This window comes from Neltuma alba, unplaced genomic scaffold, assembly GCF_004799145.2.
Source record: "Neltuma alba isolate B1F8T4 unplaced genomic scaffold, ASM479914v2 tig00013341_pilon, whole genome shotgun sequence".
Taxonomy (NCBI): Eukaryota; Viridiplantae; Streptophyta; class Magnoliopsida; order Fabales; family Fabaceae; genus Neltuma; species Neltuma alba.
This window is the reverse complement of record NW_021637611.1, coordinates 134,770-204,428: the sequence shown is the minus strand read 5'-3', so window position 1 is coordinate 204,428 and position 69,659 is coordinate 134,770. Positions and strand designations below refer to the sequence as shown.

The window sequence follows — 69,659 nt, the reverse complement described above, 5'->3', positions numbered from 1 at the left end:
TTCTTGTTCCCATTAAGGAAGCTCTTGAGCTCCACCCGAGGGGTCGGGTTCTCTTCCGGGTCCGATATGCGCCAGATTCGGAGAAAATCGCTAGAAGTGGCGAGGAGGTCCGGCCTCTGGCACTCCTTATCAGGAATGAAGATGGCCTTGGTGGGAGGGTATGGGTGCTCGAAGGAGAGGCTAGGGTCGGATCGAATCTCGCCGCTAGAGTCGTCAAGCTGAACAATTTCAACCCTGTTTGGGTACTGCTCCAACAAGCTGGCTATGGCCAAGCGGTACTTCTTGTCGCGACGGACGCTCCAGTTCATGGCGTAAATGTGCCATGGTGCTTCGTAGGTGTAGATCTCCGACCGCTTCTGCTGCTCGTCCAGTCCGTCTTGGGTCGGGTCATTACTGGCCCCCATGTATGTGCGATAGTTCAAGCTCACTTTCTTCCACACGAGGAAATTGGGAAGTTGGGGTTCAGCTTCTCTTCGATGCTATTATCCTCCGCCGCGCCTCCGATGTGGATAAACGGCAATCGTTTGGAGGCTCTTGTGAAACGCAGAGGAAGCGATGTGTCGGGCTCTAAAATGGAAGTCCGAAAACAAAAGGAGGCCAATCCCACGTCTTTGAAGTGGTGATTGGTGACAGGCTCTAGCGAATATCATCACAGAAATTGTATTTTCACCTCTGAAAAAAGGTCATTTATAAATAAATAACTGTTTTACATAATAAAATTCTATGTTAAAAAAAGCCACATAAACTAAGTAACGAATATGAAATTACTAGATTTATTTCAATAAATCATAGTCTCTCCTATATTATCCACCTAACATATCAATCCCAACTTCCCATTGTTCCGCCTTCATCTATCTGTCCCTTCGCGTGAGGCCAATCCTTTTCGCAGCACGGTTCCATTTGGAAATGGGCTCTGGGGAGAAACAGGAGACAGATGGATTTCAAGCAACTAAAGACATATAATTCTTCTAAACCAGATAAAGTTTAAATGCTACATTGCCGCCGCCATTTAGATATCATATGGCAGCAGAAGCACTTGTTGTCTGTAATTTGGGCCACGACTCGACAGTTCTTTTTTCCTTGAGGAATCAACCGACATCACGATTTAGTTGCCATATTACATTGACTGACAAACCCAAGAAAAAGAAAAAACGAAAATCAAAACAAACGTTTGAAGCAGAGGATATCCAAAATGACTTGCACATTTTTAGGGATGAAACGCAAAATAACTACATCTTAGCCATACAATCCAAGCGATGGAAGGTAATGTTCCGCCATAAGAGCAACGACGCCCCGTCCAATTATCCATAACCAAGTGAAGGAAGGCTCTACGAGGGAGACGCTTAATCAGAATCCTCATACACTTCTCCGTCATCAGAGAACTCATCAAATGATCTGAGATCAAGCTGGTAGCGAAGGATACCTCCGATGCCACCAAACCCTCTGCAAAACTGTGATCCTTCTTGAGATTTATTGGTCACAAACTCCAGCGAGCAACCATATCGCCTGTACTCATTGGCAAACCACTCCAGCAAAGGCATCTTGTCCTGCGTCTCCAACTCCGCAGAGGTGGCTGAATCCCGGAAATTGGTTTCATCAGCCTCTTGATCCTTGTTTAAGTGCTTTACGACAGTCTCACCAGTATTAGTATTTTTCAGCACATACCTATTGATATCCAAACTTTCCCATACTATAAGCGTCTCAATGGCACCCATCTCCAGAGCCTTCAATGTGTCATCAACCCCAAAGACATATTTACCAGTATCCTGGCTGATCTCTTCAAAGTATTTCCCTATCAACTTTTTTTCTTGTATGAACTTCACATTTGACAAAATCTCGGCAGATAACTCAATAGCTTGATTAAAACCATTTTCCCCACCATATGAAACATCAACCACATTCAATATTTTTGCCGCTAGACGAGGGTCAAACATATCTGACTGGCTCAGCTCAGTCTTGAAGTCAGCAGAACCTGCAAGTATAAGTCCAGCAACATTAGGCTGACTAGTGGCAGGATTAATGAAAAACTGTGTGGCAAGTTCTGCAGTCTTTCTAACATAGTTGTGTCGTTTTTCCATTCGAAGACGAGCAAAACGCAAGGCAGACTGTCCTCCTCTACCATGTTTCTTTGGTAGGTCAACGGTAAATTTATGAAGCACCTCACGAGTATTTCCACTTAATGTCCCAAAAAGGGTACCATTTCCATCCATTACAATGAAACCAAATTTGTCATCAGATTCTAAAAGCTCATTTAAAGCTTCAGTGTGAAACTTGTTATCACAAAGGTAAAGGGACGCATTAATAGGCCTGAAAGGTTCAAAATCGATGGTCACCTTTTTTTCTTTGCCATCTTCAGTGACAACAGTTCCAGTATAAAGAACCAATCCATTTGGAGGAACCTTGTTATATAACTTCAACCTCTGTTGCGCTGAAGTAATGGCTCCCAATACTGACTGTCGATTCACCCTGCTTTTGATGTTTGAAGCAGTTCCAAATTCATCTCCCAACATCTTGGTGACTCTGGATATTTGATCACGAGGAGGCATTATTAAAGAAATCATGCTGGTGCCATTACCTCTTGCAGCTTCCAATGCTTTAATCAATTTCTTGATCTTCCATATCTCAATGTTCTTGTCTGATTCATTACTGTCAGCCATTGTAGGTAAAATGGAAGACTAACCTACAACCATTACCACAAGAAAGCATGTCAGCAACTTTAGGAAACATGAATCAATAAACATGTAAAAGCCAGTCAAAATCACAAATATTTTAATTCATTCACTCATCAGATAACACCGTTACAGTAAAGAAGGACCATTATGTACATCTGTTTCTGCTACAAACGCATAGCATGCAATGAAGGAAGGGAAAATCAAATACTAGTAAATTGGTTGCTTAAAATGATGAATGAAAGACCTGATACAGATCTTTTAATGATGATAGACTCGACGGAAAGCCAGGATTTGAAAGCTTGCGTAAACAAATTATTCTTCTCTTTCACTTTTTACATATATTTTATATATGAAGTTAATGGGGATATTTTAAACCTTGGTGATTTGGTTCAATAGTTGAGGAATATCAGCCGTACCAGCGGGTTATGAGTGAGCATAATTTGGTACGGTACTGGAAAGAATAAAATGTCAAATCTATGACAAGAAATTTTATTCATGTATCAACGTGGGAATTTCAAGGCTGAGTTTTTCTAAACTAAATCAGGATGCACGCATAGAAAATTCATAAGTGGACCTTTTAATTGAATATTTCAATGCAGACGTAAAAATCAATTACAGCAAATCCAGTAGCAAAGAACGAAATTTGAAAAGTGTCCAAGTTGCATTTTGTGTAACCCTTTCCAGCCTCATTTAACCTTTCTCTGTGTGAGTTAGCAATAATTGTAAATTTTTTGCAGCAAAACCTGGCCTCCACTTTTTAGTCATTAAAAGTTGTCCAGGGCCTTACATCAGTTCAGGTAAGACAGGATTAATCCAACCAGAAATCTTAGATACATATTCTCGGGAACTATAAACGGTGCTCAAACAAATCAAGAAAAGAAAATGAAACAGAATGACCAGAACCAGTTTCCAATGGGTCAAAATTAAGATATTGAAAGAAATCTACCAGAAAGGAATAAACTAGTAAATCAATTAGTCTTAGTTCCACATAGATCAGTACATCGAGTGAAAATCGATGTCCACGAATGTAGCAATCGAACAATTGAATATATCGTCATCCAGCGTTACAAGCCCGAAAAATTTGATCCAGATTGTAAAGAAATTTACCTGTTGGGTGATGATGATTAGGGGTAGGAGACTTTCGGCCCCTGATTTCTTCCCGCCTAGGGTTTCCGCTTGAGCTTACCCAAGCTGCGCTGCAAGATTTTCCCCTCTTGTCTTTGTTCAAGAACTTCCGGCCCCACCAACGTGCTCCTCAGATTTTTCCTTCTTGCACCGCAGAAAATTCCTTGTTTTTTTAATTATATAAAAAGGAAAATCTAAAGATCATCAACGTTCATTAGTCCTTACCATCGCAGGCCAAACTTGTTTCGATTCTTCTTTTAAATAAAACAGAAAAACAAGTAGAGTCAATGGGGTCAAATTTTAGGTTCCATTTGTCTGATCACCACAAAGATATTTTTCTTTAAAATCTATTTCACATGATACTTTCATTTGTCGATAATCTTAAATATAAAAACTATTTAATTAATTTAAGTAGATTAAAAAATTAAGTAAAATTATTTTTTTTATAACAAATATGAATTGATCTTCTCAAAGTATCCTTTTTAATAATTATTATCCTTAGATAATAAAATAAAAAAATTTTAATACATGTAATCAATAAAGATATTTTAAAAAGATTATTATTTTAGAAAGAAACTTTCAGTAAACAGACAAGAATAATAGAAACTTAGAAAGTGTACCAGCACGAGTTCAATTTCGAATCAGCTCAAGTTTCCAAACTCTGCAAATCAAATAACTGATATTTACATAGAGTTCAGATTACTATAGGTTAAATGAGGGTGGCACAGCAACTAGAGGGGGAAGCCAGAAAATAGCAAGAATAAAGAACAGGTGGGGGAGGTATATTCTATTTATAAGGTTAAGGTGACCACTGTATAAGAAAGTATTATCTGTTTCATTTATTATGAAATGATGATTCTTTGCTTGGCCCTCCATTAACAATAAGAAAATTAATAGGGATTAATTTCTTATTTAATTGGCTTTCTTGTTCTCCAATCCTTCCAGGGGAATTAATGCTGATTTATTCTCATACTTGACTGTTTTTTTTTTTATTTACCCAATGAAAAAGGCTACCCATAAGGCATCCTCAGTCCAGCAGAGATAAATTTAGAACGCTGTTCATTTTTAGATCATTTTCAGTGATTTAATTTTTTTTAATACAGGTGAGGCAACTAGAAATGTTTTATATTTAGCACTGGATGGAGCATTTATTTTTTTAATCGTATAAATTATGCTGCTTATGGTAAATGTGAACGGTTTGTGTGTGCATGTGTTGAAATTTCATGTGAATATATCTTGTTTGCCAAGCTACCCATAAAATATAAGAAAAATTAGTAAAAATCCCTATTTGAAATTTTAATTAGTCAGAAAAACTTGATTTTCACGATCATATTTGTACTTGCACAATTTCAGGATCTTTTTAGTTAATTAAAATTTTAAATAAGGATTTTTTACCTTTTTTTTAAATATAAATAACTAGAATACCGTCATTACTTTTTTTTTTTTTTTTTTGGGTTACAAAATACTTGTTGTCGCTTTGACAAAAGAAAAGAAAAGAACAGCTCGTTGTGGCCGTGCATTCCGCATGAAGGGCCGGAGGGGCCGACGCACTGGGAATCAATTATTGAGATTCTGGATTTCTGGTTACTTTTTAAAAAAATTATAATCAAAAACTTTAAAATTTCAAAAGTATTTTTAATTTTTTCCAAGAAAATTGTTTTTGATTAGAGAATCATAAAAAAAATGTATTGATCGGTTGTTATAGTTTTACTTGATTTTTAGTTAATTTTTTTGTAATTTTTTATTAGATCCTGGCTGTTTTGTTAATTACAAGTATTAATTGGCTGTTCATTTTTTTTAGCCAAGATTAATTAGTTGTCCATAATCTATTAATTATGACTGACGAATATGGTGATTAAACAACATGAACATTATCACAGAACATTAAAAAAATTTAAATAAAAAGATGGAATGAAATCTATTTATTATCAAAATAATAAAAAATTATTAAACTTATAACATTCTCGTGATATCTATATTTAATTTGTAATCTAATTGATTTTAATTTTATCTAGGCGGAACTACTAATTTAAACATATGTTGAATGAGTGTTACCTGTTACGTTATTTACTATTAACGCTGTAATTTTTCCTGAAAAAAAAAAGAAACACCCACTAGGAAAAATAAATCTAACAAATACCCAATAAAGAGTAATTTTTTTAATCAAATATATAGTTTATTTTAAGTAACTTTATATTATACGTGATAAATATGCAAGAAAAACTTTCTAAAACTTAAAAAAATTAATTGGTTGCACCATTTGCCAAGCAGGCAAGATTCGAAGCTAAAAATCAGTTTAAAGATTTGTTATGATTTTTTAAATATGGACCAAGGCGCAGCAAACATTCTTGGGGAAAAATCTTCCTTTTTTCAAGGTATTGTCTGCTACGAGGAAAATAAAAAAAATAATAAGATTTATTTAAAAAATTAGAAAAATAGAATTTTAAAATTTTAATAAAGAGAATAAATAATATAAAAAATAATAAAATTAATTAAAAGCTTTTAATATCATTTTTTTAATTTTTTTTAAAAGGATCCGTTGGAAGGGAGAAAAGAAAAGGGGAAAAAAAAAAAGGCGCGGCTGTAATCTCAGGGCGTCTCCTTTGGTAAATTGCCTGCTGGCTTTTTAAACTTTAATAAGCCAGCCATCGGCAGAGAACATAGTACTAGAAAACAAGAGAACAGACTTTAAAAAAATCCAAAAAGAAAGAAATTATTCGTAATTACTATTAACTAAAACAAAATCCCATATTTTTCCGGATTTTCTCCCTCTGGAGCAGATAGGAAGATTCAAGGCGAGAAACAATCGCCAGGAGCTCGTTGGCGATTCAGTCAATTATTTTCTGTCACTGCTGATTTTCCGGCGTCTCGGTCATGGACGAGCTGGGTTCTTCCTCTGCACTGCCCCCTAGTATTACCATCGATGGCGCCGACCAAGATTCGGTCTTGGCCAATTCGCAGTATCTCACGCGCGAGGAAGTACTCCGGCGCCGACTCCGCCGAATCAAGCAACTAGCCCGCTGCTACAGAGCCCACTACTGGTCGCTTATGGAGGAGCTCAAGGTTAAGTACAAAGACTACTATTGGACTTACGGCATGAGCCCTTTTGTGGAGGATCACAAAAACAATCAGGCCAGGCACACTGAAGGCGTCATGCCGTCTGGGGAGAATGTAAGCTGCAGCAATGGCAATGAAAAGGCAATCATTGGTTCCAATGGTGGGGTTGGTCAAGATGTCGCACGTTGCGCTTTTAGCGGCTGCAAGTCGAGGCCCATGGCGTTAACTAGGTATTGTCACAACCATATACTGTCGGATTCGAAGCAGAAACTCTATCGGGGATGCAACGCCGTGGCCAAGAAGTAAGCCCCTCTTCCCCTAATCGTTCTTTCCTTCTTCATTTCTTTTTATTAATAATATTCCACAATGGTAGTTGAACATGCTTGATTGCTCAGAGAAACCAATAGGATTTTATTTGGGTTGTTGGGATGTAGTGATTTGGTTCATTGCATCTTTTATCAAATATTAACTGGCTACCCAAATAAGGAAATTTGTTATTTCTTTCAAACTCTACTATATGCTATGGTCTTTTGTTCCCATTATCATGCCTTTCTAAAATTAGATGTGGGGTTGTGGAAAATATGAGGTAAGGCCGTGGAGGATATATGTCTAACGGCTTTTGTTCTTGAGGATGGCCTTGTGCTTGCTTGGAGAGACTTAAGAGAAATCATCACGATGAGGTTTAGAATTAGAAGCATAGATAGGTTGGGATGAATGATTTTCATGAGGATTTAGTGTTCTGAGCAACAATTTCGCTTTATGAGGCGTTCAACTGTGGAACTGCCTTGTGATTTCTAGGGTGGTTGTTGCTTTGAAAATTTTTACAACTATCAATTTTGCCGTATAAGGATCATAGGAATTGGATTTTCGTGCTTTTAGTTTGCCGTTTGGCAGTCGGGACTCAGTTTCCTGGTCTTAATATTTCCTAATTTCTACGTTGGAAGCATGTTTGGTTATTTTTTTAATTAAAATTTTTAGTTTCATTTCTTATGTGGAGAACCAGCATCACCTTTGTGCTGTTGTCATGCTTTTTCCCTCATTTCTCTAGAAAGTGTTGCTCGTACCAATAATAAGCACACTATCAAGCTCGCAATATATTAAGAAAACTTGGTGTCTGTGAAACTTTTTTTTTTTTTGGCTCACTGCATGGCCCCAATTCTTTCTTCTCAAACCAAATCAAGATAAACTCGAACAGCAGTGGTGGATCCAATTGTTTGTAAAGTAAGCCTTTTGTGTAAAATGAAGTCAAGTAGTTTGTCTTGGAGTTGCATACAGAGGCTTGGCTGAATCCTCCTATCAGCATGCCTGAGCTTTAAAGTAGTTTTTGCATCAAAATCCTTATCATAATTTCATCTTCTCAGGCATTAAATCTTTTGGCAATTCTTTTCATTTAGGAATAAACGGTCAAGTTAATTAAGTAAAAAACAACCACATTTCTTGCTATGATGCATAAGTTTAACTCTACTTTCTGGATAATGTCCAAGTGCTGCCCTTTAAGGGTCGTGATTTTTCTAAGATTGGTATGTTAGCCCTTCAGTAGATGTCACCAGAAAACCAACGTATCTGCACATTTCAGTTTCAGGGCTAATTGTGGTCCATGGAAGTGAGCATGTAAATATCATTTGCTTGATCATTCTAATGTGAAATGCTGCCTCTTCTAGAGTTCTAGTTTAACGTTATTTGGGAGCCCATTTCAAATAGAGGTTAAGAATTTGAGACTATCTTGTTCAATATGGTGGCTGTACTGAAATTTGTGCCCAGGATGAGGCTCCCAATATGCATACTTGATTTCCTAATTTGTGATAAATACCATTTCTAGAGCAGAGAACATTGCTGATAAGGATTTTTTTCTTTGCAGTTTGCCAACTGGACCTTCTATATGTAATAAGCCTGTACTGAGATCCACAGTTCCTCCTGCATGCCCCAGTCATTACCAATTAGGTGAAAGGTGTTTGATTCGTGCAGTAAGAAGGGCAGGTTATGCTATCCCAACTCATCGTAAGCCTAGTCCAAAATTGCATGCAGTAATTGCTGAATTTGTCCACCAAATTCAAGAAAAGAGAAAAGCTGCATTGAAGGTGACTGTACCTAAAGCCGAGACTGAATAAGACACACGATTAAGGTGCGGATTCTTCAATAGACTATTAGCTTTATTAATACTCTGCACAGTGTATAGAGGGGGCATATTCCGTCAAGTGAGAAATAGGATCTTTATTTTGGTGGTGAAACATGAGATGTCAATAAGAAACAATACATTTCCTTTAGAAGCCTGTATATTGTCAGTTCATTAGGAACTTGAGTTCATTTTGTCTCATGCGGTATTATATTGAACTTCCTTGTCATCTTATGAGAAGCATCACAATATATTCAATTGTCAGCTTTTTTCTTGCAGTAAGAATTCGCACCCTACTCTAAATTTTTGTTTTTATTGTTAAGATATCTTTTCTGGCTTTTTGATGACTTTGATGAAGAATACTTCTTCTGAGACATCCAAGACATTTGCTCGTGACAATGCAAAATAATAGGAATATGAAAACACTTGGAAAAAAAAATCTCATGGTGTTTAATTAACCGCATGGTCACATGTTATGTAAAAGGAATGGTTATGACGGCGCCATCATTTCAATCTTGTATTGTAATGAGGCTCAACAGGATGTACTACAAGAGGCTACTAATTCCTTGGGTAGCTCTCTATGGTTCTCTTTTCTACGTAATCAACCAATGGCTATTGTTTGTAACTATAGTCACCAAGCATGTGCTCAGATATTGTCAGACTGTTCGTTGGTGGCTTTTTGTTTTGATTTGTTCCGTTCATTCTTTGACTAATTGATAAATGCCGCTGTATGAGGCAGTTTATCTATTTTGATTTCCGTTGTGGTTACTTTCACCAAGTTCACTTTTTAAATAGAAACACGGACTGTTGAACTGATGAAAGGTTTTGATTTTCGATAATGATGTTTAGTAATCGGTAAATTCTCTAAGGTTGGATTTATATGCATGCATTTAGTTAATGTGCTCGTTTATTACTCTCTGACGTAGTGTGGTTGAATGAAACTTGAAAATAGTAGGTTTGCTTAATTTTTTAATATGCTGATGCGGCATCAGTGATGCCTTCTTAAGTTCAGATTTGAATTTAACTCCCCATGGCATTTTTGAACTTAGGTCGATTATTGACCAGTGGCTTTATGTTATTTAAGTAAAACGGGTTTTCTGCCAATGATTTGTACTAATTTTACTCTTTAGGTACATTGATACTTAAAGAGAAGCCTAGTTCTTAATAAATCCATGATCATTGAATGAAAAGAATAAACAGTGTAATTTACTTGCAAATTACAAATTTGAACACCTTATATTCAATGGATTTATCCAAGACAACACCCAACTGATAACTATGAAATAAATATGGTGATGGTTGAGTTTAAAATGATGTTCGTGTCTGAACCAAAAGGGTCTTAAAAGTGATTTTGCAAAAAGCAGTTATGACGTTAACTGAAATATTTTAGAGGCGGATGCATTGAAGTTTCTTTTAGTTTTTCATAAGGACTTGTGGAGCTATGGTTATAGCCATAGAGGCATAGGGTTTCAAGAATTCTATCATTTAGTTAAAATTTATCACTGTGCTGCAGTTTATATGATAATGAGTTGAATTTGATAGTATGCTGCGACAATTTTTCTCTAAATAAGTTCGATGTAATTGGAAGACCTCCATCATTCTATATTTGATTGGTGCTGGAAGCAATAAAATCGATCTTCCTTCCACTCTCGTCATTTGCAAAGATCCTTAACATCATGAACGAGGCGACTCCTTCTGTTGATCTGTATGTTGGACAGGTGTAGGCATCTGGTTTAAGTTTGATTAGAGTGATGACATTTTTGCTGGTCAAGTGTCTTAATAATCACGTTACTCCTGTATGAAGTCCACTTAACATTTTACATCGAAATTGGACCAACCATCCCACATAAATATTTGGTTTAGGTGCATGAAAGAAATACTTTCGTACAGATCTGATTGCACTGGGATTGCCTGAAGTCGTCTTTTGTAGTATAACCAGACTGTTTCCTATGAAGATGTTAGAAATATCACCTGGCCACCTCTCACCTCTGTATCCTCGGAAGGAAACTTGCATATGAACTCCAATTTTTCGTTTTTGCAGAAACATCAGTTTGATGTTGGCTTCACCGTAACAGCATGATATCTGAATTCAGCATGATTCAAAACCTTCTTCCATCAGATGGTGGAAGACAATGAACTGTACCTCCCGGGAGTTGTGCATTATCACAAGTCCGATCTGTTTCCACAGGTGATTGAGGTTGTGCTATCGACTTAATTGCAGTGGTTGGCACAGAGCTAGCTAATCCAATAAAACCACTCCTGGCACAGATATACTCTATTCTATTAACTAGAAATCCGGTTCAGTGATAAGTTCGGAGCTTACCCAGCATGCAAAAGCACTAATTGCACATTATTAAGTTCTTACTGTCTGCACTTTACTTAGTATACTGAGTATTGATCCAAATATTGGTTTCTGTGACGTGATGATTCATCTGACATTCTGACACTTTGTTCTTGTTGGAGTCGAACATTTATACAGCTGGTTTGTGGGGTGGCGTTGCCAGTGGATGTAATCTCCTAGTTCACATCATAGTACATTGATTATATGACAGGTTAAATTCCGTGCTTGGCTCTCATCCCATGTCCTATTAGAGTCTGTACATAATCTGAAATAGTGGTATTGAACTTGCAATAGTCGGCCTCTGGTGGAGGACAGAGTTAGACCAGCTATACGCAGCCACGGATAGCTGAGCATAAACGACATACGGTATATACAAGGTTGCCATTTCCATACTGAGCAGACATAGTTATCCAGGGCATCAACTTGTTGAAGTTTCCAAGCTTGATTTCTGATTCGGGCTGTCTTTTATTTTTTGGTTTTTTTGGCATTTTCATCCTTTAAACAATGCTAAGTAGATGGAAAAATTTATGCTGGAAGGGCCACTTTCCATTCAGAGCCAAACCTGACTTGAATTTGGTTTCTGATATTAAAGAGGCGATTTGATGGGCAAGCAGCTGACATTAAAGCTTGAAAATCTGGTTCGATTCACATTTTACCCAGAGGGCAATGCAATCTTGAAAGCCTAATGTGGGCTTATAGCTCATGACCAGGTTTCAACTGGTAAGTTTCTTTCACACGTTAACAAACCTGCACCCAGCTAGCTTCGTCAAAATCATTAATGAAGCATTGTGAATGTGGGTCCACCATAAAAGGGGTAATATGCTGCCAAATTCAAGCTCAGCAGAGACAAGATCATTAATGAAGCATTGTGAATGTGGGTCCACTTTAAAAATGGTAATATGCTGCCAAATTCAAGCTCAGCGGAGACATGACGTGACGGTCACCCCATAAATATATAGCCCCACGACAACTTCCCTTTCATGCCAGCTAATTAATGGCAGCGCCTTCTTTCTGTTTACTAAGAGATACGTGTGCTTGTAACTTTGTATGAAAATACTTTGGTGCCATTTTGCACATAGAGCGTAATGGGAAAAAGGTCTCAAATGTTAAAGTGATGATTAAGAACTAACTTAAAGTTACTTCTTTACCAGTATTTAAAAAAAAAAAATGTCACGCATCAAGATGTCTTCATGTGAGATTTCAGGGCTTAATTTAAAGTCGCCATATATTATTTCTAACCGAGTTAGAGCATTTTGATCTGTCATATTTGTTTTTTCAGAATTCAAGGTCGTTACCCTCCTTGGAGGTGTCATCTTCTCACAGAGATATATATATATATATATATATATATATATGGATCCTGGGCCCGTTGCAGCTGTATCATAATAAATTCCAATAAGAATTAAGAGCTTTTTTTCTTTTTTTGGCCAACAAGAATATTAGTTAGAGTTGAAAAATATAGATACGTACAAGGTCTGTCTTCATGACCCATTAAGCCTACCTGTTTAAATGGCACGGCAAGCGGGCGGCTAACTAAACCAGCAGCCTCATGAAAAGGTGGTGGACACACTTCTGTCAATTATGGACTTCTGTTGAATAATAAGAAGACTTAAAGCTATGGACTGAAACTTCTGTGAAAATCTACAGTGAAACTTCTTATTGTGATTAACATTCCAGTCTTCTCAAATTCATATAATTAAACAGATCTTCTTCAAATTAGAGTAATAATATTATTTTCATTCCTAAACGCAATATATTCTTGCCTTGTTCAAAATCCTATGATTTAATTTCCAATGCTTCTGACTTATGAGATTATCACATCATTATCACACGGATCATGACCTACAGAGTACATTAACTTGAGAAATAATTTTCAGGTACTCAACCTAGAAATCTACAAAAACATCTTAAAATACCTGCTACAGTAAATAAATTAGTTTAGATGCATTGTGGCCACAAAATTAAAATCAAACATAATCACTTATAATTAATCACCTTATCCATAACCCCCAGCTACCCCCGGGGTTTGAATTTCGTGGCGCATTGTTAACCATTCACTGATCTAACAAATGAAGCTTATAAAACTATAAATAGTAAGGTCACACCCACTTTTCTGTCTCAAAGGTCAAGGCCAAATAATCTAGCTCTAAAGTCTAGGCATTGTTTAGTCATTTTCCAATTCAAAGAAGGAAAAATCATGGGGTCGCTTCATCATCAGCACGAAGCTCAGCCTCGGCTTCAAGATCTGAACGTGAAAATCCAGCAGAGGTCGATGGTTTTTCCATCAAAGCCAACCCAGAAAAGATCCTTGTTCTTATCAAACATAGACAGAGTCTTAAACTTCGACGTAGAAACAGTTCACTTCTTTGCGTGTCGAAAGGATTTTCCGGCGGACGTTGTGGCGGACAGGTTGAAGAAGGCACTAGCCGATGCTACGGTGGCTTATGATTTCTTTGCAGGAAGATTGAAGATAAACAGTGAGGCAGGTAGGTTGGAGATAGAGTGCAATGGCGCAGGAGTTGGGTTCGTGGAGGCTTCTTGTGACTACGAATTGGACGACATGGGAGACTTGACGTATCCTAATCCAGCTTTTGCACAGTTGGTTCACCAGAACAAGGATTACCTCAAACCAGGCGACCACCCTCTATGCGTTGTCCAGGTTCCTACAGCATATGAAATATTATTGAACGCCCTGCTTTTTCAAATGGTTAATTAGCGTTGCGGTTTTAAGTGCAGGTGACATTCTTCAAGTGTGGCGGCTTTGCGATGGGCTTCTCCACCAGCCACACCACCTTCGACGGCCTGAGCTTCAAGACCTTCCTGGACAACCTCGCCGCCCTGGCCGCTAACAAGCCCTTGTCTGTCACTCCCTGCCACGACAGGCACCTCCTAGCCGCTCGATCCCCTCCACGAGTCACCTTCTCCCACCCCGAACTGCTCAAGCTCGGCACCAGCCTCCCCGACACCGACCCTCACACGGGCGTCTTCCATGCCTCCTCCGAGGATCTCGACTTCAAGATCTTCCGGCTCACCTCCGACGACATCTCCTCCCTCAAGGACAAGGCCAAATCCGCCGAGGGCAGCCCGCCCACCGCTCGCATCAGCGGCTTCAACGTCATCACCGCCCATGTGTGGAGGTGCAAGGCCTTATCTGCAGGCGACGACCCTAACCGGTCGTCGACCATACTCTACGCGGTGGACATACGGGGGAGGGTGAACCCTCCGCTGCCAAAATCATACGCGGGGAACGCGGTGCTGTCAGCGTATGCGACGGCGAGGGTGAGAGAGCTGGAAGAATGGCCGTTGGGGAAGTTGGCAGATATGGTGAGGGAGGGAGCGATGAGGATGACGGACGAGTATGCGAGATCGGCGATTGACTGGGGAGAGATGTACAGTGGGTTTCCGAACGGGGAAGTGCTGGTGTCATCGTGGTGGAAATTAGGTTTTGCAGAAGTGGAGTACCCATGGGGAAAGCCCAAGTATAGTTGTCCAGTGGTAAACCACAGGAAGGATATCATACTCTTGTTTCCTCCCATTGAAGGAGAAGGTCACGGCGTGAATGTGCTGGTGGCTTTACCGCCTAAGGAAATGGACAAGTTCCACGGCCTCTTCTACAAGTTGATGGTTTCTGAAGACTGATTTTACGGGGAGGGCTCTAGGGTTTACTTAGCTCCTATGTGTGTACGTATGTATGTATACATGCTTGGTTAATAGTGATAAATTACATATTGGCGTATTTACTTAAATTGATGCAATCAATTTATTTCTAATACTGCCTCCCGTCCTTGATATGAAGCCTTATTTAATTTTTATTTCGATCCTAAATATACAAATCACAATCTATTTTATCTTTTATATTTATGGTTTTTTTTCAAGATAGTCTTTCTAATAATAGTAATTCTGACTTATGCACTTGATTATGAAAGATATTTTAGGAAAGACAATATTTATTTATTACAAATAACTAACTTTATTTTTTAATCTTCTCACATTAGTCAATTAGCTCTTATATTTATGATAGAAAGTAATACTATTTGGCGATTGAAAATTGTCAGATCGACTACGGAATAATGATTCATGTTCCGTTTGACAAATTAAAGCAGCTTTTAATTCCATTGAACATAATCGGCGCCGTTTAGTTAGTTGAACGTAGCGATCTGCAAAATGCAGTAGCTTCTGCCGCACGCCTCAGAGCGCCTTAGGAAACGCAACGGCAACGTACGAGGAAGCGGAGCCGCAGTAGTAGTGACCAATTAACTATTATGATTCATAAAATAAAGGAGCATCGTATATCCTAATTATATTAATTACCTTCAGCTTTTAATATAACATCATCTTAATTCATTTTAATTTGTCTTCTAAATTGATGATCCTTTCTTTCTGTGAGTTACATATATTAAGAATGTTTTATTTAAAAGTAATCATGATTAAAAAAATCAACTTATATTTATTACAAATAACTAATTTAACTAATTTTTTAAATCTATCTCAAATTAGCTAAGTAGCTGCTATATTGAAGATCCAATGTACACACCTCTTTATTTGGTGATGGATGTGTTAAAACGAACATAACTAGGCCACGGCTCTATTTGGATCAGAATTTAAAATTATTTATAAATATATGTGTAAAAAAAACCCATTTATAAATTATTCTAAATGGACTCCCAAACATGGCTGTGAGGCCAATGCATCTGAGGAGAGGCCACAGCACAATTGATTCTCGACCGCTGGGTCACTTTCAAATTTTTTAATCTCAGCCCATGAAGGCATCGCCCATCGAACGTAACACAGCAACAAGCATACAAATATATTTTAAAGATATTCTTCTTTCACATCGTCACCATCTCCGTCTACATTCATCTCCGTCTCTTTTTTTTTCAAGTACATTCATCTCCGTCTACATCATACTGTATCTTTCAGTTTTTAATATAAAAACTACTCTTCTGATTCTAAATATAATATCTATTTTATAGTTTACACTATAAAATAGACCTTATATTGAGGATTGGAAAAAGTAGTTAATTACTATAAATAGATTAAAAAAGTTGTTAAGTTAGTTATTCGTAATAAATCAGTGTCATCTTCCCTATGATACTTTTGTTAATTATGTGTATTAGTTAAAATCACTATTTAATGAAATCTTTAGTATATGTAATTACTGCAAAAACTATTTAAAGAATAAATAAATACGATGAATAAAGTGAATTAGAATATCTTGTATTTATAATTAAATTAAAAATTAAATTAATTTTTATGCTGAGAACTGGTGACAGTATCATGTTCCGATCCGAATATATTCAAAGGCAATCCCAGAATGCGGTTCTTAGAAATTAAAGGCATCCCTCATGAACAAGTGCAACCACGCGCTTTACGCATGACCTGTCTTCCCATGTTGCCTTCATCATTGTTGACTCGTACTCCTCTCCCACTGACATTCTGCAATTATATTCCCATTTCACCCACGCCTCGCCACGTTTCCGCCAGCCCTTTTCATTCATAACACGTCAAAATAGATTAGATAGATCATTTACCTCCTCAAATTACTTCATCAATGTAAAGTTTCCTGCTTAATTAGGAGCCAACATAGATATCCATTATATCACCTCTTGTCCTAAATATAAAACTTAATTTATAGTTAATTTATACTTTAAATTAGATTCTGTATTTAAGATCAGAGTTCATGCAAATTTCCTAAATCTTTTGGCCACGTCTTATTTGATTCTCTCATTACTCACGGGAAGTACCTTTACAAATTAATTAAAAACACCCGCCACATTTACATCATGTCACAATAATAAGAGCGTTTGTTGATTTCTTTACTTTATGGATATCTAGATAACTATAACTACAACCTACATACTTTACTTGATCAATTACTTAAATATTCACGTACGCCCATTTATATAACTGATTTAATTGCATATAACCTATATACATGTGGCATCTTCACAGCTGCATACAAAGTCTGAACACCTTTTTTTTTTTGGGGGGGGGGGCGGAATATTTAAACATATGCCAATAGAAAGGGCTGAAAAATATGTTAGAGGTCATTCGAATTTGAAAATTAGCTATGGAAAAATGAGAAATATTCAAGTCCCACGTTAGACAGGAATAAAGTTTCTACAAACTTTACAAATTCTGAACCCACATCACATGTTTTCACTTTTCAGAGAAAAAGTCTGTGGGGATTTCAAATATTGAAGAAATTATATTTTCTGCGGCGCATGCACGATCACTAGCTACTTGGAGCAGGTCCAGCGGCTAATATTTAAACCGGGTCTGAATATTCAGATTAACCATGATTGAATTCATAAGACTCGGAGATACGTAGATCTTACTTTGAAATTCGTGCTATGTAGACGCAGGCAAATTAAATGGCATCTTTAAGAACCGTAATTAACACACGAATCTGGACCTTTTGCCATAAAAATATCTCATTAATTCCCTCTCAGCCCAGTGTGAACTACTGAGTATAAATAAGGGGGTGGCCACGCAAACAAGTTGAGCATTTGTGTGAGGATTTGGGTGGTCGAAGTTTGCGTATAGAAACAGAATGCCTAGAGGCGGAACTGGAGCTGGAGGCGGCGGAGGAGGTGGGGACCCTCTTGTTCTTGGACGAATCATAGGGGATGTGTTAGATCCCTTCGACAATTCGGTTCCTCTGAGAGTGTCGTACGCTAATCGAGATATCTACAATGGCTGTGATCTCAGACCCTCCCATGTTGTCGCCCAGCCACGAGTCACTATTGGTGGACACGACCTCAGAAACTTCTACACCCTAGTAAGTCTATCTATATATCATCTATATATCTCCCAACATCTCATCAACGAACTTATAACTGGTAGTATAATTATATGTATTGTCGTGTGTGTGTGTCTCTCTCTCTCTCTCCCTCTCTCTGTGCGTATACTCTGGTTGATTATCCTGGACGCTACCTAATTGCAGGTCATGATAGACGTTGATGCCCCCAGCCCAAGTGACCCAAATTTGAGGGAATATCTTCATTGGTGAGTATCTGATCTGTTGATCTTCTTTATTCTTCTTCTGTTCAAGCATGCCCTCCTTATATGTAAAATATAGCTTTATGATCAGATTTAGATCAAGGGTTTCTCCCCAAGTTTTGGTATCCGATAGATGGATATCTTCATTGGTGATTATCTGATCTGTTGATCTTCTTTATTCTTCTTCGGTTCAAACATATGCCCTCCTTATACGTATAATATAGCTTTATGATCAGATTTAGATCAAGGGTTTCTCCCAAGTTTTGGTATCCGATAGATGGATATCTTCACTGGTGAGTATCTGATCTGTTGATCTTCTTTATTCTTTTTCGGTTCAAACATATGCCCTCCTTATACGTATAATATAGCTTTATGATCAGATTTAGATCAAGGGTTTCTCCCAAGTTTTGGTATCCGATAGATGGATATCTTCACTGGTGATTATCTGATCTGTTGATCTTCTTTATTCTTCTTCGGTTCAAACATGCCCTCCTTATATGTATAATATAGCTTTATGATCAGATTTAGGTCAAGGGTTTCTCCCAACTTTTGGTATCCGGTAGATAGATGACTGATATATATACATACATACATACATATATATATGCGTGTGTTTGGTTTATAAGTATAGCTAACGAAAGTATCCCTCTCTGGAAATGGACTTCAGGTTAGTGACTGATATTCCGGCAACTACTGGCACCAGTTTCGGTACGTAACTAATTCTACACTCTTCATCTTTAATTACTTACTGATTCGCCTTCTTTAATGATGATGATGATGATGATAGAAATGAATGGTTATGTAGGTCAAGAGGTGATACCGTACGAAAGTCCGCGACCAGTGATGGGGATTCACAGGATTGTGTTTGTGTTATATCAGCAGCTGGGGAGGGAGACGGTGTATGCTCCGGCATGGCGCCTGAACTTCAATAACAGACAATTTTCTCAACTTTACAATCTCGGCTCTCCCGTTGCAGCCCTCTATTTCAACTGTCAGAGGGAGACTGGCACTGGTGGACGAAGACTGACTTAAATTTTACAATTATTCCTCCTTTAATCTCCTTTTCTCTTATGCTACTATATATGTAGTAAGGTGGAGGCCGCTTCATCGGCAGCTTTCAATAGATATATTTATATATATAACGCATATTAGATATCTGATATCTGACTTAGTATATATGTGGTCAGCTTAAGCTGACAGAAATGTCATTTGCCATTGCGTGCATTTCTAAGAGTTTCAAAAAATAATTAAATACTCTTCAAGTAGTAAGTTTGATGCTGCTTTGTGTGTGTGTGTGTGTTAAAATGCTTAAGATATGGGGTTGGTGTGTGTGTGTGTGTGTGAATGAAATGGTCGTCGCTCTATCTAGTCAAGCTGATTGAAGATATGGTGTGATGAGTTGAGCCAATTTCTCATCCAAACATCAGATCCATTCCAGAGGGTTTAATGACTCGAAATTAAAAGACGGAGGTTTCTGGATGCAACTGCATATAATTCGCCGAGATTAATGTAGCATGATGTACTTTTTGATCTGGTTAACAACTTCAACCATTCTTCCGTATAATAGCTCTTCTGTCATTCCTCCAAGAATGATCGTTTGCGTGGATACCCTTCAAAATCATTTTTTAATGTCGAAACTATATATATATATATATATATATATATATGGTTTCCTAGAAATTCAATCAAAAACACTTACATTTTGATCAAATCAAATATGATACCCTAAACAACGTTTCTCATAAGTAGTTTTCATATGCTTTAACTTGAATGCGTTTGGATTAGCGCAGAATAAGATGGAGTTGATAAATTATTGATTTATAAACATGATTTTGAGCATATTGATTTAATTAAAACACGGTGTTTGGATAAATTATCAAGAAAGTATGATTTAAAAGAAACATTAGCTTATGAGATAACTATGCCTGTGGGTTAATTTGTTATAGTGGTTTTGACATCTATAGATGTGTTTGATAGCTTATGAGATAATCATGATTTTGGGTTCATAATTGATTCTGGCATTATATAAGGGTGTTGGGATATTTTTCTAAAAAAACCAACATTATAAATTAATTTTATAAATCAGTTACAACCAAACTCAATTTTCCAATCCAAATAATCCAAATACATCCCATACAAATTCTTCATTTCCCCAACATTAATTTTTTTAAAAAAAAAATTTATGTCATGAATATCATGATGATATATCCAATATCATATTCGGTATGTGTGTGTTGAGATTTGAATTTTTTTTTTTTGATAAATACTTTCTGTGAACGGTGTAATTATCATATGTGCAAAACGGTTGGAGCAGACTATATTTTCCAAGAGGGACAATACTTGCTAGACCGCAATCTCAAACAACTCCACATATATATAGGTCTTCTTTATAAAAAATATCGTTAATATAAAAAAGAAAAAATTACTTTCAATTCAATAGCGTACGTCCCGTCATCGAGTCGCCACCAATTTTCAAAACTTAGGCATAACAAACAATAATGGTATTCTTTTGGGGAAAGAAAAAGAACAACTTATTATTTTCATATTGCATAGTTATATTATTTTTTTAAAAGAAAAAATAGCTCTTTGCACACAAAAAAAAGCAGAAAGAAAAAGTAGCCGATGTTTAATTGATATACATGTAATTAATATATAGCGTGTGTATTAATAATTGTTCCCATTCTTAGCTTGTTACTGTAACGTAGCATACATGCTTATTTTCAAAGTAAGACAAAATTACAAATTCAAAAACTGGAATAAATCTGTACAGATCCTTAATTACTTGTGTTATGATGAATTGAAGTTACGGCTGCAATGAACAGATAAGAGGGAGTCACATCTTAACAATACACAGAAGAAAATAGATAGATCAGAAGAAAAGCTGTTTTAAAAAATGAGCAGAAAAGTTAAAATGAAGAGAACTTTTGAAGAGAACAAAATAGATATGGTACGGATTGATCGAGCGATTGATAGATTGTGGAGCAAGTCACAGCTGCGATATTCTGTTCCCATTCTCTGTAACTCATGCCTAACAGCAAAACAATCAATTAAGATGGAATCATCTCCTATTGGCCAGAAACCAGAAAAAAGATGAAAGAATCTTCTCCTTTGGGCCGAAAGAAAAATGAGAAAAGATGGGATCCTCTCCGTACTGGTTCTGCAGATATATACCCACATATATGTTCTAAGGTCTTGGTGCACATCTCAATCATCGAACCATCTTCTCTGTTCTAGAATTCAACATAATGATGCATACGTCCCCCTTTTTGTAATTCTTATGAAGAGCCGCGTACATATGCGTATATGAGGAAGCCCAGTGTTTCTGGCCGGTCTTAATCCAGTGTAAAGCAAAAGCCACAATGTTGCGCATTTTAACAATATGATTCTCAACCATGTCGCTGTCCATCTCTTAATCGCACGCCACAATTTCAGATTCCTCGTTTCTTTACGTACATTGCTATTGGAGGAATCAACTAGCAGATAGACTAACTGAGGATGCTATTCAAAGATGATTTCTCAATAGGGATTCTGCAATTTCTGTGTCGGCCTCCCAATGTCTTCCGCGGATGCATGCAACTTGGTCCCAACGAGTCCTTTTCATTCGTAATATATAATATGTATTATGCATGCAACCAATTAAAAAAAGGGCACACTGGAATTTGAATGACACGCCCACTATACATGTTACAAATAACAAGTTGGTCTATCCGGCCGACAAACAACAAGTTGATTCAGCAGAGAAGTGAGAAAGTAAGGGGGGGAAAAAAATCAGTGGTCCAATTTTTCAACATCCTTTCATCTTCTGGCGCATTACTTAGGCATATGTCAAAATGATCATAAGTTAACCGACTCCATTATTAGTTTATACTGCATTTAAAAATAATAATAAATTTGAGAATGAAACCTCAGAGAGCCCATCTATCGTCGTCTCGAATATCGTCCCTTTCAAGCTTTTTCTTATGCTGTACGCTGCATATAATTAAATGAGGGAGTGTATCGATCATAAACGACAATACTGGAGATGAATCTCAAGTTTGTAGCAAGCTATTTTTGTGCCCACTGTAGTGCGTCTTATCTTATCCTAAAAAGTTGGCATCTGCATGTCCTTTTCCTTCTCTTTTCTCTCTCCCTCTTTGTCTTGTTTTTTATATGGTATGATTTTAACAATCCTTCAAGCTGGATATGGTTTAAAGGTTATGATAGAATCAATTCATCTGTTTTTTTTTTTATAGTTCATGAAATCCGATCATCTAAAAAGGTTGATGGCCTGAACTTTTACATCTTCTCCTCCTAGCAATAAAACATGCATAGAAGTTATTTCTGGGTTTCGGAAATGGCTGATCGATTGATTATAACTTAATTCGAACTCATCGACGACATCATGTGTGTGTGTGTGCGCGCGCATTCCATCATTTCGATTCTACGTTCAATTATTTTTGTGCGAGTATTACCCTCTCTCTCTCTCTCTCTCTCTATATATATATATATATATATGTATGTATGTATGTATTGGTTTCGAATTCAGTTACTTTCTAATAAAATTTCACTTTTTGTGATGAGCATAATGAGTTGATTATTTTTATGACGACACAAATTAAACAACTATTGACGTGGAGATGTGTGCTTGATGTCAGCAGATATTAATTATCTCAGGAAATAATAATATAATTCAAGAGATAGATTGTATAATTAGTACTGATAGCTTCAATGTTCTTACTTTCAATGCTAGTTTATGGTACATGCATGTGAGAGGAAGACGAGTTCAAACTTGAAAGATCACTGGTTGATTACCTCTACCGTTTGACCACCAGTACGTACGTAGGATAATCCGATAACTCTTAACGGACCAACATAAAAGTTTTGGTGAGTTATCTCCCAAAGGCACGCAAAGATGACATCTCTATCTTCAAATTAAAAATTGACTTCCAGTTGATTTTCTCTTCAAAGGGAATTTAGTTCATGCAAGGGACAGGATTCGTAAATTTTGAACAAAGCCCTTTATGATGACCCCATACCTGAAATAAGTGATGCTGTTTGATTCATTTCTCCGCTGAAGCACTTTTATGGCATAGTTTTTCTTGTTGGAGCCTTTAACTCCGATCAGAAGGTGATTAGTATATATTGCTGACGTACGAAGATTCGATATATTAGAAAAAGGATAGGTTTTCTTCCTAGATTTTCTCGCATAATCAAACTAGTTAAAATGTGTGGAAAGTAAAACAGGAATTAACAACTTAATGATTTTCTGAGCCTGGTCATATTGTATCCTCAGCTTGGATTAATCCAGATTCAAGTTAGCGGGAAAAGCATAGAAACAACATAATAATGAGGCAGAAATGAGAGAGAAATGGCATTTATGGACCATATGTTGAACTCTATGGTGCATAATTATTGGTACAAGCCATACGTGCTTCCTTAAATGCTAATGTTTAACCAAGTAGATATATATATAAGAATGATACATAGGTTTCTTGTAAGTATAGTAAATAGAGAAGCCAGCTAGAAAGTTGGAATCAATTTCGGTGCTCATCCTTTTGATGAACATTCTAAGCTCATCAGATCTGAACCATCTATATCTCATTTAGATGGCTTAAATTTGATTTCTTTTTTTTTATTTATTCAAAATAATTATTTTAATATGTATAGAATCTAAAATAGTGATGATTTGTTAACTGTCATTCTTTTAAAAAATAGTTTTTTCTATTTAAAAATAATTAATTAAAAATTTTAAATCTGAACCGTTTAAATCAGATATAAACGGTTTAGATCTGATGAGTTTAAGGTACTTATCAAAATAATGAGTATCAAAACTGGTTCCGCTAGAGGTCATTATTCATTAGTTTGATGAGCTTTTAGGAGGAGTGAATTAGTATGGATGATAATGGCTAGCTAGTCCTCCTTCCACCGCAACCACGTTCTCGCTGACAATTGAAGTAAACAGCAGCAACAGGAGATCCAAGATTATAGGTCTCAGCGAACTCTCGGGTGTTAAAGTTGTGGCGCCATTCTGGTGCAAACACTGTTTCTCTTCCCAGCTGCCGGAACAACATCGTTACAAATCGGTGAATCCCCGCCGATGGCTGTGGGCTCTCGTAGAAAACTACCTCCTTCCCTGTACAAACATGTGTATATATACATATATCACCATTCAATATAATGCTGCACTAAAATCACTCATCTCTAAATCTTTCATCTATACGTAACCCATGTTTGCGAGCTCGCTATATATGACTAGTCAAATCTATGCCTATGTATACTCATATGATAAAAGATCTTATGTTTACCAAAAGTTGCATCCGTGGTAGCAGGAATATCTGTCACCATCCTGCAAATGTCAATTCAAAACGAATATTTAATTAATACGAGTCAGTGAATATTCATTGCAGATCAAAATTATGCACAATTTGATGACATGACTAAAGCAGAACATATCCTTTCTGAGAATATATATCGAAAACATACAGCAAAATGCATTTTCAAATTCTGCAATATGTATTCTACTTATGAAGAAGAGGGCAGGGTAGAGAGAAAATGACCAGTGCAAGTACTCCCTCAGGAAAGGGTTAACGGGGCTAGGCGCATCAGCATCCACCAGGATCTGAGATCATTAGCAAAAATAATGAATTAAGCTAATGCCGATAATATTAGCTTAGCTGATCGATAAGGGACAATGTTAATTACAGAAAAGATCAGCGTTCGTAAATAAATACCAGAGTGTAGAAGGTCCTGAGGTCATTTCCTCCGACGGAAACTCTAGGGCGATTAACAACATGGGAGGGCCTGAGTTCACAGCCATTACTAATATCTCTGTTCCCAAGCACAACCCTCATTGAAATACAAGTTGTGAAAGGGTCCAGAACATCCCCTATCACCCTCCCAACTGCGAGAGCAGTTTCTCCACTACTGCCATCTCGTAACGATGCCATTATTTCAACGATTATGATGTTGTATGATATCCCCAGCACTGTCCTATATATGTTTGCTTTCCTTGTTTTGGTTTCTTTCCAGTCTGTGTGTGTGTGTGTGTGTGTGTGTGTGTGTGGCTCTCTGGCATCTGCTTTTGCTTCTCGGTCTTATCATTGGATTCTTCGTTCTTTGTCAACCACACTACGCAGTGTGCTTTTAGTATACGAAATATCTCTTTTTCCAGAAAGCAACGACGGGTACCTATTGGTGGGGTTGCAAGTTGATCCGCATAAGCTGAATTGGCACCAAATATGCATTCTTTTCGTCGTTTAGGCTTTTGTTTTTTTTATGTTTTCCGGAATCGTTACAAAAATATCAAGATTACTTTTTTAATGCTTGTTGGGGTCCAATTTCTTTCTTCTTTATGCAAGGTGATGGATGTGGGTTTGCCATTCTATATATTTTCTCATCAATCCTCTCCAACTAAACCACTGTGTCCTACTCCATTATGTAAGTCTTCGTGTTCAAGCTAGCCATTATGTATGATTGGGGGTGATTGACTCTGTCCCAGAAAAATTAAGATTCTGTAATTAGTTAGTCTGTTTCTCAACTAATACTCCTCCAGTCCTTAATATAAGACCCAATTGTTGAGTTAGTTTTTGGTCTTAAATATAAAATCCATTTCTCATATTTATCAATTTTCTCTAAATTATCCCTATGGATACTTCCTCAACCATAATCAAGTAGAAGAGAGAGATGAGGTATTAAGAAAGACGATTATGGTATTTTAGGAAAAACGTGTCACATTTCTTATAATTAACTAACTTACCTAACTTTCTTAATCTAATCAAATTAGTTAAATAGGTCTTATATTAAGGATCAGAGGAGTAATATATATGCCTACCGTAATTATAGTTACAACAAATCGCCTGTCATAACCGTATAAGCGTGTCTCTCCCCTTGCTCTATATATGTGTGCGAGCGTGCAAAGGGGGTTATTTCAACTGTATTACGTTCTAAAAAATTTCCTTTATAAAGTAGATACTTCTCCGGTCCTTATTATAAGACCCAATTTGATTTTTATTTGGTCCTAATTATAAGACCCAATCCATTTTGTCTCTTATATTTATGCATTTTTTTTCAAGATAATCCTTCTAATAATAATAGTTTTAGCCAATATACTTAATTAGCAAGGATATTTTAGGAATGACAACACTTATTTATTATAAATAACCAACTTAACTTATTTCCTTAATCTCCTCAAATAAGTCAATTGGGTCTTATAATTAGGACCGGAGGAGTATTATATTTATGACCTAAGAGGTAGCATAATTTTCTATACGTCCCAAAATAATATATTTTTTTCCAGAAATTTAATATATAAGTTGTTTAGTTACCCTTTTACTACTTAATAGAAAGTTACAACTATTTTCTTAAAAAAAAACACAATTAGTTTGCCTGAAGAATACGAAGTATAACTTGCTTACACACACAACCTTCGGTCCTTAATATAAGGTCTCGTTTGACTTTTATCTTGATTCTAATTATAAGACCCCAATCCACTTTGTCTCCTATATTTGTACTTTTTTTTTTTCAAGATAGTCCCTCTAATAATGGTAGTTCTAGCCAATAAACTTGATTAATAAGGATATTTTAAGAAAGACAATACCTATTTATTACAAATAACTAATTTAACTTATTTTCTTGATCTCCTCAAATTAGTCAACTAACTCTTATAATTAGAACCGGAGGTAGTATCATTCGTGTAAATTACTTTCTCATTTGTGAATGTGAAGTATTATTATTATGAGCACTAACATCCTAATAAATTAAGCCTTTTAGATTCTCTGTACTTTCCGATCAAGTGACCCCTAAGATAATATTGGCTAGTACGGCCGGGCTATGCAGTAATGAAAGTAGTTTTTATGTATTCAATATTTCTCAAATTTTATGAGTCCGTTTGAATTAGTGATAGAAAAAGTAATTTATTTTTTATCTGATTTTTAGAAAAGTGAGATTGAGTAAAAGTTAAATTGGATAATATAATTTATATCTGAATTGACTTTTATAAAATTAATTTGTAAAGTAAAAAAGGTTGTTTGGATCTTATATTTAAAGGAAGCAGATCCAACGGTTCTAAACATACTAATCAAGCTCTGCAATGATAAGATCATAATAAATGTAGTTCCCTAAATTAACTAGATGAATGGAAACCAATAACTAGGTGATTAGGTCAACAGTTCAAGTATATCACAAAGTGTTTATAATAACAGTAGAGCTAAAATTATAACAATTTAAGGTATAGCAAGACAAGAAATTTTACAAAACATGAAAGTTTACATTCTATTTTATTACTAGTTCCAACCTTATCTCCTCCTTATTCCCACCAACATGAACTCATGGGCTAATTGCTATCCACCAGTGTGATGCGGACTGGCCAAAGTCAACAGGGCACACAAGGGTCATAGGTTCTTCTAGCAGGGGATGCTATTCGGGTATGAATCACTAGAATGTCGCAAGCCTAGGAGATGCTACCCTGGCAAAAGAAAGTCATCGACCACATAGCGCCATATGGCGGCCGTGCCACGTGGTCACAAATATCATTTCTCTATCACAAACCTGCTCCCTTAATAACAATTAATCAGTCAATCTTAATTACCATTTAGTTAGTCTAAACAACTACTTCTCAGCACAACGAATCTCGCACAAATCATAGACCAAACTATTAGCATAATAAAGGCTAAACAACTTATATCACACGGTATCTTGAAGCAATAATTGTTCCACCAAGCAATTTCATTAAGACCAAAAGTCCAATATATCAATCATAAACTAAATTTTCATTCTGGGATTTTCACAAAGCTCACTAATAGTCCCGATAAGTGAGGCAAATAAGAAGAGTCTCACCTAATGCTTAAACAAAAGTTATTACTCCAAAATCCTCAATGACTGTTTACAAAATCACAGCACAAAATCTACCACTATGCTTCTCAAAACCACTCTAAAGTTACTCTAAAGCTATTCTAAAATCTAAAGGCTATTCCAGAGGTCCCAAAATTCTATTTTAAAACAATATTCATTTATAATTTAATCAGTTTACTATAATAATAATTTATATGTAATTTCTTTAGTTTACAAAGTTTTCTCAAATTTTAGTTGATTTAATTGAATCCATGTTATATATATATATATATATATATATATTACCTCCAATCCTTAATGTAAGACCTTGTTTGACTTTTATTTTAGTCCTAAATATAAAATTCAATCCACTTTGTCTCTTATATTTATACATTGTTTCCCAAAGTAGTCCCTCTAACAATAGTAGTTTTAGTCAATACACTTTATTAATAAGTATATTTTAGGAAAGACAACACATTTATTACAAATAACTAACTTAACTTCTTTTCTTAATCTCCTCAAATTAGTCAACTAGCTCTTATAATTAGGACCGGAGGTAGTATTTTATATTTATGTATATGTATACTGTAGAGAAGACAAATTGTAATTAAATATAACCAAAAACCAAATGAAACACATGTTTATATGTGTTTATATGAAAATGGAACACGTGTGTGTGTAACATCTATTAAAAAAAACCATATTAGATAATCGCATCATTTATGGTAGGATGTTTTTTTTTAATGTTTATATATATATATGAATGTTGAAAATTAAATACCTGACAAAAGTTTCTTAATCCTACTTCACGGCATCACATACATATAGGAAATTCTTACCCTTTCTAAGGTTCAGAACTATTAATATAAAATTATATGTAGGTGTGTAAGCAAGAAAAAGGACAAAGGAAGGTGAAAAGTATGAAGGGAGTGAGGAAATTGCAATTGAGTATATACAATATACATTTGTATATATAATCTTCTCTCATTTTTACGCAACTCATTTGAGATTAAGTCACCACACAGACCTGGAGAGAAACTCACGTGATGCCAATTTCAAGATGGAAGAATGAGGACAACACCAATAAAAGCCAAGAAGGAGGTGAAACAAGTGTCAATGGGAAATGGAAAAGAAATAAGAAAGAAAGAGACCGTGTGGATGTGAGGGAGGGGAAGGGAAGAGGACAAAAGCAAGGATGGAGGACCTTGAGAAAGTGACGGCTGATGAGGGAATTCTCGAGAGTGTGATATCTACAAAAAGTTTTTAAATTTATAAGTTTTAAATTCCATTCTCTTATTTTATCGTTTTATTATTAATATTTTGAATTTGATTAAACATAACCTGATTGATTCTGATGAAATCTTTAAGATCTTTTAGAGTGTCTTAAAATTTAAATCAGATCCCTTTAAATTATTGCTATTATCATTATTATTATTGGAATAAAACAAATTCTAAGATAATTTTTAAGATATTTGAAGTAAATTCCAAGATAATTTTTAAGATATTTGAAGTAACGTAAAATTTAAATAGATTTTTCAAATCAATCTATATATATTTTTTATTTTATCCCTGCTTTATTTATTTAATATAAAATATATTTTTTTTTATACACACATAATTTGTTCTATGTTATATTGTGAGTATATACACACCCACACATTTTCTAAGCCTAAAGTTTGGTTCTATGTTTATTTTAAGGGTAAAACTATCACTTAAAATCTCAAAAGAATTAGGATGTGACAAAATGCGTATGTCAGGTAATTAGACAGGCAAGTCCTTTTCTTTTTTTTTGGTTGAATTGATGAGTTTGAATATATATGATATGCTTGGTGACAACTTGAGCACAGAGGTGAAATATTCCCGTTGATATTTGCGACTTTGTGAGGGGGGAAAAGAGGAGAATAACGGATAGGTCCAATGGGAGAGACAAGGAGTATCAATCAGCCATGACCGCAACCCGGAATATGTATAGAGTTCCACCTTTTCCTTTTCTGCTAGTAATAATTCTGTTCAAAATGTTGACAAACACTAATAATGTTGCTTTTAAATCATCTAAATAACATAAAAATCAACATTGCGCGTACATTGCTTGACTTATATAAGATAGCTTCCGTATCTACTAGTTCCGGTACTTAATATAAGAGCTGAACAGTGGTTGAAGTTATTTAATTCTAAATATAAAACTTTAATCTCATCTTTTCTTAAAATATTCTTATTGAGATTGCTGAACATGATAGTTTAGGGAGACAAAAAAATATATTTGTGACAAATAAACAACATAACAATTTTCTTACCATTAAAAGGCTGTCTAATTTTTATATCAAAGACCAGAAATAGTATCAAACATGAATCAATATGGCATAATAACAAGTCATGCTACGTACAAAATATAAATAGAACATATGGCTCGTTTTAAGTCCCCACAATAAAGGGCGTTGGCATGCAAGGGCGTAATAGAACAAAAAGATATGTAAGGGCATCGGATCGTTAATCTGGGAACCCTTTCTGGGCGGAGAAGAAGGGTGCAAGCGGCGGCGGGCGGTGCAGTTTGGAAATTGGAACCTGTAGATTATCCCCACCTATATGTAGGTGGCATCTCTTGTCACTCTCCATTTAAAGCCTTGTGTTCATCCTAGGCCCATTTCTGCATATGAAAGACACTTTGACCCTCTACCTAGATGATTCCAAAAACGTATAAAAAGAATTAGTGAAAAATAAACAAAAAGGATGAAACTAAAAATAGTTTTTCTTTTCTTATCTTAAAATAATGGAACATGATTGTTTTAAAAAGAATTTTAATTGTGATTTACTATGAGGTGAGATATATAAAAAGAGATTTGTTTCAAATTACATGAATAAGTACTCTTAAGTGTCCACTAATAATCCCAGAGAGACACAAAAAAGAACGACGTTTGGCATAATTTTGAGAACAACTGACTTTTTTTTTTTTTTACTCTAAAGCTATTTTAAAATTGAAATTTATCAAGACATAAATTATACTAATTAATCTTTTTTCTGAATATTAATTTGTAAAGGTCAGTTGAAATAAAAGTTACTTTTCCCAACACCAATTGAAAACGTGAATCAACATATCCTCACACGGTAAGGGCATGCTCCTCAAATGTTATTTGCAGAGTAGAGAGAATATTTTTTATTCATTCTTAATATAAAATTTTATTAAATTTATTATATGAATACATAATTTTTTTTGGTTTCTAGTTTATTATTTCACATACTGTTATTTTTTTAACAAGTGTATATATTAAACAAGGATAAAATTAAAAAGTTGTTAAATTTTAAAATAATTATGAAATTCAAGGGTTTTTTATATAAAAAATCTCTTGTGAATAATACCGGATAAATATAACAAGTAGCTTCACGTCGTCATACAAATAATCTTAATAATAGATAATTTATAAATAAATTTGTAAGTGAGCAGTAAAAAAAATTACTGTTGTTAAGTCAAGAAATCGGATTCATTTAAAACTTTTTTCCAGCGAAAAATAAAAGTACATATCATCATCATATATATTCGAGGCAGTGAACCATGGTTGCTGGTTAAAAAAAAAGAACCATGATTTGGCGTGGACCGTGTGGAATTTAATCTCCACCCTTCATTCAACATGCATGCATTACAGCTCCCACACTGCATTCTAACACTAACCATCCATTTTATTTTCTTACCCGCGTGGACGGTACTAATTATTGGGCAACTCGGTACGAACGAGGTGGGATGTAGACAGAGATTAGAAATCCGAATCCTAAAAAGATTAATTATGAGGCAAGTTCTTACGCGACCATCCATGAATGGTCTTTCCATTACCCTATGCTGAGTGAGCAGGTTTCGGTAATTCTTCGTTACACGCAGATATTTTTTTTTAATACAAGTGGCTGATGATTTTTTTTTTTTATTGGTAGATACATGTAACCTCCTATTAAAGGTAATTTTATTCAAAGCATTGTTGGATACTAGATGTGAGCATCTCTGTCGGTAGGAATTCTAACATTGATTGATCACATAGCTCCTTTCACTAGACCCAACATGCATTGATAGATAGAGATTAGAAATCCGAATCCTAAAAAGAATAATTATGAGGCAAGTTCTTACACGACCATCCATAAATGATCTTTCCATTATCCTATGTCGGGTGAGCAGGTTTCTACAATTCTTCGTCACATGCAGATATATATTTTTGGATACAAGTCACAAATGAAATTTTTTTTATTGGTAGGTACATGTATCCTCCTATTAAAGGTAATTTTATTCAAAGCGTTGTTGGACACTAGATGTGAGCATCTCTGTCAGTAGGAATTCCAACATTGATTGATCACATAGCTCCTTTCACTAGACCCAACATGCATTGGTAAATAGATATTAGAAATCCGAATCCTAAAAAGAATAATTATGAGGCAAGTTCTTACGCGACCATCCATAAATGATCTTTCCATTATCCTATGTCGAGTGAGCAGGTTTCTACAATTCTTTGTCACATGCAGATATATATTTTTCTGGATACAAGTCACAGATGAAATTTTTTTTATTGGTAGGTACATGTATCCTCCTATTAAAGGTAATTTTATTCAAAGCGTTGTTGGACACTAAATGTGAGCATCTCTGTCGGTGGGAATTCCAACATTGATTTATCACATGGCTCCTTTCACTGGACCCAACATGCATTGGTAGATAGAGATTAGAAATCCGAATCCTAGAAAGAATAATTATGAGGCAAGTTCTTACGCGACCATCCATGAATGATCTTTCCATTATCTTGTGTCGGATGAGCAGGTTTTTGCAATTCTTCATCACATGCAGATATATTTTTTTTTGGATACAAGTCGCAGTGAAATTTTTTTTATTAGTAGGTACATGTATTCTCCTATTAAAGATAATTTTATTCAAAGCGCTGTTGGATATTAAATGTGGGCATCTTTGTCTATGGGAATTCCAACATTGATTTATCACATAACCCCTTTCACTAGACTCAACATGCATTGGTAGATAGAGGTTAGAAATCTAAATCCTAAAAAGAATAATTATGAGGCAAGTTCTTACGCGACCATCCATGAATGATCTTTCCATTATCCTGTGTCGGATGAGCAGGTTTTTGCAATTCTTTGTCACACAGATATTTTTTTTTGGTACAAGTCACAAATGAAAATTTTTTTATTGGTAGGTACATATATATCCTCCTATTAAAAGCAATCTTGTTAGAATTACTGTCAGACACTAAATGTGAGTACATCTGTTAATGCGAACTCTAACATTGACTCATCACATAACCATTTTCATTGCACCCAACATACATTGGTGGATAGAGATTAGAAATCCAAATCCTAAAAAGAATAATCATGAGGCAAGTTCTTACGTGACCATCCATAAATAATCTTTCCATTATCCTGTGTCAGATGAGTAGGTTTTTGCAATTCTTCGTCACACGCAGATTTTTTTTTTTTGGGTACAGGTCGTAGATGAAATTTTTTTATTGGTAGGTACATATATTTTTCTATTAAAATAATTTTGTTCAAAGCGTTGTTAGACACTAAATATGGGTACCTCTTTCAGTAAAAATTCCAACATTGATTCATCACATGACCCCTTTTCACTGGACCCAACATGTATTGGTAGATAGATATTAGAAATCAAAATTCTAAAAAAATAATTATGAGGCAAATTCTTACGCAACCATCCATAAATGACCTTTCCATTATCCTGTGTCGAATGAGCAGGCTTCTCCGTTCTCCGTCACACGCAGATGCTTGTTTTTTTTTTTTTTGTACAAGCCTCAGATGACCTTTTGTTTATAAGGATGCTTGTATGGTTTTCGTATTTCACTCAATTCGGGCCCAATGGGCCTTGTACACCCAAAGACCTCCAACTGTGTGCTTTGTTTTGGAAAAAATCAAGGCCCATATGGTAACAGACCACTATGAGTTGAACGGAAACAAACAGTCGAAATGCCACTGGGTCAGTGTTAATAATTCATTCAAATAAAGAAACTTCAGCTAACGATTTCATAGAATCACCACACATAATATCCAACAACGACGATGGGTCGAAGTACAGCGCACAAAAATGAAGAAATTTACGAGAAGAATGAAACAAGGCAACCTAAGAATTAGCCCCTTAGAAGCATCATTTCAAGAACTGCCGAGACTAGTGGCAACGGGGATGACAATTACGAGAATGAGAATGAGCAGAAGTATCAGCCCAATACACATCCGCTTTCTGCTACTTTTCTGGAATTTCTTTGCAGTCTGCAAATCCTTTGTTCCATCCTTGACACAGTGGGAAGCATGAAGCACATGGTGTTCAATATCATCCATCTTCTCACCCTGTGCCTCCACCATCACAGTCATATCTAGGGACACCTGGTGCAGCTCTAGAAGGCTCTTCTCCATCTCTTTAGCTGCGTCGTGCCTGTCTTAGATCTCCACCTCCGTCTCCAGAACAGTTCCCTTGCCGTGCTCTTGTATTGCCTTGCTCAAGAATTCCTCACCTCCATTTGAGATGATCTTCTCTATGACTTCCTCATTTGGGTGTTCCCCTGTTACTGTGAAATATCGTCTTCCCACTGTTTCTTTGTACTCCGTCATCATCCTTTGCCTCGGTCCCTGAAACTCCATCATGATCTCCGTCAGTTTCTTTCGGAGTCCGTTGGTGACGGCTATTCGGGTCCTGTAAATCGCCGGGGTTCCTTCTTTCAGCCCAGAAAGCCTCCTGTTGGCAGCATTGGCTCGGTCTATTTCTTCCAGCTGAGACCGTATGGTTCTAGCCTTCTTGAGCACAGTGACAATGTCGGCATTGATCCTGTTTCTTAAGGATTTCAGGTCTTCAGGCTTGGGAAGGGATTTGCTCTGTTCATCCTCCTGCAGAAGCCTGCTCAATATTTCTTGGAGATGACCTATCTCTGTTTTCACCTTCTCTGCCTCTTCTAGGAAGAGACCCATGTCAGTATCGAGATTGGTTGTTGAAGAGCTCAGTTCTACTTCGCTGGGAGGAAGACCGGCACGTCTTTCATGGCGGTTTTCTTCAAATCCACGTAGCTGGTGAATGATTTGGTCATTAGATCGTTCATTTTTGCTTCCGGAATATTAAGAAACCCCCGCCTAAATCGACGATAAAAATGAGATCTCAATTTCACCAAACGTATTGCGATCTAGACTGAGCACAGAATCAGCGATAATTTTCAAATTAGTTAAAAATTTGGAATCCAACGAACAGGCTCGAGGATACTGGACTTGTGAGGCTGCGATCAGACCTTTTTGAAACGGGGAGAGGGGAGAGCTCTTTCAGAAGAAGATCGCTGCACGAGAGCTTAATCAAACCCTGGCAACAACAAAAGAAATCTGGGAATGAGATTGAAAATGTAAAGCAGATGAAAGTGATTTATGCCGAGGATGGAATTGATCAAGATCCTAACGGATAATTTTCAGAGGACAGAGGGCCTGTGGGAGAGTAGCCGTTGTAATTCGGCATGTGGCAGCGGCTTCATTTTTTTCATTTTCAATTTTTGGTCACCCCTTCTATATTGTATTGAGCTGTCTTCAATTCCAAGTGCCGAAAAACGTCCCGAGCCCATCATGCCGGGCTGTTTAGGCTTTAAAATTATAAGGGCTGGATTTGATATTTTTCCCTTCAAATAGAAAATAAATCCTGGAGGGTTGGTCCTAGAAGGCTAAGGACTTAAAAGGACCGTCCCTTTTAAGCCATTTTATATTTTTTTTTGTTTTTTAAATGTTTTTAAATAATTTTAATATTATTAATTTTTTACATTATTAATAATATTTCTAATATTTAGTTATTATTATCATTTTAAAATTAAATTTAATGTTAGACAATAATTTATCCAATTAAATTTTTAAAAAATGGGTTAATTTGGACTTTAATAATGATTTGATTTATATTATATGCGTTGATATTTTTAAACTATATATATATTTGATAATAGAGTATTTTTATACTTATATAACTTGTGATTCTATAATTTGCATTAGAAATTTATGAGTTTCAACAACAATGTTTCTCACATTAAAGTAAAATAATAGCTAGATTGTAAAATTTAAAAGTAAAATTCCTACAAAAAAAAATTAATATTTTTATTACGAAAGAAAAGCATACTTATGAAGAAGAGTAATTAATTATAGTGATGATGAAGTTTCAAAAGATTAATGATAATATTTATTTATTACACAATTGCATTATAGATAAAACTTTTAGATGTTGTTATCTTGTTAATGAATGTTTTAGATGTTCTTGGATGTTGATGGATATTTATATATGATGATATTTTATATTTGTGATTTAATTTTATTCATATTTATGTCTTTTTTAAATAATTTCATTGGTTTATTTTTATTTTTTATAAAAAATATGATAAATAAAAAAATAATTTTTTTCTTAAACGGACCAAAAGGCCGTGGGCCGGCCATGAGCCCTGTAGTTTAAGGGCCTGACCTAACAAATTAAGGTATTTTTAAAATTTTAGTCCTGGAGGGCCGGACCGGCCCTGGTTCCCACCTCTAAGTGCCTGTGACGGATTTATCAAGGTGGGGGAGTACCTATGACGGAAATATCTGCTATGTTTTATTTTAATTCGTGAGTTCATGAATTTTCTCGTTTAAAATTTAAATTGTAATTTGATTCTGATTTATAAAAAATTTGTATAAAAATAAGATCGAATGTTTTTGGTGAAAATATATTAAAATGTTCAAGTATTGTATGGTTATAAAATTTGACATCTTCTGTTTAAAAAAAAAGGAAAAAAAAGAAGAAAGGTGACAGCAGGTAGCAGCTAAGGAAAGCCTCCAATACTAAATAAGAGCAAAGAATGCACAAAATCTATAATAATAGGAATATTTAGATAAAAACTAAATCATAATTTTAAAAATATTTTTATAATATAAGAAATAAATATATAAAAAAATCTGTTTTATTTTACGAAAAAAAGTTTTTGAAAAATACTTTTCCTCCTCCTTCTCCCCAAACGCCCTTACGCTTTTCTTGGAATGAACAATAAATGGATGTGTGTGTGTATGAGCACGGGGTCCTCAATAATAAAAGGGTGACGTAAGGATGTTTCGGACTTTGGGTAAACCCACGCGCTTACCCCAATCAATATCATTGTGATTCAGCGTATTTTATTTATTTATTTTTTCTCATGAGTGAGAGACCGTCATTTTATCTGACTAAATAAATATTTTAAATTAAATTATTTTATCGTCTTAATCTAAAAAAAGTATTTAATTGAATTTTAAGGATAGGATGTGCTGTATTTTATTTTTGCCAGCGACTAGTTTTATTTTTAGTTGACAAACAATACGCGAGTGTATACATGATTATCACTTTTGGCGTTTCTTTTTTTAAGGTGCGCACAAATGTGCGGGGTTTAAGCTCATTCTTAATAAATAAGTAGTGCCATCGACGGAAAACAGTGAATATGACTTTTTGTTTGGGCATTTTTAATTCTCTCATGTGAATTTCATTTTATTAAGTAATAACAAAATAAATCATTACACCAAATCCACAACAACATTGAATCATGTCATATAATATGCAATAGCAAAATGTGGTTTGAAGGACGTCAAATGCAATCGAGCTTATCCACAAAAATTATTATTATTAATTAATTTGTGACGTGGAGATTTTTATATCCATCACTCGTTCTGTGCTGAGATTTTTTTTCAATCGAGATCGTTGAATGATTTTTAAATTTTAGATTGTCTTATCTTAATATACTGGGAAAAAAAAAACATCAATGCCTTCCAATAATAAAAAAAAATCGTTGCTGGTTTCCAGGCAAATGTGTTTAATCAGTGCTTATCAAATAAAAGTAAAAATAGACAGTGATAACTAAATTTCAATTAAAAATAGTTTTCACCTGATCTAATGAATCTAATGATGAGAATATTTGCTTTCTCTCTCTCTTTTTTTTTTTAAAAAAAAGAAAACCTCAAGCAAGGGGTTGGAAACGAATCAAACGATAGGCAAATTAAAAAAAAAAAAAAAGCAACCATAAAGTAAAGGAAAAAACTGAAATAAAGAAATAAAATGAATAGAAATGTGCAGAGTAACAATATTTTCTCTTTAAAAAGTCCGAATAATGCATTTGACTGGGAAACAAAAAAAGTAATATGTAATCAAATCGTGAGATGACGGATAAACAGATCACAAACATACAATCTAATTCAGAAGGTGTAATTTTATATATTGCAAGCACAAAAATCATCCATCGACAGTTTTTCACGACGCGAATTATAATTATAATTATAATTAGTATTATCCCACTATCATGATTCCGTAAAATAGAAATTACTAATTTATTATTATCAACTGGGAACAGTTTTCTTAATTAGTACTCCTTCGATCCTTAATATAAGATCCATTTAACTAATTTGATTAGATTAAGGAAGTTAGGTAAGTTAGTTAATTATAAGAAATGTGCCACGTTTTTCCTAAAACACCATAATTATCTTTATTAATATCTCTTCTCCCTCTTCTACTTGATTATGGTTGAGGGAGTACCTATAGGGATAATTTAGAGAAAATTGATAAATATAAAAAATGGGTCTTATATTTAGGACCAAAACCAACTCAATAATTGGATCCTATATTAAGGACCGGAGGAGTATTAAGCAAGTAAGAATACCCTTGTGTAACGTGAAATCTAGAGTGAATTATATCATATATGATTTGAAAATAACGTAACTTCTTATAAATTTTATTATATTACCGTTGGTTATCTATTGACAGCAGTTAAATGGTTTTCCTTTCAATGGAAAAAGAAAATAAAAGAAGAATCACGTTAGTTAATGGTTAATCTTTCAGTTATATTTTTTAAAAAAATAGTGTCAACCTCAAAAAAAAAAAACAGTTTTTTAATATGGGAGCGGAGCACGAGATCGAAGTACATCCGCCGGTGAGGTTATCTCGGACCCTTCTCTCCCAAAAGATTAGGTAAGTCACTCGAATGGTGGCAATATTATATAACACCTCCATCGAAACGGCAATTCATGCTTTTTTGCTCACCTCAAGATTCTTAAGCTTCTCCCTCTGTTGCCAATTGATGCAGAGAGGGACCGGCGACCTCAAAAAAGCGATATTTTTTTGACCTCTTCGTTTTTCTGCAGAGATTCTTATAGGGAATAGTGGGAATAGTCGAGAAAGCGAGCGGGAAAAAGGTAAAAGCAGCGACATAGAAACATGCTTGGTCCGATAAAGGCCGCGATTGGAGATGCAGTGCTCACCTTTATGTGGGTCTTCTGCGCATCCACGCTTGGATTAGCCACTAGCATGATAACAGCATCACTCGGTCTTCAGCATCTGTCCTTCAATGGTCTTAATTACGCATCAATTCTCATCACCACTTTCCTTGTCTTTACCCTCGTCTTTATCTTCACCATCGTCGGGAATGCCTTGGGTGGTGCTACCTTCAACCCCACCGGCACTGCTGCCTTTTATGCCGTTGGTCTCGGCTCGGACTCCCTTTTCTCCATGGCCCTACGTTTTCCTGCTCAGGTTATTCTCACTCTAATTTCTTGATTTTTTTTTCCTTGGGATGAGGTGGTTGAATCTTACCTTAATTGTGAATCCCGTTAATTTTGTCCTCTCCCTTGGAGGAAATTTTAAGAGATCAATGTGAATTAATGAGTGTCCTGAAATGTCTGATTTGAATCTCTGCATTCACAGGCGTTAGGTGCTGCGGGTGGTGCTGTGGCAATCATGGAGGTGATGCCGCCGAAATTCAAACACTTGATCGGCGGACCTTCGTTGAAGGTTGATTTGCATACTGGAGCTATTGCTGAAGGGGTTCTGACATTTGTGATCACTCTGGCTGTTCTTTTTATCATACTCAGGGGTCCTCGTAACGAATTGTTGAAGACTTGGTTGCTGGCTATGTCTACCGTGGTTCTGGTCATGGCTGGCTCTGCTTACACCGGCCCCTCTATGAATCCTGCCAATGTGAGTGATCACATCATTGCGTTAGCGTTTGAATTTTATTTGACAAATGTTGTTTGATAACCTCTGAAAAAGACTTGTTATTTTACCGTTGTGACTCCTTGTCCTATTGTTTTCAAAATATTTTATTCCGTGTAAATTTGTCTTTCATATGATTCCTAAAGGTGAATTACTGTTATGTACGGTGTGACTTCCAAAAGAAAGTTTGTGTGTTATGTTATGTGGAAATAATGAGTAGTTAGGGGATAGGTTGAAGGCTGTTAGTAGGCTAGGCACCCAAGTGCACGGCTACGAGGGAGATAAGATATTTGAAGGCTGTTAGTAGGCTAGGCACCCAAGTGCACGGCTACGAGGGAGATAAGATATCCAGATGTAATCGTGCGTGCGATATGGACATATCGTTCTGTCGTGAAATACTGATAACGTCTTCCTTGCAACAGCTTGTGTGCAATTGTGCACAGGTCCTACCCTTCTGTTGTTCAATACCCAAAACTAATCACTTGCAGTAAAAGGGCAATGGATTTGCGTCTTGCTATTTATATGACAAAATTTTTGTATTGATGAACAATAATCCTAGATCTTGATAACATTAAATAGCTTTTAACGTATGCTGTCTTCATCATGTTCATTATTTCTTGGAATCCCACCCACTCCTGTACTTTTGCATGTTGACTCTGTGTCTCTGTCAGAGGGTTGTTGGTTCCGAGCTCGCTAGTGTTATTAAACTGAGAAAATCAAGGGGTTAGCTTTTTACTCCCCTGGACTCCCTCATGCTGCCCTAAATAATCCTAATGATCACAAAGATAAGTCCAGTTAATCCTTGGTGGTCTCTTTCCATTCCACCTTGGATCCTTTTGGCCTCTTTTATATGCCTTGATTATTTTTCTTTTTTCAGTTTAGCACTTTCTTCCTGTGAATAATGTATATAGTTATAATCCAGCTCTGTCTTTTTGTATTATATAGTGTAACGCTGATAGGATTTGGTGAGTTCTGGTGTTCAATCAGTCTTAATTTTGAAATGAGGATAATAAAGTTCTCTTTCTGTGGCTGTGGTGTGTCGTGTTTTTTTTTTTTTTTTGGGGGGGGGGGGGAGAACCTGATCTTGAATCAAAGATGGAGAATGAGTGTAGACGTCAAGAACATGACAGAATGGATACAAGGCTTAAAAAAGGAGCTATAACTACAATACCAAATAAAATTGACTTCTCTGGAATTAATAGTTTCACCTTGTGATGTGGCAGATTACCATCCCATTGACGTTGCCTTGGCTACTGGGTGAAGCAGTAAATTTTGTGGAAAAAAGCTTGATCAGTTTATGACCTTAATGAATTTGCCCCATGATGTAGTAACAGAAGTTTTATTTCATGTTCTGTTTATGCTACTGAAGTTGCATTTCTTTGTCGACAAAGTGTGATGATAAACTAGGTTATATTCTCTCTCAACATAACCCAAACCTGCTTGCCACGATGGACAATTAGACCATGAATCTTAAAAACGCTAGCTATTGAGAAATTTTCTTTCCAAACTTTAAGATTACCCTTAAACATTCTTTGTATGCTTGAGTTGCCCCAATCTGAATTGAATTTTCCCCCCGAACAATGTTGAATTGATATAATATACGAAAAGCACAACAGAAGTCTGTCTTGCGGCTTTTTTCCCAAAATTTCTCATTACTCTCTAATGTATCTCCTGCAGCTTACTTCTCTAATGCTAATTATGCTATCCATTCCTTCAGGATCACACACACACACAGAGGTATTGAATTACTGAATTTGTTATGTGTGCAGGCGTTTGGTTGGGCATACGTAAACAACTGGCACAATACATGGGACCAATTCTATGTGTACTGGATTTGCCCCTTCATTGGAGCAATAGTAGCTGCTTGGGTGTTTCGAATTCTGTGTCCCCCACCAGCACCAGTTAGGAAACAGAAGAAAGCCTGAAGAGGCCCGCTAGATTTGGTTGTGTTAGCTTTATATATTGATAAGCTCCATGTTTATTTGTTGGGACCCTTTTTCTTTCCTCCTCCTCTTGTTCCCCTTCCTTCTCCCTTCTCTTCTCTTGTTGCTGTTGGGACTCCAGCTGATCTTCATTCAATAACAAGTTGTGTTTAGCCAATCCATACATTTGTGCTGAATTGATGCCTTTTTTCTTTTTTTTTAGGTCTTTTTTATGCGACTCAGCTCTAATGTCATAATAATTCTATCCGTGATATATCTAGACGCCTAATTAACCATTAAACTTGGATCGTTTCAACCAAGCCGACCTGCTAATTACAACTTATTTTCCATCTGAGTAATGCCCACGGATTTTTTATTTTGGTTAAAAAGCATTTACTATGAATGTTCATGGGGAATGAATGTTGTAACGTATTTAATGAGTGATTCTAAAGTCTGACACGACACTGGAAGTATAATTAATTGTCATTTCCTTCTTAACCAGCTCCTAAAGTTGCCGTCCGATGTTAATACAGCGTTTCAATTTTCTCCCCATCGTTGCGTTTTTTGTCAGTGCGGTAAGCCGCTTGCGACTTCCCATTTTTATGGTCTGTTTCCCCCCCCCCAACCCCCCAAACACAAGAAAGCGGTTGGTGCTTTTTTTGTTTGGCCGAAGTTGTGGAAAAGTTCAGAACAACTCGGGAATGCGCGTGTCCGAGTCCAACTAGGAGACCTGACTCGGTTTCTTTCATTACAATTTACAGTTACATGTAACAAATTCCAGGACGCGGCACTGGCACACAAAGCACATTTCTCTCACTACAGGGAAACAGAGTTACATCCCTTCACTGGTCATCGTCTTCATCTCCTCATCGTCGGCGCTATCACTGCCTTAATCTTCTTTGCTCTCATAACCAACAGGCATTTCCTTTGGCGACTGTCCATCTCGATTGCACTGAATTGGACGACGTTTTCACATGCTCGTCGTTTTCAGATTATTCAATTCACAGACCAATAGATCATTTTCCATCACTTTGTAGATAACCTCAAGCCTTCGAGCTGGATCCGCTACAAGAGCCCAAGCAATTGAAGGGTCCCCCTGCCACTGGGAACGGTCAGATCCGCTACCGATCGCCATCTGCGGCTGATCTTTTTGAAGGGCAGGGCAACAATTCTCCACCGTCCTATACCGCCGATCAACACCTTCCCGAATTTGAATCTACCAAAATGCTCAAGCGCCCAGGTCGCCAAGAGTCTTTCTCGGACAAGATCTCCAGATTCCGTGGGGTTTTGTTAGTGGTCTCCGTTCCGCTCCTTCTCATTACTTTTGTACTCTACTTAATGCCTGCAAGCTCTTCCAACGAATTGATTCAGGATTATGCTCTCGCTCATCGTAAAATTAACCCCGACCAGAAATTCTCTGATTCCTATGCTGTTATCTTCGATGCTGGTAGTTCTGGGAGCCGTGTGCATGTCTTCCATTTTGACCACAATCTAGATCTTGTTCACATTGGCCAAGATCTTGAGCTTTTTGAGCAGGTGGCATCGTTGTGTCTTTGCTGTGCCTTTGTAATTACTTATCTGCGTCAACTATCATTTATCATTCTCGTTACTGCTGACCCTCTTAATTATTATATTGTAGATAAAACCGGGTTTGAGTGCATACGCTCAGAATCCCCAGGACGCCGCGGGTTCCCTCATTTCCCTTTTGGACAAAGCGGAAAGTGTTGTTCCCCGTAACTTACGCCCAAAGACGCCCGTTAAAGTTGGGGTGTGTGTATACCTCGTTCCATCGTCGCTACCGATATTACTGTTACTGTTTCAAAATATGTTGGTTTTACGTCGGAGTTTCTGGAGTAAAATTGAATTTCTATGCTAATGCAGGCAACGGCAGGTTTGAGGGCTTTGGAAGGAGATGCTTCTGATAGGATCTTGCAAGCAGTGAGTATAGCTACATCTTACCATGTTGAATGCTTAGAAGACTATACCAACTCTATTGACTTAAAAAGTTTTCAAATTATTTATTTAGGTTAGGGATTTGCTTAAGGAAAGAAGCACCCTAAAATCTGAGGCTGATGCGGTTACAGTACTGGATGGAACCCAAGAAGGTGCTTATCAATGGGTATGATTTATAATCTTATCTATTAGTACTATCGAATCCTGCTTTTTTCCCCTAAGCAAGCTTGTTTGAAAAAATATTGCACGCTTGTGTGGTGGGTGCAACATATCTAACCAACAACATATCTAAGGATTGGGTTGTTGACAGAGCACGATGGCGTCGTGTGATTCATGTAGCCGACCCCACCTAGTGGGATAAGGCTTGTTGTTTGTTTGTTTGTTTGTGTGGTGGGTGCCTTGTTTCATTTGGATTTTGGTTTGGTGTATTATTGAGTCATAATGAAACCCCCATTTCACCTTTCTTTCTCAGTTTGTTGCATTTATATAGTTATCCAAATAACATGTCACCACATCAATATCAGGTGCCCTCAAAAATGTATTAGGAATGGAGCACTGATGTGAGGAAGATAGAGAGAGAGGAATGGAGGGACTGTGATGATTGGTGATATCATCAATGAGGAAGATGGAGAGTGAAATGGCGAATTACAAATTTAAGAGTGCTTTAGTAGTTTCATGAGTTATACTGTTAAAGATAGATTTAACTTCTTATTTAGACATTAGGGGTTTTAATTGAAACAATTTAGACATTAGGGGTTTAACTGAAAGATCAGGGCTTCCGTTCCAGTTTTTTTAGGTTGGCGGATATTGGAATTAAGGGCAAAAGTAGGGGTGGATATATGCAATTTCCCCTTGAGAAACACAAACAATGAACAATTTACCTCCTGGGACTGGTTTTATTTTAAGTTTTGTGGTTTGATTTTGGTCCTAGTTTAGCACCTGAGCTTTTATTGTGTTAGTTTTTTTTTTTTTTTGGGGGGGGCGGGTCTTGTGTCAATTTAATTCTTGTAAGAATTTATCTTTTTACACAGCTAGAAATAATTCGATGTAAAAGTTCTCATTAGTTTTTTGGCACTAAAATGTGAAGAAATCAGTCCATTCCATGGTCAGCCTTGACTCATAATCAATTCAGGTCTTTTAGGGTTAAGACAGAATGAATTGGCCAATGGGGCCAAATATTTAGATTTCATTGTTTTCTGAAGGGGAGTGGGATTTAGTTGCTGATGTGAAAAGGGAATTTGTATTGATTCATTCAGGAGAATTTTTACTTAGTCCTACCGATTGTGAAAAGGGTTGAAAATAATTAATTGGTAATACTTTACCCATAAAGCCTTTCATGTTACTCTTGCGTTGTGCATTAGATAATTTATAGCACTCAAATGTGAATTCTTATAATTGTTCTTCCATGATAAATATTATTATTGCGGGGTACTTGTCATGTTGTCCTTAATTATAAACTTGGATCTCAAAAGGGAAGGTATTGCTGTTCAATTTGTGAGCAACCTAATCAAGTTAAAAGTCTCACAATAAATGAATCATATCATATGAGAAACTATTCTTTGATAGTTGATTGAAAAATTAAGGGATCTATCTAACCTTGCCATTTGTTTGATTTAGGTGACTATTAACTATCTTCTGGGAAAACTGGGGAAAACATATTCAAAGACAGTTGGAGTAGTTGACCTTGGAGGTGGTTCTGTTCAAATGGCATATGCCATCTCAGACACTGATGCTTCGAAGTCTCCCAAAGTAGCAGATGGAGAGGATCCATACATTAAAGAGATGTTCTTAAGGGGAAGGAAGTATTACCTCTATGTTCACAGGTTTCCTTCTTACTCTAGATTTAGGATATGCCAATTTGAGTTGCTATAATATTACAGTTCCAGGCAGAATTAACATGCCGATGTGAGTCCTCCGGCATTTGTTGTCTTTAGCAGGACTATTCGTATAACTAATGTTCTAGATAGACAGACAGGCTGTACCATTTTCCATGACTAACGGCATTGAACATCTTGCTCTCAGTTACTTGCGATATGGATTACTAGCCGCTCGTGCAGAGATTTTGAAGGTTTCTGGAGATTCTGACAATCCTTGTATCTTATCTGGCTTTGATGGTAAATATATTTTCTCCTTTCTGCATAGCTTTGGTTTTTCAATGCTGGGACCCCTGCCCCCTTATAATTCAGTGTATTGAGAATTGAATCCACGGAAATTTGCATATTAGGTATTTTCTTCGCAATTAGCGTATAATGCAAATAACATGCGTATTTTCTTTCCTGCTTGTTAGGGTCTTACAACTATGGAGGAAAGTCGTACAAGGCCTCGGCCTCCCCTACGGGTGCAAGCTTGAATGAATGTAAAAGTGTAGTTCTCAGGCTCTCAAAGTTAATGAGTCAACATGCACGCATATGAAGTGCACTTTTGGTGGGATATGGAATGGTGGAGGAGGAGATGGTCAGAAAAATCTTTTTGTCGCCTCATTTTTCTTTGATCGGGCCGCTGAGGTATTTTATCATTTTCTCCGACTGTGGAACTAGTACTGAAAGGTCATCTGTAATTTAATCCTGATAGCATGGCCATGCTACATTTTGCTAACACGAAATTTTATGCATAGGCTGGTATTGCTGATCCAAACCTACCCGTTGCCAAAGTTCATCCTGTGGATTTTGAGGATGCAGCGAAGCGAGCTTGTGAAACTAAACTTGAGGATGCTAAATCCACTTATCAGAGCGTCGGGGAGGGGAATCTTCCGTTTATATGCATGGATCTTGTTTATCAGTATACATTGCTTGTTGATGGATTTGGTAAGTCTTGCGCCGATATTTGAATATTTGTGATGTTTTAAACGAAATTTGAGCACTGTTGTCATCTTCGTGACCTGAGTGATTCCTTTGTCGTCAGGCCTGGATCCCTGGCAAGAGATTACCCTGGTGAAGAAAGTAAAATATGAGGATTCTCTCGTTGAAGCAGCATGGCCGTTAGGCAGCGCTATAGAAGCCGTATCGTCACTTTAGATTACTCGTCCGGAGTCTTGAAGCGCACTTTTATATTTCCCACAAGAGTTTGAGGTGAAATACGGCCATTTTTGGATGACCAGACATTGCAGTCAGGCTGTGCTGGGATTGGAATTGGGTGTACATCTCAGGGACAGGGAATAATCGGAGAAGATATATAGCTTCACTAAATTTCATTTGTTCTTCACATATTATCAGATTCGCAGCTCTCGAAAACTGATTCGATTCAATTAGCTCATATATGGTCTTAGGAATGAGAAGATAGCAATACCATTTCATTTTTGTTTATTCATTATGGTTTTGATTCGTGATAAAAGTCCATTCCTTTGTTCTTTATTTCGATTCAATTTGACTTAAATTTTCAAAATTATTCAGAAATTCAGTCTTTTTTTCTTCCAGCATAATTTTCAGTCATTTAAAAAAAGTATTATTAATCTAAATAAAGATGACATATATTTATGAATGAAATAGAGGATCGAACTAAAATTGAATAAACTAATAACTGAAAGTGAATTTCAGGGTAAAATTAAAATAATTAAACTCGAAATTAAATTTCGTTGAAGAAAAATTTATGCCTTTTCCCGTTAATAGAAGGGGAGTTATACTAAAGTAGGGCTCAGGATTTTTTTTTTTTTCAAACAAAATTTTGGATAGGGATTTGGTCCAAGCCACGGGCTAGGCTCCACGATTCTAGTTCTACACTCTACAGTGTCTCTCGGAGTACCGCGACGGAATTCAAGCCCCTTGCCACTAAATATGCGGACCGATAGGTGAGGGCTAGGGAGGTGCTTACGCACTGTTTGGTTAGAGGTTTTTTTAAAAAAAACAGAGAGAGGAGGGGATAGGTTAAATATGTTTGGTTCAGAAAATAAAAATAAAAGTAGAGAAAAAATTATCTCTTAGTGCTTCCCTCCTCTCCTCCTGCTCCCCTTCAAATTTGAGATTTTTTGGAGGGGACAGAAATTTTGTATATTATTCTAACTAAATTATCCTTACTAATTATTTAATATTATAAGTTTGCCCTTTCTTGCTAAAAACCCCTTTTTTCACCTCCTTCTCTTTCTCAGATTTGCCGCTATTTTTCTTTGCTATTATCAATCTTTTGATGGAAAAGTAGTCTTTTATATTTAGAAGAAGACAAAATGATGACAAGGGGATATAAAAATAATATTTTGAGAAATAGCTTGTGCGTCCGAGACTAACAATGAATATATACAAATATTTTGCACATAGGGACAGCAATCCATTTTATTTTTTATTTTTAACCTACTTTTTAGAAGTATAAAATTTTAACAAGCATATTAAAATTAACGAAACAATATGTTATAATTAATAAAAATTATTATTTAAAATGGATATAATTTTTTGTGTTACATGTAGGTACGGTGATTAATTTTTTGACATTCATAAATTAGAAAATAATAATTCTGATTTAAATATTATAATAAAATAATAAAAAAATTTAAATAAAGAGATAAAAGCATATTTGTCACTTTGTAATTAGCTCTTATTCCCCTCCCCTCCTGAACCAACAAAAAAACATCTCCTCTCATCCCTTTCCTTTAAACCAAACAAAATCATAACCCTCTTTCCTCTCCTCCCCCCTCTCTTTAATTAACCTCTCCTCTTTTTTTCTTTTTTCTTTTTCAATTGAATCAAACAAAGCCTTAAGCTGGCCGTTCATGAGCATGGATTTTAATTTCTACTTGGACGGAGGCCCACATTTTAATATACAGTCGCGGAAGGGCTCCTGGGCCCTAACCTGTGTCGGGGCGACCTTTCCCTTCAGCTAGTTTTCCCCGTCCTGATTTTAATCCCTCGCCGGCGAAATTTGAGGTTCGTTTCTTCGAAGCATCCCACCACGCTATTGTCCTTATTGGGTTGACAGTACACGTCTCCGCGCGTATTATGTAGTGATATTTGTATTTGATCATTCATTTGAAATTCCTATCGTCTGGGCATTTTTACAAACAGCCTGTGCTTGGTGGTTTTAGAATCGACAAAAGTGATACCGTCTGTTCGTCTTGGAGTGATTTATGTTTGGGTGCTTATTTCTCACCAGAGCTATTTCTCTTCATTCCAATTCCAATGGATAGCTGTGAGCTGCTCCGCCTTTTATTGACCCTCAACTACTAAAGTTGTTGTATAGTGATTTGGACACATGATCCGAAGTAGACCTAATCTATCTGTTTTCTCTGTTGTGCTCGTCATCCGTCAGAATTTATACTCTGTTAATCGCAGTAGTATATTTGAGCAGCTCCCGACCACTGCCTTCAATTTCTTGAAACCTTCAGTGTCTGCCTCTTTTCCGTCTCCACCACAATTTGGTTTCTCAGCCCTGTTTTCCTCTTCGTCCCTGTCCGCAAAAGTTGGAGGGTCAACCGATGTCCCAACTCTAGGTTTTGACGAGACTTCTGGTGATGACGAGGAGGTGGTGGATGACCTTGACAGGAATAATCATCCCCACTCTAGTCAGTTAGACTTAAGGGATGATGATCTTGGCCAAGATGTTAAAACGATATTGGATATATTACGTGGAGCAGCTTGTAGACCATCTGAAATTAAATGTAAGCTCGAGAGTTGCAGTATTAATGTATCATCAGAGTTGGTTGTAGAGGTTCTTTCAAGAATTCGTAATGATTGGGAAGCAGCTTTCACTTTTTTCCTGTGGGCAGGCAAGCAACCGAATTATGTTCATTCTGTTCGTGAGTACCACTCCATGATTTATATCCTTGGTAAAATGAGGAAGTTTGATACTGCTTGGACCTTAATTGAGGAAATGAGACGAGGTAGTGCTGCTCCATCTCTTGTCACCCCTCAAACTCTTCTGATTATGATTAGGAGATACTGTGCTGTTCATGATGTTGGAAAGGCTATAAGTACTTTCTATGCATATAAACGATTCAACTTTCAAGTTGGAATGGAGGAATTTCAAGGCCTTCTTTCTGCCCTTTGTCGGTACAGGAACGTAGAAGATGCTGAGCATCTTCTTTTCTGCAACAAAAATGTATTCCCATTCAACACCAAGAGCTTTAACATTATTCTCAATGGATGGGGTAATGTGATTGGTAGCCCACGTCATGCAGAGAGAATTTGGGAGGAGATGGGCAAGAGAGGAATCCAATATGATGTTGTCTCCTATGCAAGCATCATGTCTTGCTATTCAAAGTCTTCTAAACTCTACAAAGTATTCAGGCTGTTTGACCGGATGAAGAAAACCAAGATCACTCCAGATAGGAAAGTTTATAATTCGGTCATTCATGCTCTCGCAAAGGGTAGGTTTGTGAAAGAAGCTGTCAATCTCCTGAAAACAATGGAAGATGCCAACATTTCTCCGGATACTGTTACTTACAACTCACTAATCAGTCCTTTATGTAAAGCCCGCAAAATTGATGAAGCTAAAGAAATTTTAGATGAGATGATGCAGCGGGGTCTATCTCCTACAATTCGGACTTATCATGCTTTCTTCCGTATCTTAAGGACCAATGAAGAAATATTTCAGCTTCTGGGCAAGATGAGGGAATCGGGCTGTCACCCAACTACTGAGACTTTTCTAATGTTGATAAGAAAGTTTAGTCGATGGCAACAGCTTGACATTGTCTTTAAGCTCTGGAGTGAGATGAGTGAAAGTGGAGTCAACCCTGATCGTAGCTCTTACATTGTACTGATTCATGGGCTATTTCTGAATGGAAAGCTGGAGGAAGCATACAAATATTATAATGAGATGCAGGATAAAGGCTTCCTCCCAGAACCAAAAACAAGTGAAATGCTTCAAGCCTGGCTTTCTGGAAAACAGGTAGTTGAAGAACAGATGACAGATTTAGAGCACAAGAAATTAGAGAGTGATTCTGTAGGAAAGAATATCAAGGGTATACCTAGTAAACCAGATAAGGAGAAAGATTTTCTTCGCCAACCTGAGATTAGAAGAGTAAAAAGAGAGCGGGGTTTTTCCTTTTGGGATCAGTAAAGTCTCATGTTGCAGCTGAATCCGATGACACAGTTTTTTCCTAGATGGTTTTCACGATTGTCTAACAATCTTATCAAGTTCCTAGTATACTCCATAAGGTGCATAGTATCTTTTCTCTATGTATACCCAGACTTCAACTATAATAAGAAAGAGATATGAATATATGATGTTTATAAATTCTTATACAGCACTTGACAAGCCATGACATGCAATCTATATTAATCTGTTCCTGACTCATGGTTAACCATAGTGAATACTCTTTTAGATTAGAGCTGAACTCATCTGTCGTGGATATTCATTAGTTTAGACATTAGGTTATTAATTTTTAGATCCATGCTGTATATTATGGAGAATCAACCCCCCTAGGCCATTATAATTACTTGACTTACTGCCTAAAATCTGGAAGTAAAATGTGGGCATATAAATGTAGACACAGAAGGAATCGCCCTGGAAAATTGGTTGTTATATCTACCCATCCACCTGGATTTAAGCTTATGATAATTTTTTCAACATCCAAGGCATAATGAAGTTTTTAATTCCGCTCTATTTTCTTTGAGAACATAGTAGTTTTTTTTCCCCCCATAAATTTGGTCTTCCTTAGTTTACATTCTTGTCCTTGGCCAGGTATGCACCTTCTGTAAATCAATAAATCTTGTGCGGGAGTACTTTCATTTTTATTGAAAAATTCATGAGCTAATTTAACTGTGTACGAAAATAATCAGGTTGCAGTTGGACTTAAAGCTGATTTTGCTGGTCACTTGAATGGAGGCAAGGATCATTAATAGTATTTCTTTTATTCTCTGTAATCTAGTAGTATTGGGCTTCTTGTTTTGGACTCTAATCATAGTGCTGATCAGATTTTCATTCCTTTCTAAACTTTCTTTGGTGCTGTTTTAAAAGCAAATGAGCAGATGGCAATTATGCCTCTTTATATGCAGCTTGTGACATGTTGGACGTGTTTTAACATTGAAACAGAGGTGCAGCCCACCTTGTGTTGGGACATCTGTGTTACAGTGAAAAAAAATCCAAAAACATGAGATCAAGTCCCAGACACGTCTGTGACATGGCTAAGCTGCTTCACATTCGTTGAAGTTCTTTGACATTAAATTGGGATGTGAAAGGGGCTTCCACTTGTTAAAGTAGCCTTTAGTTACTATGTGAATGACTACTGAAGAAGGTAAACAAGGTGATCTTAATTTCTCCATTTTTCCTATCGCATGAAAATCCATCTATAGAAAATTTGAATATGTATAAATAGAAATAATTTCATATTATGTGTGATTTATAGTGTAGTCTTAAATTTTTCATTTATTTAATATAATTCGATATCATATACATATGAAGGCTGCTCCATGAAAGGTAAGGAAATATAACCTAGGATTTCTAGGTCAAGTCAACATTTGGTGTCATTTTTCAAGAACTTATTCCAGTAGGAAGTGATGCAGCAAACACCATGCACTACGTGATTCATTTAACAAGATTGCATCAAGTTCACATGTAGAAATGCATTCTAAAGCTCCACTCCACACAGAGTGGTGTTGCCATTACTTGACTATGCACCTTATCTAGCATGAACTTCTATTCGAAATTCAAGTTCCAAATTCTCTATTCCATGTGCAGCTTGAATATTATATTTCGCCGCTATTTTTTCTTTTTTAAGCTTAGTTGTTTATATGGCTAATCTATTGAATAAAATACTTGAACAAGATAATCTCTCCCGACATGCATTTGACACTATCATATGTCAACAAATCACATGAATTAATTAAAGAAAACCCATTTCAAAGTGGGGGGATCTTAGTTATCAATAGCCACTAAGATATTAGATATGTGCATGACTCTTGAGGCCTGATGAACTTGTGATTGTGGTTAGTGAATAATTCGAGGTTAGGCAGAAGGCATTGTTGGAAAGCAGGAGAGAAACTGCAGGATGGCTATTTTGACAGTGGATAAGGGCAATCCAATAGATTAGGTAAACTACACGTGGAAAACTACAGGAGTCACAGTCAAGACTTTATGGTAGTTGGGAATTAACTAATTATGTATTTTCTATGTGTTTGACTAGTCCTGGGGTTGGCCATGTGTAATTTTCAGCATGCTTAACCAGCCAAATTTTCTAACCATACTACTGCTACAGCCGTTGAAATATCTGTCATCGCTGATCACGCCTATGATCCTTATCCAACATATGAAATAGAGTAATTGGAGAGGGTCATATTTTATGCAAGATAATATGGGTAGGTCTAGAGACCAACAACAACAAACTCATGGCAGTCTTAAAATATGAAATTGAAGTCGGATGAGCTTTCACAACATTGACACAGATAATTTATATTTGTCTGCTTGTTTTAGTCGCAGTAAATGTTGGATGTTCAACTAAATAAATTTATAAAACTATTACTCATGCACCTTTGGTTAATTATATTTGAACAGGCAATTTGGACCATTATGATCAGATATTGTACGTATGGATGGGGACCCGTCAAGCTCACCGCAATCTTAAACGAATGAGGTTGAAATTATGTTAGCTATCAGCTTATTTGATTTGAAGAGATAATTACACATTTGTTTTGCTATTTGCTTGTACTATACCCTATAAATGTTCAATATTCATCTAAATACATAAAAATTTGTTACTCATGCCTCAGCTCAGGTTTATTGTACCCGAATAATCGTTTTCAAGGATTTCCGACCGAAGATTCGTTTTTTACCATCACGAACAGGTACTGTCACTGTAATACAATATGAATAGCGATTTTCTTTCTCGGCTTTGTGCGCGCTAAATGTGCACAAGCAGCAGAAGGGTTCCTATTGGGTGCTGTGTAAGACATAAGAATATACCGCATTCGCCATTCAGCATGTGGGAATATGAATTTGAGGTGAATAAGTAACCTATGACGACCTCGTCTATGAGGGAATCTTTATGGAATAAGCTGTTAGAAATGCAATCCTTAGCAACCTTCTTTTTCTTACCTCACAGCTGACTCAATATCCCATTAGTTAAGTAAAGCTGGAAAGGTATTCCTGCATGAAACCCCAAAACGGCATGTAGACCGAGACGCCCCATCTGGAAGAAATCATGACCTAATAAAAAGCATCTTTTCTTTTTGAGGATACTTACATATGAGAAGGAAAGAAGTCTGGGAGTTGTGGATAATCATCACTTTTTCATTGGTTTTATCTCATCTACCTTTTTCATTATGATTCTTTCAAAGATGAAAGACCCATCTCTTTGTGGCCAATTAAGTTTGGCTGTTTTCTGCCTTTCGGTCCTCAGAACCAGGACCTCCCCATCCCTTTGAATGAAAGTCTCCCTCTCTTTTGACACTCCCTTTTAAGCCCTTCTTTCCGTTTCGAGAAGCTTTGCTCTACTCCATTGGAAAGTTACTCTACAGCCGGTGGAAAGAAATATAGAGTTCGCTTTTCTTTCAATAATAACAACATATTTAATTTGAGAGATGATATTGATGCTATATATAAGACTTATTTTATATATTTATCTTTTTTTTTTAGATTAGCTCTATTGATATTCCATTAGGAAAAAAAGAATAAATTAAAAAAGATAATTATGATGTTTTTGAAAAAACATATTATATTAACTAATTAAACTAACATTCTTAATCTATGTATTATTTAATTACCGAGATATCCAAATATTAAATCATTTCTATGCATGTTAAGTCCAACACAAATCACCTACCTGTATGGTACTGGATAGAGGTTTTTCAAAGGGTTGCATGTACAACCAACAAGTGTTGGTCCAAGTAGAAGGGACTTGGACCCCTTAAACATCATGTTCTGGGTTCGATTCTTGGGGCGGTGTGTATGGAAAAAACACTGTTGGGAGAGGTCCCCCACTACGGCGTCTGACAGTACCCCAAGAGATTAGTCTCTTACCGTTTGGGTGGGAGGATATTCTGAGCAACCAAAAAAAGGATTGCTTGTACAGCAGTTTGGCAATTTGGATGTATTGTGGAAGTGACAAAAAGATTAAATATTTCAAATTGGATATGTGTGGTTAAGGATGAAGAGGGATTAGCACAAACCGTTGTTGATTATGCCTAATTAATGAGTGACGTGGCTGGCTTTGTGGGTTGATTGGTTTTTGGAAAATGATTGCTTTGTGTAGATTGATATTGATTCCTCGTTTGCTTTTTTAGGTCATAACTTATCTTGACTGACCAAATCAAATGTTGAGAAGCTGACCCCCACAACCATGAGGCCACGTGGTGTTATTAATTAAATTAACAAAATATCATTGAAGCATCGCGTGCCAATCAATTATAATCCTCGCTTTGCGCAACTAATTCCAATTTTATAAGTTTCTCCTCTTCTGCGGCACGTGCCTGCCTGATAAGATTCTCCCTCCCCCCCCCCCAAAAAAAAAAACAATATTCCATTTTAATTGCTTTGGTTTGCATATATCCAGCAGCTTTGTTAGCCAAAATTATTGAAAGCTTGGGTGCTCTTGATCCTTGTTTTGCCATCGATAGTGATTTTAGTTTATTTTTTAAAAAATAACATATTTTCAATTAAAGTTTATACATTCAAATAGAATGTGTCCTTCTAGCAGATTAATTAATTTTTGCGATGCAGGGAGGAGGGGGGGAAAGGCAAACCCAAACAGTGAAATTCATAAAAATGAGTCTCATTGGACTGTATGTGATTATTTCTTTATGCCGAAGGACTCCTTGTTATATGGAGGATTCAAAGCTTAGGTACAGCTCCCATGTTTTTTTTAATCTATTTATTCTTTAAAATAACATGATTAGTTCCAAAGAAACGTCGAAAGAATTCAAGCTTCATGAGATAAAAAGGTAGAAATCTCAATGGGCTCCGAGGAAATCACGAAAGGAATGTCAAAATCTTGAATTATCCTCTGGCGCGGCATGCATCGGTTGCTAATGAGACTAATAAACTTAAATTGATTTCAGCAATAGGTAAACGTGATGTTACATACACACACACATAGATATATATATACACATATATATATTTTTATATAACCACGCCAACCACCAAGACAATCATGCTTACGTTGTTGCAGATGCTTGAAGTTAAAGGGTGCAAGCAAAACCAAAACAATCCATCCCCGTTCCTTTTTTTTTTTTTTAAAGATGGTTTATTAATTATTTAGTTAGAAAGCTTCGTTTTTTCTTCTTTTCTTAAAGAAAGAAAATAGAATCAAAGACAAAAGGATAATGGAGATGATTAAGGAAGGCAATATATGAAAAATCAATAATTGAGGAACCACGGCTTTGAGGAAAGGAGAGGTTTCTTTTGGAAGAAGCCAACTTGGGGGACTGGTCAGTGGTCAATGAGGAAGCACCGTTTGATTCGTGGACCGCATTATTGTTTGGGTATTATTCATATTTCATAGGACTCCAACTCCCACAGCAATTATTATCCACTTTCATCTTTTTTCAAAAGTTTCGTACCAAATTGCCACGTGGACGAATAACAGAGGCGCACTTGCAGAACGAAGCAAATCTATATGCTCTCCACTCCCAGATGTAAGTTTTGTTTTAATCCAAAAAATAGAATTTCAATCTTTTTTACTTATCCCAGAATTTTTTTTTTCATATTATTCTAATTAACTTCACTATTTCTCTCTCTCTCTCCAACCACTATTTCTCTCTATATTTCATACATTTAATATGATTTTTAGAATATTGATATTTTGAAAAATTATGTACATTTGAGTACACAGCAACAATAATAGACACCGAATATGATTATTTTTTAATTCTAATAAACTAGTTGATTATATATTGTATATTTAGGATTGAAATGAGTAATATTACCTCCGGTCTCAACTATAAGATTTTGTTTTTAGATTATAAATGAAATCTTATAATTAGGATTGGAAGTAGTAATACTAATTAAGTCCATTGAAACTATTTAGTGACAGTGATGCCTTTTTTTTATTTGAAAAAATACGTTGTTGATTAGTTATACGTAAGTAAATTTATGGAAAGTTGGTATTTATCAACTGCCGAAACGAGTAGTGCCAAACACCCCAAATAAGTAAATAAATAAATAAACCAGGGAATAAGTGTTGGCGGTCAAAAGGAAAACTGTGGAAGGCGTCTCGATTAAATCTCAAATTTCATAAAAAAAAACAGTATTCCGTCATGGCATATAAATTTTAGACCTCTAAATAAATTTCATAAAAATAAAATATGTGTAAAACAAGCTAAATCTTGAAGAAGTGTTCTGTTAATTACATTCCAAGACGTGACTATTAAGATTTTTAAACTGCAAAAAATAGCTCTACATGAATAAAACTCTGCATTCCCTTTCCTCCATATCATTCCAAAGTTTTCAAAATGCACAATCGTCGCTACTCATTGGCGTTCCTTCATTTAAGGGGGGAAAAAATGTAATTCATGCTCAGCCTACGTGGAAGTATGACCCTATGACTTTGTCTTTTTGGTATTCAAAAAAAATCAATTTGAAGTCTTCTTTATCATCCAATGGATGGCTAACTATATTCTTTTTGTTTGATGAATAAAGTGGACCAGGACCAGGTTTTTCACTCCCTTTCTATTTTTTTAAGACACAGTTGATTAAAAAAGTTTGAATGTAATAGCAGTTCAAGTACACACAGTTGTATTATTATTATTATATGGCAGTATCAATGACTTGGCTTCCGAGTAGGATTAGACGATTAGTTATTGTCTTATTGACCTGTTGTTAGAGCCTCCGTTCTTTCTACACAAGGTGTCGAAGTTGGATTACCAGAGCTTAACCATCACCGTACGCGAAGATACAGAGTATTTCTATGTCACATAATGAGATATTAATTATATTTCTTTAATCCTTAATATAATATCTATTTAACTAATTTGATTAGATTAAGAAAGTTAGGTAAGTTAGTTAACTATAAAAAATATGATATGTTTTTCCTGAAATATCATAATCATCTTCCTTAATTTTCTCTCTCATTCTCTTACTTGATTATGGTTGAAGAAATATCAACATGAATAATTTAAAAAAAACTGTTAAATATGATAAATAGGTCTTATATTTAAAATCAATATTAACTCAATAATTAGGTTCTATATTAAGAACTAGATGAGTATTATTCAAAGAAGATTGATAATGTAACCACCTCTCATTGATTTTGGCGAGATGATTATAAATACTACTATCTTGTGACAGAAAAAAATGTGGTTAGTTTGAAACCCAACTCATAAACTTCTTTATTTTAAAAAAAAGTATATGTATGTATATACAATGGTCAAGTATAAATATAAATACATGTATGCATTCACCGCTAACTCATTATTACATAGATTTTTTTGAATCTACTTTTACTGCCACGTCTCTTTCACTCCTTCTTCCAGTTATATTTAAATAAGAATAAAATTAAAAAATAATTACTAAATATCCCGGCAATTGAATTGAAAAATGGGAGTACAGTCAAAGGCTTACGCATAAGACGAGGTTGATGGACGAGGGTGATGGCCACTGGCATTATAACAAATATTTTCTGACCCCGCATGATTCCCCCTTCCTGGCAATAATGTCCATGAATTGACATTATACAGATTTATGACATATAAATTATATATGTATATATATATATATATTACTTATTGGTCGTAAATGCTCATTTATTTGCGCTATAGGTCGAAAAATACTTTATCTGTCGTTGAAAGAAAATAAAAGTATAGCATTTCATAATAATCGTATTAAAGTGATAGCGTCATTATATCTTGAGGTCGGTTGACACGTGTCAGGAGGCCATCCAGGCTAGATGACGTCAGTGGACACCGCCGCCATCTCCCCGTATTCCCAGCTTTAATCTCACGCCCGCTCACTTGCCCCAACCCACGAATTGGATGTCCCACCCTCTCTCCGCCTCAACCCTGTGTTTACTGTTTGGGATATCTGCGATATTATCACGAGAGAATTTCATAAAAATATTTAAAATTACTAAATTTTTAAATAAAAAATCTCTATAAAAAAATATAATGTTATTTATAAATCCAGTCTTGTCAAAATTTATAAAGTGTTGTTACCGGTTTGATATTTAGTACTCCTTCTAATCTTTATTATAAGTTTTAGATAGCTAATTCACAGATAATGAATATGTAGTTAAAATTAGTTAAAAGCAATAAATAGGTTAAAATATGATTTTATTTTAAACATATCCTTACAATAAATAAGAAAAATAATGAAAAAAATGTGACAAGAGATGAGAGAAAATAAATAATCAAGAGTAAAATTAAAAAATATATATATCAAATGTTTAGACAAATCCTAAATTAAAACTTATAAAATGGCTCACATCCTTTCTGAATTTAAAGTTTTTGTGAGATTCTCCTTATTATTTTTCATATGCATTTCATACTCTAATTTTACCTGCAGTGCAACATGTCGGTTTTTTTTTTTAGCTGCCTCTAGTGCTATAATTTTAATCATAGTGTATCTAATATCCTAAATTACAGGTAAAATTAGAATGCTAAATATAATTAAAAGATAATGGCAGGATATTAAATGCACCATCAATAATATTAGGATGCTGGCGGATGTAACAACTTGGTAAATACCCGTATGCTATTTACCTTGGAACAACTTGGTTAAACGATTCGATTAATATGAAGCAAATTGAGCCATGTAGTTTTTGTCCGTATGTAACCATGACGTTTAAGATTTAATATCCGGGTCCTTGACCTGTCCTTTCATGGTTAATATTTAGCAGTGTTTATATATTGTTTCGCTTTATATATTTATTTGATTTAGCTTTGAGACAAATTCCACTACTACAAAATTAAGAATATTTGACAGTTATTTTTGTTTATATTTGACTGTTTAGAACCGTCAAATAAGAAGGCGTCAAATATTTCCAAAATTAATATTTGACGGTTATGAACGGTCAAATATTCCATTCTTAGGAATATTTGATGGTTTTTTGTGAATAACTGTCAAATAATATGATCTTATTTGACAGTTTCTAAAACCGTCAAATATTTGATGAATACTTGACTGTTCTTTTTAAAACTATCAAGTATTCTCAAAGAAAAATTCACGGTTCTTTTTAAAACCGTCAATTTTTCTTCTAGTAAATTCCCTTTCACTTTATTTGACAGTTTTTATTATAACCGTCAAGTATTTAGGGTCAAGTATTGATAATTCTGTAGTAGTGTTCACTGACCATTTGAATTTGAAGCCAGAAACACAAAAGTGACAATACTTTTAATCCGTGCTCTCAGCTCTGTGTCAAATATCCTCTATCTTGTAACACTACTATAAAATTTTTAATACATGTTGATTAATATAATTTTACAAATACATAACGGCTTGTGACCGTTATGTTATCCTCCTAGACGAATACGTCACGTACTAATAAAATTTATGAAATTGTGAGAATTAAACTTAAAAATATATTATGCGTGTTTTTTGCAGGTATAAAATTCGCATCTCATTTTTTTTCTCGATGTATTTGAAGACTATACATGAAAGATATAAAATAAGCATATAAAAAAAAGATCGTCCTACTTGTAATATGTATATATATTGACATCTCTGGCTACCTTTCTATGTGCAGTCGGCAATATCACGATGGAAATATCTCTGGCTACCCTTCTATGTGCAGTCGGCAATATCACGATAGAAACCGGCGAAATGAAGACGCGTTTAATTGTAATTTGAGAATATTTTTTATATGATGATAAGAATAATCAATACTACTTCTAATCCTTAATGTGAGAGTTAGCTTAATATTCAATTTAGTTCTAAATATAAAATTTCAATTCATTTTATTTCTCATATTTATCTATTTTTTTTTCAAGATAGTCTTTATAGTAGCTGCACATGTTAAAAATCTCATCAAATGGTAGTTTTAACTAACATATCTGATTAGTAAGAATATTTTAGGGAAGACAACTCATATTTATTACTATCTCTGATTCTTAATATAAGAGCTTGTTTGACTCTTATTTAATTTTAGTTCTAAATATAATATCTCAATCTACTTTATCTTTTATATTTATCTATTTTTTCAAGATAGTCTTTGTAATAATAGTAGTTCTAGTCAATACACTTGATTAGTAAGGATATTTTAAGAAAAAAAACACTTATTTATTACAAATAACTAACTTAATTAGTTTTCATAATTTACTTAAATTAGTCAACTAACTCTTATATTAAAGATTAGAAGTAATATTATAAATAAATAATTTAACTAATTTAATTAATTTATTCAAAGTAGTTAACTAATAAAAATAAGGCGCGGACGTGATATTTTCGAAGTATATCCACAAAGGATATTAATTGGAGGGACGCATACTTGATCGTAATATGCCTAACATCCAAAATATGGGAAGGAGGGATGAATGTGAAAGGCTTGCGGGGCGCATGACGACAAAACAGCCCCCTCCTTAAATTGGCCTCTCTTCTGCCCTCTCCAAAATTTCAATCCTCTCGTCCTCCTTCATTCCCTCTTCTCTCTGTTATTTCCTCCTTGTCTGTGTGTTTCTCGCCATGAGACCCCTTCAGTCCAATCTCCCTCCTGGTTTTAGGTTCCACCCCACCGACCAAGAGCTTATCCTTCACTACCTCAGCAAGAAGATCGCTTCTTTGCCCCTCCCCGTCTCTGTCATTGCTGAGGTCGATATCTACAAGTTTGACCCTTGGGATTTACCAGGTTCCTTCCCTGTCCATATTCCTCTGGCTCTAAGTTCTGTACTCGTCATCAGCCTCCTGGTTCATGTTTGATGTATCTGTGTGCTTAATTTGTATCAGGAAAAGCTGCGTTTGGAGAAAAAGAATGGTACTTCTTCAGTCCCAGGGATCGAAAGTACCCGAACGGAGCGAGGCCGAACAGGGCGGCTGGTTGTGGGTATTGGAAGGCCACTGGTACGGACAAGAACATCGTATCCCCATCACTGTCCGGTGGATCACAGGGGAGCATTGGTGTGAAGAAAGCTCTCGTTTTCTACAAAGGAAGGCCCCCAAAAGGTGTCAAAACCAATTGGATCATGCACGAATATCGCCTTGCTCACGACAACAAAAAACCCATTAAGCTCAGAGACACCTCCATGAGGGTACATATTTACCTTCCTCGCCACCATAAATTTCTAACAGAAGAATACCGCACGTTTCTGTAAACACTGCAGAATTAACTGAGATTGTTTTATGTCATCTGCAGCTAGATGATTGGGTTCTGTGCCGGATATACAACAAGTCCAAGCATGCCGCGTCGACGCCGACCCAAGAGGCTCCGGCCATGGTGGCTGATCAAGTACAAGATCAGAAGGTTTTCAGAGAAGCCCTTTTGCCAACTTCAACCGGCAGTGCCATGAACCCCCATCTTCCTCCTCGCCCCACCACGCTCACATCTGACAAGTCTCTCTCTTTCTCCAATCTGTTAGATGCCATGGACTACTCTATGTTGAGCAGTTTCCTGTCTGATCAGAGCCACTCCAACCCCACTGCTCCGCCTTCTGTTAACGGTGCCGGCGGCAATATTCCGGATCACCACTTCTTAACTGTGCCTCCATTGAGCAGTCCAGTCCCAAACACGGAACATAGCATGCCCAAACGACAGCTTCCTAACGGGGACGACGATGCCTTGCGCCCATCCAAGAAATATCAGCCGACTTCTCGCAGCTTCCCAGAAACCAACCATCAATACGAGAATAGTAATCCACAATGGAACTTCCTCCACAAGCAGCCGTTGTTGAGTCAGCAGTTGCTTCTAGGTCCTCATCTTCGATTTCAGGGATAATCCAAAAATTGAATGATGAATCCGACAAAAAATAAAGTTATAAAATAGGAAAAGTTTTAAACCTATCAGCTGATCATTACGAGAGGATCAGATCAGAAAGATAGGTTCATTATTTTTTTAGTGCAGTGGGAGGGTGATTAGAATATTAGATTGGATTGGATCAAAGGGAACTGTTTCATACGGAATCAGGGGGGAAAAGGTGAGATTCTGCCATTAAAAGAGTTATTAAGAAACTGGCGGAACAAATTTTTTTTTTTTAAAAAAAGAACAGGAAGATAGATTCCAAGTTTGATTAGAATCGTGAGGGGTTCGTGTAAACAAGTTGTTAATTAATTACCGTAGGCGTTGGGGTTGTGAGGTTAGATATTTTTATAAAATAATCTGTAGATAAGGTATTGATCTGATCTGAATTGTCGTGAATTTTCATTCTTTTTCCAGCAAAATCCTGTGGCCTTCTTTTCCATTTGGACTTCCATTTCACCGCCTATCGTGTGAAAAAAACGTGTAAAACGACTTAATCACCAAGGTGATATTTATCTCGACATTATTAGAAAAAAATTAAATTAATGTGATTCATTGAATATTTTCTAACTCGGCCCAAAAAAATGGAATAGTATTATCTAATCGAAGTTACACGTGATTTTTTCCAAGTTAATTAATTAATAATAATATTATTCAAAACGTTTATTGGACTAGCCACCAGTAATTGACCGTGCGCGTGCCTTGTTCGTGTCAGCTAATGTAGACACATATTATTATACACAAATTAATTAAACCATTAACTATATTATGTACTCTGAAAAGTCCTCTTTTTTTTTTTAATCTCAAAAGTTTTGTTTTCATCTATGCCTTGCCAGGCTAACAAAATGCCTAATTAATGCTTTGAATGGGTTTGGATACAGTAAGATGCCAGGTCCAACTTTGCTTTGTTGTATTTGCCATCCAGTTCACGAAGCATTTGGTCGTGATGCTGCCCTGAACATTTTTCAAAACTTCAGAGTTAAATCATTTAATGGGAGAATAATTCCATGCCGTTGCTTTATTATTTGTATAAATAAACGGCTGCATAAAATGCACGCCGATAATATTGAAGAAAGAGGTTTAAGCACGTGTGGGGCTTGTAGATAAATAATACCAGCAGCAGTTGGCAATTAAAACATCAAAAATTAACACGAATAATTAGTACTTAATTGTACGATGAAAGTATATTAACTAATTAACAGGAATTGAGTCCAGCGGAAAAAATTAATTTTCACATCATAATGAATTAAGATTCAAATTTCTATTGTCAGATGAACCCACGTTTAACAGTATATAATATCTTGAATAGAATTGTTTGCCGTAATTTAAGTATATGATATATGTGATTATTAAGTTAAAAGGGCATTGCAAGTTAGGCGTAGGCACCTCAAAGAAAGAATATACTTTTGAAGAGAGGGGATGTGGTTTGGCTTTGTTTTCTGATTGCTGCGCCTCCCACGTGCTGTTCAATGAATCTTCTATATATGTGCAAGAATTTCATGCCCTTGTTTTCATAATTTATGGAAAATATTTATTTATTACATTTTTTCTCATACAAACTATACAAAAATTCAAGGTAGCTTAGAACGAGTTTGATGTGTGAACTTTGTAATATTTTTATCTCAGAATTCGTTGACCAATTATTGTTTTGTTCGTTATATGAAGGTTGAAAATTGAAGTTGCATTGTTTATAGTCTCTAGGGAACATAATTGAACAACGGAATATAATTCATATGCAATGTGTTATTTATTATTTGGTGAGCGGCCACCAAACCACGGTTGGAGTTACTTGTGCAGTCCTCCCATCTTATTTTCTTTAAACCCAAAAGTTTTTTTTTTCCTGTTAAAGCATAGGCGTTTTTCTATCAGAGGAGATAGAATTCAAACCTTAATTCGCTACTTTGTAAGGGACTAGCTCCTTCTATTAGAATTAATCCCGTTGGTTTAAATCCCAAAAGTTGCTTCCCATTAAAAACATGGTATGTCTTGCATCAAACACGGCATGGATGTCCATGCTCGTTGGGCCTCCGGATCTGGACTTTGGGCCACCAGGGCCCTTGTTATTTCTTTTAAATAATCCGTGAATGTTTTTTGTCCGTGAAAAATTGTTGCTTTCATGTGCGGTCAAATCAGATTTGAGCTCAGTTGGGATTATTTTCTTAATATAATTTTCCGACCACAAAGTTTAAATTCATAAGTCCACGACTTTGCTTATGAATAATTTATAAAAATTAAAAGAGCTGTCTATTCATGAACTCCATGACCTTTTTTTCTCTCTCTTTTTGGTGGTTATTTAGGTCCAAATTTTGATCGTTAGTTCGGACTGCAATGGTTGAAAAACGAACAATTACCATGGGAAAAAAAACCCATGGTCCCAAATAGTTGAGGTGACTCGATTTTAAAATGTTACGCGTCTTTATGGTCTGCAAAAAGGGGAAAAAAATGTCACGTCTTTGCACTTAAAATATGAGAGTCCTAAAAAAAAAATGAGAGAATTACAATGAAATCCTAAGCAAGTAAAACAATTGAAAAACAAGTTCTAGAAGTTATCATTATCATTATAAAACTTGTTATTATAGATTGTTGAGATTGTTATTGGAACTTTTTGGTAATTATTTCTCTTATGTGGGACTTGATTATTATTGAGATTGTTATTAAGACTTTTTAGTAATTATTTCTCTTTTGTAAAATTTGATTGTAATTTCCCAAAAAAATATTGAACAAACGAAATAAAGGACGAATCTTGTTTACCCAGAAACAAAAGGATGAATCTTCATTCTCAGCACTTATTTTGCTTTATTTTTGTAATGACGGAGAGAAACTTATGCCGGGGATCAGAAATTTTAACGGTGTCTTTTAATGCATGTGTATTATCATACTGCCTCCTGTCCTTAATATAAGATTTTATTTGATAATTATTTTATCTTAAATATAAGATCTTAAGTTACTCTGTCTCACATATTTATATATTTTCTTCTTCAGTTCTAGTCAATACACTTGATTAGTAATGATATTTTAGAAAATACAGCACTTATTTATTATAAATAACTAACTTAATTTATTTTTTTAATCTTCTCAAATTAATCAACTAGTTCTTATATTTAAAACCGGAAGTAGTATTAGAGTTATTTTATAAACAGGTATAGAAAAAAAATATTACATTGTTGTTGTTGTTAATAACGTGGCATGTCAAGCTTCCATTTCAGCTTCTCATATCCTATGATTGTTGGCAGCAACGCTGAGTGCCTGTTTGGCATTACTTATTTTGAGCTTATAAGTAGCTTATAAGCTCTATAAGCTCGATTGACACAATTGGGTCTGTTTGGATCAACTTTTTTGCAATCGGGCTTTTGTCTGAAAGGCTACAATAAGCTATAAGCTAAAATTAACAGCTTATGACTTATAGCTTATAGCTTATAGCTTATAGCTTTTGAAATATGGAGAGAGAAAAAGTTAAGAAATTTATTACCTCTTTTGGTTCTTATTATAAGCCTCAAATAACTAATTTGTAGATAATAAAAAATCAGTTAAAATTAGTTGAAAGTAATGAATAAGTTAGAAGTATATTTTTATTTTTAAATATGCTCCTAAAAATATACTTTTATTTTTCATGTTTCACTTTATATTTAAAATATTTTTTATGACTTCTTCATATTAAATTATTTTAATTTCATTGTATTATGTGAAATTATTTTTTAATCATGTTTCATTATTTATTAAAACTCATATCTATTTTGGTCATTTTACAACCAAACTTACTTTTACTCAATCATAATCCAAACAACCTTTTACCAATCTCACTTTTGCAATCTAGCTTTTCTGAACTCTAATCCAAACACAATTCAGCTTATCTAATTTAGCTTTTATCTAATTTCACTTCTCTATAAGTTACTTTTTTAATAAGCTACTTTTTCAATCGCTGATCCAAACGGACCCTGAAAAATTTGGTTCAAATCATATCGTAAATAACACTGTCTTGAAGAGATATTTAACAATTCCTCGATATATTAAGAAGCCGCACTTCTCAAAATCAATCAAACTCTACTCTTTATAGCAATGTTTAGGTCCTTGTGTTGCGACCATCATCATTCCCACACACGCGCTCAATTATTATTAATAGTCAGGAGTTACTTTAATTTAGAAGGGATCTGGGAATACCCCAAAAGTGCTTTAAAAAGGTAATTTTTCACAAATTAAGGCAAACTACTCTACTACTCCCTTCGTTTCTTATTATAAGAGACATTTGATGTTTATGGCAGTTTTTATATATGAGAGACATTTAAAAGTTGTCTCTACTTTTTTGTATTGATTTTCTATTTTATTCCTATTTATTTTGTCTCCAACTCATACTCTCTCTCCCTCCCACTTCTCTTTCTTTTAATAATTTAATTGTTCTCTCTCATACTCTCTCTCCTTATTAATGGGGGCATTGGTGGAAAAAACATTATACTTTTTACACATTAATTGTCCTCAACTAATTTTAACTGTTTTTTTGATCAACGTAATTTGGTTATTTGTCTCTTATAATAAGGGACGGAGGGAGTATATATTTACTTTATACATTATAAAATCACTTTTAAAATCATGATTTGATTTTCAACCAAATATCTTCTTAATTAATTAGTTAAATAATTTTTGCTAAGAAAACAGCCAACAGAAGAAGATTGCCAATCATGTTCGGTCAATGAAGCCCCAGCTTTGCTGAGTGGATTACACCCAATGAGGACGTGGATGACTGTGTGCTTGCTGACGTGTCATTCTGGATCATACATTCACGCTATTATATTTATTCCCGCTCTTGTTGTTTCCTTGCGTTACCAGGCCCGGCCATTAGTACTATTTTAATCACAAATTAAGTAGCCACCCAGCCTCGTCAGTGCCGCTACGATGTCGTTTATGAATTCAGCATTTTTATATTTAAGTTATATACTCTATTTTATAAGATTTTTTTTTATATATATATCCATATATCCATATATCCATTTCCTTGTTTATTAATTTCACGTTTGTCTCGTATATGTCTCGTATAAGTTTTTAAACAATATATACACATATACTTGTGATATATTTTTGAACAATTTAATATGATACACAGCGCAAATTCTGTGTCTGATGATAATATATTACATTTACATATATCAATCATGAAGAATATAGACACAAGTAAATTAAATATTGTATTGGCTGTTGCTCATATGAATTAAGAATTAAAATTTAAAACCATTTTCGCCATGGACTGCTCCAGACATTGCAACATAAATTTGACCTTAAATTTTATTTATATATAACCCAAGCAAAGCGCCGTGGGACATGCTGGTAGGTTTGAGCTAGGAAGAAAAATTATTTTCAATGGCATCGCTCAGTATGAAACACCTAATTAAATTATTTTCCACAACTAATCAATATATGTTTTTTATTTTAAATTGTTGGATTGATTTTTATTGTTTTATAAATTTCAAGTAATGGAAACTAAACTGAGTCATGAAGCTGTCGTAGCTTAACTCGTTGTTAAGCTATTCACGCATACATTTACACAAACAAATAAATCCATGATATGTTAGGAATAGTTTAAAATAAAATTTTCTTAATATATTTACCTTAGACAAGACAAAATAACTTTTTTTCATAACCAAACTAGATAAATATTAAATACTCTTCTAATTCTAAATATAAAACTCATTTTAATCTAAATTATATTATAAAATAAGTTTTATATTCAAAACGAGAGAAATACATATACCGAGGGCGAGGGGCATTTTCAATAGTCTTAGCTTAGTCACGCATTATGATTCAAGATTGATTAAAAAAAAAAACTAAAAGAAAAAAAGGGGAGAGCACTCAGGAAATGCGGGGTTTTCTTTACATTGACAGTTATGCCCCGCTCTTTGGATGTATTTCCGAATCAAAACTCCTATCATTAATTGATCATTGCTGTATGTTTTAATAGACCACCCTCGCTTTCTATAATTATTAATTATTACTCGCCTGTGTTATATTTAATTAACGCTTTTCAGAAAAAAAAAAAAAAAGAACGTGTTAACATGACGTTCCCCTAATTTAATTCTTCGGCTTATTCTGTCACAGATGTTTTTATTAATTCATTCAAAAGTGGGGAATTGAGTAGTTTTTGGCCGTATGCCTTAAATTAATCCCTTTTGGAACTTTATAGACATAAATCATAGTCATTAAAAAAAAGGTCCATTTTAGAATTATTTAATCCTCGAATAATGTTTGCAATTATACATTATGTTGAATTTGCATAGCTTCCAATTCATTACTCAGCACTCACCAATTAATTCTTATGACATAGTTAGACAAAATCGACGGCAAAAAATATACGTTTTGAATTGAGGATATATATTAATTATGGGAGAGTTGTACATACTTTAATTTATTATAGGGATATGTTTATGGGATAACATTGAATTATAGTTGTTAATTAATTTACGTCCTGTGTCAAAGAAGCTGGCCTATTCGGTCAGTCTCTTTTTTTTTTTCCCTTACAACTCTTTGAACCACCTGATTTCCAAGACTTTTTCGAATCTTATTATTAGGTATCTGAGCAACTGACTAATCTGGATTGAATTTTGTGGAATCATTTTGGACAGTAGGCTCTTACAATAAGTTTTAATTTGCATACCCAGGATTTGAACACGAGACTACTGGCTAAACTAGTCGAATCCCTTACCAGTTTGACTAAGCACTTGTCGTAGGTGCCTGTCTGATCATCTCTCATCCACACTTTGCTTCTTAATTTGTGTTTCTTATCTCTTAAAAAAGGAATCTTTTTATCTGCATAACAATAATAATGAGATGCCAATTAATGGATAAGCATGGCCTGACACATGCAATTCCGTATGAGTTTACTGATATATGCCTAATCTTTAATTAGCTCCGCACCCCCCAACAACTGGCTTTTTAATTATAAGATACTTTAATTAATATATAAAGCCT

General features: G+C 35.5%; 10 protein-coding genes, 2 long non-coding RNA genes and 1 pseudogene across 17 annotated transcripts in view; 9 read left to right on the top strand and 4 right to left on the bottom strand.

Moving 5' to 3' along the window:
* Window positions 1-851, bottom strand: part of LOC114736470 (WD repeat-containing protein LWD1) — a 1,757-nt gene extending 906 nt beyond the window's left edge. The window contains exon 1 of the mRNA XM_028924312.1: window positions 1-851. This exon is cut by the window's left edge and continues 906 nt beyond it. Within this exon, the coding sequence (XP_028780145.1) occupies window positions 1-404 (404 nt within the window). The 5' untranslated portion in view covers window positions 405-851.
* LOC114736468 (omega-hydroxypalmitate O-feruloyl transferase) lies at window positions 609-15,078 on the top strand. The gene is made up of 3 exons (XM_028924308.1): window positions 609-619; window positions 13,498-13,967; window positions 14,045-15,078. The coding sequence occupies exons 2-3, from the start codon at window positions 13,506-13,508 to the stop codon at window positions 14,945-14,947; spliced, it is 1,365 nt and encodes a 454-aa protein (XP_028780141.1). The 5' UTR covers window positions 609-619; window positions 13,498-13,505; the 3' UTR covers window positions 14,948-15,078.
* LOC114736469 (eukaryotic peptide chain release factor subunit 1-3) lies at window positions 1,080-3,932 on the bottom strand. 3 transcript variants are annotated; one of them, XM_028924311.1, is made up of 3 exons: window positions 3,780-3,930; window positions 1,756-2,680; window positions 1,080-1,644 (listed from the first exon to the last, which is right to left on the bottom strand). In XM_028924311.1, the coding sequence occupies exons 2-3, from the start codon at window positions 2,655-2,657 to the stop codon at window positions 1,344-1,346; spliced, it is 1,203 nt and encodes a 400-aa protein (XP_028780144.1). In that variant the 5' UTR covers window positions 2,658-2,680; window positions 3,780-3,930; the 3' UTR covers window positions 1,080-1,343. The 3 variants fall into 3 exon arrangements, with proteins under 3 accessions (XP_028780144.1, XP_028780143.1, XP_028780142.1); XM_028924310.1 differs by having other exon boundaries at window positions 1,080-2,675; window positions 3,780-3,932; XM_028924309.1 differs by having other exon boundaries at window positions 1,080-2,680.
* LOC114736473 (uncharacterized) lies at window positions 2,561-16,087 on the top strand. Its single transcript, XR_003739351.1, has 3 exons — window positions 2,561-2,633; window positions 3,665-3,677; window positions 16,075-16,087. It is a non-coding gene; the product is annotated as an uncharacterized LOC114736473 (long non-coding RNA).
* On the top strand, window positions 6,541-12,011 carry LOC114736471 (INO80 complex subunit D). 4 transcript variants are annotated; one of them, XR_003739350.1, is made up of 4 exons: window positions 6,541-7,156; window positions 8,713-8,976; window positions 11,009-11,155; window positions 11,447-12,011. XR_003739350.1 is itself a non-coding variant. In XM_028924315.1 (3 exons), the coding sequence occupies exons 1-2, from the start codon at window positions 6,672-6,674 to the stop codon at window positions 8,960-8,962; spliced, it is 735 nt and encodes a 244-aa protein (XP_028780148.1). In that variant the 5' UTR covers window positions 6,541-6,671; the 3' UTR covers window positions 8,963-8,976; window positions 11,447-12,011. The 4 variants fall into 4 exon arrangements, 3 of the variants coding, with proteins under 3 accessions (XP_028780148.1, XP_028780147.1, XP_028780146.1); XM_028924315.1 differs by lacking the exon at window positions 11,009-11,155; XM_028924314.1 differs by having other exon boundaries at window positions 11,009-12,011.
* Window positions 16,088-17,861: 1,774 nt separating the features above from the next.
* LOC114736513 (protein RICE FLOWERING LOCUS T 1-like) lies at window positions 17,862-19,342 on the top strand. The gene is made up of 4 exons (XM_028924361.1): window positions 17,862-18,089; window positions 18,255-18,316; window positions 18,978-19,018; window positions 19,116-19,342. Exons 1-4 carry the CDS (start codon window positions 17,862-17,864, stop codon window positions 19,340-19,342), a joined length of 558 nt encoding a protein of 185 aa, XP_028780194.1.
* A 4,853-nt stretch (window positions 19,343-24,195) lies between these two features.
* Window positions 24,196-25,236, bottom strand: LOC114736512 (protein FLOWERING LOCUS T-like). Its single transcript, XM_028924360.1, has 4 exons — window positions 25,021-25,236; window positions 24,847-24,908; window positions 24,595-24,635; window positions 24,196-24,422 (listed from the first exon to the last, which is right to left on the bottom strand). The coding sequence occupies exons 1-4, from the start codon at window positions 25,234-25,236 to the stop codon at window positions 24,196-24,198; spliced, it is 546 nt and encodes a 181-aa protein (XP_028780193.1).
* Window positions 25,237-34,237: 9,001 nt separating this feature from the next.
* Window positions 34,238-35,193, bottom strand: LOC114736475 (syntaxin-related protein KNOLLE-like; annotated as a pseudogene).
* Window positions 35,194-38,992: 3,799 nt separating this feature from the next.
* Window positions 38,993-42,227, top strand: LOC114736496 (aquaporin SIP1-1). The gene is made up of 4 exons (XM_028924339.1): window positions 38,993-39,071; window positions 39,245-39,632; window positions 39,804-40,076; window positions 41,861-42,227. Exons 2-4 carry the CDS (start codon window positions 39,318-39,320, stop codon window positions 42,014-42,016), a joined length of 744 nt encoding a protein of 247 aa, XP_028780172.1. The 5' UTR covers window positions 38,993-39,071; window positions 39,245-39,317; the 3' UTR covers window positions 42,017-42,227.
* Window positions 42,228-42,715: 488 nt separating this feature from the next.
* On the top strand, window positions 42,716-47,316 carry LOC114736495 (apyrase 2-like). Its single transcript, XM_028924338.1, is given in 10 exon segments — window positions 42,716-43,549; window positions 43,653-43,781; window positions 43,895-43,951; window positions 44,040-44,132; window positions 45,584-45,789; window positions 45,989-46,080; window positions 46,254-46,337; window positions 46,340-46,470; window positions 46,581-46,770; window positions 46,868-47,316. Coding segments are annotated over 10 exon segments (1,407 nt in total). The 5' UTR covers window positions 42,716-43,237; the 3' UTR covers window positions 46,981-47,316.
* Window positions 47,317-48,828: 1,512 nt separating this feature from the next.
* LOC114736507 (pentatricopeptide repeat-containing protein At5g15010, mitochondrial) lies at window positions 48,829-51,120 on the top strand. The gene has a single exon (XM_028924354.1). It carries the CDS (start codon window positions 49,142-49,144, stop codon window positions 50,945-50,947), a length of 1,806 nt encoding a protein of 601 aa, XP_028780187.1. The 5' UTR covers window positions 48,829-49,141; the 3' UTR covers window positions 50,948-51,120.
* A 1,389-nt stretch (window positions 51,121-52,509) lies between these two features.
* LOC114736506 (uncharacterized) lies at window positions 52,510-53,587 on the top strand. Its single transcript, XR_003739352.1, has 2 exons — window positions 52,510-52,919; window positions 53,381-53,587. It is a non-coding gene; the product is annotated as an uncharacterized LOC114736506 (long non-coding RNA).
* Window positions 53,588-61,376: 7,789 nt separating this feature from the next.
* Window positions 61,377-63,127, top strand: LOC114736474 (NAC transcription factor 32). The gene is made up of 3 exons (XM_028924317.1): window positions 61,377-61,601; window positions 61,700-62,001; window positions 62,106-63,127. Exons 1-3 carry the CDS (start codon window positions 61,439-61,441, stop codon window positions 62,682-62,684), a joined length of 1,044 nt encoding a protein of 347 aa, XP_028780150.1. The 5' UTR covers window positions 61,377-61,438; the 3' UTR covers window positions 62,685-63,127.
* Window positions 63,128-69,659: the final 6,532 nt, after the last annotated feature.

Bases quoted from the DNA above. Each gene is read 5' to 3' on its own strand.
- LOC114736471 (XM_028924315.1), top strand. From the start codon at position 6,672: ATGGACGAGCTGGGTTCTTCCTCTGCACTGCCCCCTAGTATTACCATC. The intron at 7,157-8,712 runs GTAAGCCCCTCT...TTTTCTTTGCAG, and splicing joins TGCAACGCCGTGGCCAAGAA to TTTGCCAACTGGACCTTCTA.
- LOC114736496 (XM_028924339.1), top strand. From the start codon at position 39,318: ATGCTTGGTCCGATAAAGGCCGCGATTGGAGATGCAGTGCTCACCTTT. The intron at 39,633-39,803 runs GTTATTCTCACT...CTGCATTCACAG, and splicing joins CCCTACGTTTTCCTGCTCAG to GCGTTAGGTGCTGCGGGTGG. The intron at 40,077-41,860 runs GTGAGTGATCAC...TTATGTGTGCAG, and splicing joins CCTCTATGAATCCTGCCAAT to GCGTTTGGTTGGGCATACGT.
- LOC114736512 (XM_028924360.1), bottom strand. From the start codon at position 25,236: ATGGCATCGTTACGAGATGGCAGTAGTGGAGAAACTGCTCTCGCAGTT. The intron at 24,909-25,020 runs GTATTTATTTAC...TAATGATCTCAG, and splicing joins TCAGGACCTTCTACACTCTG to ATCCTGGTGGATGCTGATGC. The intron at 24,423-24,594 runs GTAAACATAAGA...ATGTTTGTACAG, and splicing joins TACCACGGATGCAACTTTTG to GGAAGGAGGTAGTTTTCTAC.
- LOC114736469 (XM_028924310.1), bottom strand. From the start codon at position 2,657: ATGGCTGACAGTAATGAATCAGACAAGAACATTGAGATATGGAAGATC.
- LOC114736474 (XM_028924317.1), top strand. From the start codon at position 61,439: ATGAGACCCCTTCAGTCCAATCTCCCTCCTGGTTTTAGGTTCCACCCC. The intron at 61,602-61,699 runs GTTCCTTCCCTG...AATTTGTATCAG, and splicing joins TGACCCTTGGGATTTACCAG to GAAAAGCTGCGTTTGGAGAA. The intron at 62,002-62,105 runs GTACATATTTAC...TGTCATCTGCAG, and splicing joins TCAGAGACACCTCCATGAGG to CTAGATGATTGGGTTCTGTG.
- LOC114736507 (XM_028924354.1), top strand. From the start codon at position 49,142: ATGATCCGAAGTAGACCTAATCTATCTGTTTTCTCTGTTGTGCTCGTC.
- LOC114736468 (XM_028924308.1), top strand. From the start codon at position 13,506: ATGGGGTCGCTTCATCATCAGCACGAAGCTCAGCCTCGGCTTCAAGAT. The intron at 13,968-14,044 runs GTTCCTACAGCA...TTTTAAGTGCAG, and splicing joins ACCCTCTATGCGTTGTCCAG to GTGACATTCTTCAAGTGTGG.
- LOC114736513 (XM_028924361.1), top strand. From the start codon at position 17,862: ATGCCTAGAGGCGGAACTGGAGCTGGAGGCGGCGGAGGAGGTGGGGAC. The intron at 18,090-18,254 runs GTAAGTCTATCT...ACCTAATTGCAG, and splicing joins TCAGAAACTTCTACACCCTA to GTCATGATAGACGTTGATGC. The intron at 18,317-18,977 runs GTGAGTATCTGA...AATGGACTTCAG, and splicing joins TTGAGGGAATATCTTCATTG to GTTAGTGACTGATATTCCGG.